The following is a 72,089-nucleotide window of genomic DNA, read 5'->3' on the forward strand; positions in this document are numbered from 1 at the left end:
ACTGTGCTTTCCATGAAATAAATGGAGAAAGTTTTACTCACGGGATTTCAGTCGATTGATTGTTCTCGAGTTTGAAGCCTCGAATGTTGCTCTACCTATTGCAACTCCATGTTGATGTTGTTTTGTATTTGTTGTAGTTGCTTGTCATTTTTATGTCACTTGTTGCCCATCGTTTTTCCGTCAGTAATCCGTGTTATCTTGATTTTTTGTCGTCTCTTGTTGGTCTTCTTTCCGCCAGTAATCCGACTACTGTTGTTTTGATTTGTTGTCGTCTGTTGTTGGTCTTCTTTCCGCTAGTTAATCCAACTATTGTTGTCTGAGGAATTCTGTATTGATGCATCCTAGCTTGTTTGGCTGTAGCTTGCCTCGATGGTCATTTGCACCTAGCTATTCGATGTGAATGAATTATATGCGACTTTTGTAGTAATGCAAACTACGTAGATTTGGTGTGTGAACTATGAATGATCGTTCACCGCTCCAACCTCGCTATTGTATTCAGTTGGGCTGTGGGTTTGTATGAGTGGCGTACTCGCAGACGAAGATTATCTAGTACAATTGTTTCTGCTTCGACTTGCTTTTGTTTTTATGGAGTTGTCGCTTTGCTATGTCTGCTATTGTTATCAGCGTGAAGCAGTGTGAACCAGAGACTCTAGGAATGAATGTTGTGAGGATTGCCAAATGTGTTTAGAGTGCATTCAACAAATGAAAACACAGAACACAAACTCCTTGCACTTGTTGCATTTGAGTTGATGGGACAAGAGACTTACAAGAGTCGGATTGCATGTAGACTGAACTAAACCATGAAAGAACAGTAGAGAACTCGTGAATTTGCAAAACGGATATATTGTATTATGCTTCAACAAAAATAAACAACAACTCAACCTCAAAATGGGTTGTTACAGGACTTTTATAGCTATCCAGATCCCTTCCGACTGTTATAAGTCTGCAGTCAGTTATATCTTTAGTAATAGCCCTTGCTACAAAACATCATACTATTGCATTAGCCCACTACTTATCAGTTACAGAAAGTGGTATCCACTACATGCTTAGTAATTGCCTTGTGCCATGGGACTAACTTTTCCTAACCTATGCTGACCCTAGGTTATTGGCCACGTAGGTGGAGACTAAGTCTTCAACACTAGTCTTTCACTTGCCCTTAATGGGAATGTCCATCTGAGTCAAACCAAGAGCTTAACGGGTTTTCTCCAAAAGATAAACTTGCACAATGACATGGACTAAATATAAAGGATGTCGATCTATCTTACATGGATAAGAGAAAGAAAGAAACAGAAAGATCTATTAACGTCTGCTACAGAAGACCTCACGGGTCACGAGACAAAGTACCAGCACCAAAAAGTGACTTACTACATCTGGACAGCTAGAGAATTGAGGGAGTGGACAAGGCCAACTCCTCCCGATTTATTATAGAGCGTAGCTACATTCCTACACTAACTTTCTAACATCAAGTTAAGACTTGAGAGTCCTTGGGTTTGGATTTGAAGTCCCTAATCAATGCTTGCCCATCTCAATACACCGCCCATTTGCCAGCCTTGCTTGCTTGCTTTACCTTGGTGAGTTCCTTGTTTCTTTGTTTGAGTTGAAGCGGAGTGAGCTCCTCAGATATCCAAATCTCTGTTTGTGAATTTTGATTCTTGTTGCCTTCCCTCTGTAGTAGATATGTGCTTGTGTTCCAGTTTGACAAACATTGCGGATATCAATTTCATCCCATTTGATTTGTGATACTTCCTTCTTAAGGCATATGATTATGTCCTCAATGCTTTTCTCCTCATATCATGAAGGCAGCCTTCTTTCAGTCCCCCAATGCGTAAGATTGTCTTAGTCCGTGCTCTAGCTTCCTGCTCTTTTACTTCCACATAAGGGTCACCTTTATTGACTTAGTTACTGGCGTTAGGAACTATTTCTTGCTTGATTGAGCTCACATGAGTGGCGATCATGTCTTGCACTGCAGAGACAAGTATCGGTGCCGGTGGAGATGCATTACATTTGTGTACTGCCTCTGCAATAATTTCCTCCTTTCCACTTCTCTCCATATCCTGCACTTTTCTCCCAAGGGCTACAAGCTGAAGCTTGAGCTCTCTAATCTCTTACTGCAGGAAAAAGATTTGCTCCTGCGGGTCAATATTAACCATCCGCCTTTGATGTGTTTTTATGTAGGGGAAAGGTGTCTTTGCAACAGTCGAATATGACGTCTTGAAAGAGGGAGCTAGGGTTGCAAAAACTTTCACCCTAGGGAATTCCATGGTGACCTATACTTATGTGTGCAACTCCTGCTCAAGCTAACCTCCAAGGTTGAGCCAGGGGTTCTGCCCAACCTAGAGTCTATGAATTGGAGTGTGGAATCGACTAGTCAAACTGAAATGAATAGCTAACTAAACCGATTAGACCAACTAAACCAAGCTGACATTCTGAACTAAATTGAACTGAAGCTTAACTCGAAATGACAACTGTGAACTCTGGAGAAAGTTTGGAGGAACTTTGTGGCAACGAAGACCTTTGGCGACGACAAAACAACCTGCTCAGGTGGCTCAGGCTATAAGAGAGAAACGGACTACTCGGACAGACGGACTAGGAGAGGCAGCTTGGACTGAGGCGCGCTGAGACATGGACTGAGAGACAAGAGAGAGATGGACTGAGACGGGAGGGGAGAGACGGGCTGAGAGACAGAGAAAGAAAGAAAGATATATTAATGTCCATAGGAGGCCTCGCGGGCCTATGGAACAAAGTACGAAATCAAGTAACTCATACAGACCACTGTGGGCCGGGGCAAAGGGCTCACTAAGACCCTTGCTGAGTACTAAAATGCTATACTAAAACAAAATAGCAAAAAAGTAGCAAAATAGCATGAGCATGGCATGAAAAAATATAAAGTGCTCAGAGCTAGAGTCCCAAGTGCATGAACCACTCGTATCCAAGCTCCATGGTGGCTCTCTGATGAGATGCAAAGAGCTCGTGTATTTGCATCTCTCGGGATGTCTCCTATGGTGGTGGAGAGTGTGGTCTCCTTGATCTCTGGATCCAATGGGCTGTGTCAAGGTTGATGCCCCGCCTCGGTCAATCTCCCCTAAGGAGAGCTGAAATAGATCGAACCTCGATCGTGTGTGCTCTGGTCACCTGTCACGCTGTGTATGGTCTCTCTGTCCCTCGCCTAGCAGTGTGGTGCCTCTAATCCTCGCCTTTGACCTTCGTCATATTTTATAACACACATTCCTCACACATCAAATTTGCAATCCTCAGATAATCTTTGGAAGGGAAAAATATCAATCACAAGCTTCCAATCCATTGTTTGGACAATCACATAAAAACAGCATCGAACGACTACCAATTCCCTAGAAAAATGGAACACTACTATGCACTCATAAACAACGCGTAAACTAGAACAATACCCTCTGCAATTGCTTTTTTCGAGCTCAACAAGCATAAAGCAGAAAATCTATCATGATAAATTCATGATCTAAAAAATTTTTAGATTTCAATACTATTAAAAAGCAGTGACTATCACACAATCTCAGTAACATCAATACATCAAGAAAACTTGCTTACGAAATTGCTCCCCCTCTCCCCCTACAGAAAAGAGAGAGGAACAAACAAAAATAAAAACTCAAGATGAATAGCTCAGCTTTATTATAAATTTTGGTAGAAGTACACTGCAATCTTCTAAAACTAGCACTGCACCAGCTACAAATTTTGGTTAAAAATACACTGCAATCTTCTAATACTAGAATTGCAGCAGCTACCTACAAATTTCTGGAGCATCCTATTTCTTGGTTGCCTCATCAAGGAGAGGAGATAAATCCCTCTTTCTAATTACAGTATCATGTCAAAAAGGACTGTAATCTGGCACGTCCACCATGACTAACCCATAGTGTATGAAGGACTAGGCAGATTGATGACAGTACTTTTTACTTTTGTCATCATGTTGATACTGTTAGTAATGCCTTGAGAACCAATGCCACTATCACGAAGACCCTGCAACCGAACGACAAGTCAATAAAATATCAAATACCATGCTAGGCAGGATTATGGGAACACAAAATCCCAAAATTATTTGCAAATAACCAAAAATTGCACTGTATCCATACTGTGCAGAAGACGGTGAAAAATATGGGTTTGACACTCCCATACCTGAAAAGGAAAGTGATCAGGTCCACGAGCAGGAGCAGAATTGATTTGGACTGTTCCAGTCTCCATCGCATCACTAATCAGAATTGCCTTGTTTATATCTTTTGTAAATACACAACCCTGCAATGACACAAATTGCTGTTATTACAAAAAACTACACAGTTCCCGCACACAGCATGCTTGTATATAATCTAACTGCTAGAGAAGGTTCTTTAATTTTGGACCTAGCATTCATACCTGCAAGGCAAAATTATTTGCATTACAATGGTGAATTCCCTCCTCCACACTGTTGATGCGAATCACTGGTAGCACAGGCCCAAAAGGTTCTTCCCATGCAATTCTCATGTCAGGACGTACGTGGTCAATGAGCAGAGGCCAAATCAGGTTACCCTCTCTCTTATATTCCTGAAAAGCACATGGAACAAGGAGCAAAACTAGCAATCAAAGACTAAATGTATTTTTGCTTCATTCACACAGCCAATTTTACAGAAAACCATGGGAAGCCTCAGCCTAGCCATGTTAAAAACTGCTTTGAATAGTAAACAATAGACTTTCAACCTCTATGTTGAGAAAATACAATATTTCGAATTTAACAACAAATATGGGAGAGCTATTTTTCCCCGAGTGACTGCAATTTCTGGCAAAAAACATCTTTAGAGTACAGTTTGATCTTTACAGACCAGCAATGTGGTCCATTGTTAAGAGAACAAAGAGGGAATCTCTTTTGAGGCCGTAAACAAAAGCAGGGACGCGTCAAACGAGAGAGGAAAGGAAGCCCAGAAAAAAGAGGGAAGGGGGGGGTTATATATTTGCTTGAGCCGAGGACTGATATAGCTTTGCAGCTGCTTCATACCTGACAGAATGTGGCCTTTTTCTCTTTTGCATCCATGACAAGACCTTCAATGAACTTCGCAGATGACTCACTCACAACAGCAGTTATATCACAATCATTTTCTGGTGCACCCACAGTGAGCTTGCTCATCTTGGCAATAACCTTTTGGACTAGAACATCCGCTACAGGTTCCATCACTAAAACAACTTTGACAGCAGTACATCGTTGTCCACTGCATATGAAAGAGGTCACCAATAGCAAAAGCGTTTTGTAAGGCCAAAAACAGGTATGATCTGTCATCAAAGAACATCAACTAGCAGTTTCTCTATCAAGGACTCACCTGTATGAGAAACCGCCTTTCACGATATTGGCTGCTGCAAGATCAATGTCTGCATCCTCGAGAACAATGCAAGCATCCTTGCCACCAAGCTCCATCTGCAGGGGGACCATGCCAGACTTCTTTGATATAGCAATGCCCGTATCACCTCCAGTAAAACTGTATAAGATGAAAAGTAGATAAATCATTACAGATGTAAACAAAAGTCTTGTAAAAGCCACAGGTGGTTTGTACATATAATGGCAAGTTGCAACATCATCAACCTACCAAAAAACTATTCACAACTAAACTCAAATGCATACCACTCAAGGAATAATGGAATTTATGCATGCATTCCTACAAGACGGTGCTTGCAGAGGAAGGGGCCCACTCAAGGAATAATGGAATTTATGCATGCATTCCTACAAGACGGTGCTTGCAGAGGAAGGGGGCACGGGATCGCAGTGTTGTAAATGAATTTTGACATTATACTTTAAATTCAAAAGTGATCACATAAAATTTGTTACCCTCTATAGCCTGGTGCTCAGTGGTACTCTATCCCTCTTTGAGTGGATTATTGAATTTAATTGTTGTTTAGTACATTGGCTACTTTATTTCTAAGTGTCAATTAAGTTAAAATCACTAGAAACACTTTTTTGCAAAAAAAATCACTAGAAACACGCTTCACATATGCACACTTCTGACAAGTATCAAAGCTTCTTTCTTTCGAAAATATTTTAGCTTGATTGGGCTTAGAGGTATAGCCTTAGGTCAGCCTAGGCATCCAGTGTTTTAGTTGTGATGACATGCGAGTCTGTTTTGTTATCTATGTCCACAATTGGTGAACACCAGGACTCAAACACAAAGAGGACAGCTCATGCACCAAGAAGGACCATGCCCACTAATAATAAGAACACAATGAATTTTACACAACTGGTCGATCCTGAAGTAGTGTGAGAGTCTGTGTTCCTACATGGGAAAAGAAAAAGAAGTGCAGGAGAAGGTGCAGGTCAGCAGAAGATATGCCAGGATACTACAACCACGTTATTTCATTTCAGCATGTGCACACAAGATAGAAAGTATATAAAGATATGGGAAAGGAAACTCATATACAGCCAAAAAGAACACATATAAAATCCAGAATCCAAGTACAAAAGAAGAGCAGCCATAATCTCAGACTTGCAGGACCCCTCATCTCAAGATCATCCTGAAAATATCACTCAGCTCTTGTCTACACACAGTGATCGCTGGTGTGGATCGCTGGTGTGGACATGACTATGCAGACCTTCGCTGATTTGCACTGTTGCAATTATTGCAGAATGCAGGTTCAATCACTAGTGGCTGCTCCGAATACGGTTGCTGTAATACCAGTTTGCTTGACACGCTTTTTGTGTAGCAGGTTCAAGAAATTCATGTTTGCTGCTTATCCTTGATGCCTAATGCCTCTATAGGCTACTAGCTAAAGGATTTGTGTTGATTTTGCAAGGCATCTGAAGAAAGGATACCAGTGACCTTGGGTGCGATAAGCCCACCTGTGCTGTGACTTGCTCAGCCCTCATTCCCTCGTCCTGATCTGCCTGAGCCTTCCACCCCTTGCCATTTCCTTCTTTTTCCAGTTTGGTCTTGCCTCAGCCCACCTGCAGGTTTTTTGCTCTCTGTCTGCCTTCTTCCCTTTCCTCCGTTAGCTTTCCCTACCTCCGGTTGTCCTAGGTTCATTCCCTTTTCTCCTTGTCCACGGTTCGCAACTGCGTGGTGCCGCCCCGTTCCACTTGGTTTCTTTTTGGGTGGCTTATAGGAGGATTTTCGGGGCACCTATGCCCAGCAAACCCCTTCATCCCCCTTCAAACTGGCCCTCTGCAAAAACTCGAGGCAAGTACTTTTGATTCGCATGAAACTGAGCTCTATCCTAAGCTGTGTGGTGGTTTTCCTTCACGCAACATATCCTGCTGCAAATGCAGAAACTCAGCAGCTGCTCGTACCTTTAAGTTTAGCAGAACAACGGTCCACGAGCTTAGGCTGAAATCCATACATGAAAACTAATGTACTCCGCTTAGTGGCTGTATGCTCTGCACTAATATATGCAAACTCAGTCATGGGAAGATACTCTTCCCAATCAAATAGCTTCCAAGAGAGATATGATGAAGCATATCATCAAGAATCTAATCAACTTGTTCTGTCAGTCCATATGACTCTGATGTTCGGATGAACTCATGCTGCCTTTAGTGTCCAACTTTTTGTCTTCTTCACGCCAGAAATGACTCGTGACCTTACGTTCGCAATCACTGATAATCTCAGCCGGAAGCACACAAATACCTATGCTAGTTGTGGAGAAGAATTTGCCATCTTTGTTGGAATAAACATGTCCATCTTAGTCAGTCTATCCACCACCACCAATATGGCATCATGTTTGGGTCCCTAATCTAGGACAAATCTACTTATGGCAACTCCAAAGTATGTTGCATCTATGCAGCGCCAGTTCCATGATTTCCTAGCCTAAAACATACTGCTATAGGTTGTTTTGTGGTAGGAGAAATGTCATGACCCCAAGGCCATAGCATGAGATGGCATTGATGATGGGGTTATACTTGTCTACCTTTCGATTTTCCTTAATTTTACTCATTAGAGCAGTCTCTAATGCTGCGAAACTCATACTGTGCATAATCCCTACCAAATGCTTCAACATCTCTATCATCCTTCACTCTTGCATACAAGGGTTTCCATAAGGAAACCGTGTATAAGTTATGCACACCTGCCTTGGCACCCAGTCAAATCTGGTTGTTTACGAAAATACTTCAGAATATCATGATCAACATCCACATTCAACTCTAAACTATATAATTAATGCGCACATGCTGTTAGCATGAATAACTGCATACAACTCATTGTTCATAAGCTAGCCAATCTTGCTAAGAGGAAGAAACTTTCGTCCTTACAAAGACAACTGGCCCTCCCTCTTGTAATAAAACCGTTCCTATTGCAAGGCTACTCGCATTGATTTCTAGAAAAAATGACTTATGTGGATCAACAATCCTTAACAAGAGTCCTTGAGCTTGTTAGATATCAATGCTCCACTCTCGTGTAACTACGCGGGAACCAGCTAACTCTACTTGTAAGCCCCCCATATGAGGAGAAGGCATTTGAGTAGCTCAATTATCCGGTAGGTCCTGGTTTGGATACCAGATGGGGGCCATGTGTGGCCTGATGGCTGGATGGCTTCAGATAGAGTTGGCACACTGCCAACTACGCTACATGCAAGTGCGGGAAGGCATCCCATGACTGACCGCACTAAGGGTAAAAGGAGCATTTCCCGAGACAGCCCACTCTTGGGTTGCAAGGTCCGTTTGGAGCCCCAGATGATCCCAGATGGCTGTGGGCCGAACAGAGACTGAATGTCAGTTGCTCTATTTTGCACACCGGTTCTATCGTGTGGTCGGTGGCCTATTTTGGGACCGACCCCTAGTCGGCCGTCTTGGGCGGACTGGGTCGGACACCCAATTGGGTCTAACCGACTACTAATGGTGGCTATATAAGAGCAAGCCCGTGAAGCCCATTTTATCACTGGCTACAGCAACCCTGATTCCTTAGCATCCAACCTCCGTCCTCTACTGTTTCCAGCACACCATCGAAGCTTCTCTCACAAGAGCGCACGGCTAGGAGGCAGCGCCATCTATTGTATCAGTTTTACAGTAATCAAATTTTTCATTCTCCGTACTATCTGCTTTTCTCTCTTTCATACGAGATCCTATTATCTGTTGAGCACAGACCTTGTATTATTTTCTTACATGGTATCAGAGCTTGGACTCTAGCAAGAAGATTTGGTAGTGGTTTTCTGTTTACGAGCAGATTGTGAGAGATGGCCCAGCCCACAAGACTGCGAATCCCACCGTTCGGCGAAAGCGAAAAGTTGGACGGCACTAACTATCCACTCTGGAAGTTCAAGATGAAGACCATCCTAAGCACATACGAGCTTCGGGATACTGCTACTGGGGTGGACGTGAAGCCGGTTGCGAGACCAGATCTAGCCAATGCAGGACAACAGATAGTATCAACTGCGGATAAGATTCTCGCGTGGACAAGAAGAAATGCAGATGCGCTGTGTTCTATTGTCTGCAGTGTAAGTGATTCTGTCATGGCGTTAATTCAACATGTCACCACAGCGGAGGAGGCATGAACGGTCTTGAAAAAATCAGTACGAGACCACGAATCAGACGCGGATTCAGAATCTGGAGACTCAACTCGCGAAAGAGAAACTCTCTAAGTCTCAAGCGGCAGAGAAGTTCATCACCAGGGTGAAGAATCTGCGCGATCAAATGAATGCGATTGGCATCACCATCACCAGCGAGAATCTAGCACGAAGGTGCATACGGATTCTCCCACCAAAGTACGACGGTCTTGTTACAGCACTGAATACGCAGAACAGAAATCCGTCCCTCAACTTTGAGGATTTCAGCGGAATGCTTCTGGAGGAGGAGATGCATCAAAAGACGAGGACTGGAGAAGATTCGGCTTTCTCGGTTAGATCAATGAAAGGTAAGGGTAAGGACTTTGGTAACCCATCTTCCGATGATGATAAAAAGAGAAAGAAGAAAATCAAGTGCTTCTATTGCAATAAGGCAGGGCACAAGCAGAATGAGTGCCGGAAGAAGATTGCAGATGAGAACGGAGTAAAGAAAGAGTCCAGCAACAGCGCGCACGCAGTACTAGTAGAGCTGTTCGTAGCAATTGAGGAGATTTGCACGGAGGCAGTTCATGTACATGCGGATGAACCTTAGATTATTGACAGTGGTGCATCGCGCCACATGACCAGCAAAACGCAAGATACGCGTCATCTACAAAATGGGCAGGAGTATGATGAAAGGATAAGATTTACCAAAGACTTTCTGAACTGAAGCATGTAACACGGCAGTTTACATTCTGAATCATAGCTACATGAAGGCTGTGAACGGGATGACTCCACTGTAGGCCTTTTCTGATAAGAAACCTTCAGCTGCACATTTTAGAGTTTTTGGATGTGACTGTTTTGTGGATGTCGCTGATGCTAACAGGACCAAATGGGAACCGAAAAGCCGGAAGTGCATTTTCTTGGGCTACAGTGAAGAGGTGAAGGGTTACCGTCTCTATAATTCTTTACCAAGAAAGTAACAGTAAGTCGCCATGTGGTCTTCTCAGAACAGCCGCATCAATTGGAGGAGGATGCTTCCTTCCCAGACAACCAGAACCAGGATATCCATCCAGTACAACCACCAACAGCAGACCGAACTACGGTGCTTGAGATAATTCAAGATAAAGAAGACGAAGAAGAGCCTGCTGAACCACAACGGCAACTGTCATTCCCGAAGTGGGTAAAACAGCTTTTGGATGGCAGAGAACCTCCAGCCATTGAGAAACCATCTGAACACCGCCGGTCCAAGAGATTAGAGGAGCAAAGAAGGGCGCAGAAACACTTAGTCAACTACGCTTTGATGACAGAGGTGATCCGTGCTGAAGAACCCGAGTGTCTTGAAGAGGCACAGGGTGATGATAGGTGGATGGAGGCTATGCAGACGGAGTATGGCTCCATAATGAAGAACAACACTTGGAACCTTGTGGATCGTCTACCAAAACGCAAGGTAATCGACACCAAGTGGGTGTACAAGACCAAGTACAAGTCCGACGGCACGTTGGATAAGTATAAGGCTCGGCTCGTGGCAAAGGATTCGCACAAGTACATGGTTTTGATTATCATGATACTTTTGCTCCCACAGCTCGACTTGCCACAATTCACAGTGTTTTGGCTTTAGCAGCCCAGGGAAGTTGGCCCGTGTTTCAGATGGATGTAAAATCCGCCTTTCTGAATGGAGATCTCAAGGAGGAGGTATACGTGGAACAACCACCAAGTTTTGTGATCCCCGGTTCAAAAGGTAAAGTCTAAAAACTAAAGAAGGCACTTTACGGACTGAAACAGGCCCCACGAGCGTGGTACCAACGAATTGATGCCTACTTTTTGCAAAACGGGTTTAGGAAGAGCCCATCTAATGCAAATTTGTATATCTTCAGAGAAGGAGGCAGAGTATGATTGTGGTCCTTTATGTGGATGACCTTGTCATAACAGGGAACCATGAAGAGAAGATCTCACAGACAAAGCATTTGCTAGGAAGAGAGTTTGAAATGACAGACCTCGAACTGATGCATTTCTGTTTGGGGATTGAAGTTTGACAAGAGCCAAAACAGATCTTCATCTCACAGCTGAAGTATGCTGGAGAGATACTGAAGGCATTTGGCATGGCTGAGTGCAAGACAGTTGGCACCCCTATGGAGGTTAACGTGAAGCTCTCAAACGAGGATTCATCACTACTGGTGGACGAAGCGAAGTACAGAAGGCTTGTGGGCAGTTTGATCGAGGCACAAGGTAATGATAGGTGGATGGAGGCTATGCAGACGGAGTATGGCTCCATAATGAAGAACAACACTTGGAACCTTGTGGAGCGACCACCCAAACGCAAGGTAATCGGAACCAAGTGGGTGTACAAGACCAAGTACAAGTCCGACGACACGTTGGATAAGTACAAGGCTCGGCTCATGGCAAAAGGATTCGCACAGGTACATGGTGTTGATTATCATGATACTTTTGCTCCCACAGCTCGACTAACCACAATTCGCAGTGTTTTGGCTTTAGCTACCTAGCGAAGTTGGCCCATGTTTTAGATGGATGTAAAATCCGCCTTTCTGAATCGGGATCTCAAGGAGGAGGTATACATGGAACAACCACCAAGTTTTGTGATCCCCGGTTCAGAACGTAAAGTTTGTAAACTGAAGAAGGTACTTTACGGGCTGAAACAGGCCCCACGAACGTGGTACCAGTGAATCGATGCCTACTTTCTGCAAAACGGATTCAGGAGGAGCCCATCAGATGCAAATTTGTATATCTTCAGAGAAGGAGGCAGGTGTATGATCGTGGTTCTTTATGTGGATGACCTTGTCAAAACAGGGAACCATGAAGAGAAGATCTCGCATACAAAGTATTTGCTAGGAAGAGAGTTTCAAATGACAAACCTCGGACTGATGCATTTTTGTTTGGGAATTGAAGTTTGGCAAGAGCTGAAACAGATCTTCATTTCACAGCTGAAGTATGCTGGAGAGATACTGAAGGCATTTGGCATGGCTGAGTGCAAAATAGTTGGTACCCCTATGAAGGTTGACGTGAAGCTCTCAAACAAGGATTCATCACCACTGGTGGACGAAGCGAAGTACAAAAGACTTGTGGGCAGCTTGATTTACTTGTGCAACACGTGGCCGGACATCAACTTTGCGACTAGTGTACTAAGCAGGTTTTCCAATAAGCCCCGAGAGAACCATTGGAGGGCAGGGATGCGGGTGCTGAAATACATCAAAGGCACACTTGATTATGGCATCACCTATACCAAGGGCAACATCTTGACCGGATTCTGTGACTCGGATTGGGCAGGAGACGTGGACAGTAGGAGATCAGTGACATGTTACTGTTTCTCACTTGGATCTGAAGCTATGTCATGGGTCAGCAAGAAGCAACCCACACTTGCTCTTTCTTCTACCGAGGCTGAGTACAAATCAGCATGTTTTGCTTCTTCTGAGGCAGTGTGGTTAAGGAGGATTTTAGGGGGGTGCAGTGCAGAACAAGCCTACGCAGTTATCATGTGACAATCAGAGTTGCATGGCGATTGCAAAGAACCCTGTGTTCCATGCTCGCACAAAACACATTGAGATTCAATATCACTTTATATGCGAGCTCATCATGGATGGAGAGGTCGACTTGGTGTACTGTCCGACTACAGAGAATGCTGCGGACATCTTCACGAAGGCTCTTGGAAGAGACTTGCTGGAGAGGCATCTTCATCGACTTGGCATTGGGTCGAAAAAGTAAGTTCACTTGCGGTTGGACAGTGAGGGGGGGTGTTAGATATCAATGCTCCACTCTCGTGTAACTACACGGGAACCAGCTAACTCTACTTGTAAGCCCCCCATATGAGGAGAAGGCATTTTGGGTAGCTCGGTTATCCGGTAGGTCCTGGTTTGATGGGGGCCATGTGTGGCCTGATGGCTGGACGGCTTCAGATAGAGTTGGCACACTGCCAACTACGCTACATGCAAGTGCGGGAAGGCATTCCATGACTGACCGCCCTGAGAGTAGACGGAGCATTTCCCGGGGCAGCCCACTCTTGGGTTACGGGGCCCGTTTGAAGCCCCAGATGATCTCGGATGGCTGTGGGCCGAACGAAGACCGTATGTCAGATGCTCTATTTTGTGCACCGGTTCTATCGTGTGGTCGGTGGCCTATTTCGGGACCGACCCCCAGTCGGCCATTTTGGGCGGACTGGGTCGGTCTCCCAATTGGATCTAACCGACTACTAGTGGTGGCTATATAAGAGCAAGCCTGTGAAGCCCATTTTGTCACTGGCTACATCAACCCTAATTCCTTAGCATCCAGCCTCTGTCCTCTACTGTTTCCAACACGCCATCGAAGCTTCTCTCACAGGAGCGCACGGCTGGGAGGCAGCGCCATCTATTGTATCAGTGTTACAGTAATCAAATTTTTGATTCTCTATACTATCTGCTTTTCTCTCTTGCATACGAGATCTTGTTATCTGTTGAGCACAGACGTTGTATTATTTTCTTACAGAGCTTTCTTTACCATGCCAGAACTCTCTTGTTTACTCTTTTCACAAACATAAGGTATCTAAGATCAGCTCAGTTAAATGGTAAGACAATATCAGAGGAGACTCTTATATGTCTTCCATAGAACTTAAGAATGATCACAAAGCTACCACATTCTTACATATTGACCACCCTAGTTGGGTCAAGTTAGGGTCGGGTGGATCCAACCATAAAGGTCGGTTGACCCAGTTTGGGCCCCCAACCCAACCCTAACTACTCCCTAACCTAGCCTATCCAAGCCTATCTAATCCTATTCTTTTCCAAGCACGCACACCCACATAGGAAACCTCTCTCACTATGAGATACCATTCTTTAACACCCTCTCTGTAGCTCATGGTAAGCACAATAATCTTTAAAGGCAAGCCAATGAAGATGCAACCATTGACCCTCTAGCAGTGTGCCTGCTACCAAACGGCCTGGATCCTTGAACCACAAATGCCACCTCCTCAAACAACAAATGAGATGTCCTCAATTGTGATTTCCCATACCAGTCTGCACTACGCTCCCAGTGGTAAAATGATCTGTGAAACACATCACGACCTATATCCTGCAATGAACAATCACAAACAAGAACCTCAAACAATGAACTCCGTAATACACCAAGTCTATAGTCTCTGCAAGCATTAACAATGAGCTCTTGAACACATTTGGTCCTTAACTGTACAACATTACTTTGCCTACCAGACTTTCAAATGATTGGGGCCGTTATTAGCCTGCACAACCTCCAAATGCCATCTCTGATTGTGACCCATAGTAGGGGACTTGTAGCTAGTGATAGAAGACCCGGGTAATCTAGAGATTCTTGGCGACAGCTACCTTGGAACCACCAAACCGAGAAGAAGAATCCGACTATGAGTCTTGGACCTTAGTTTTGCCTTTGGAACAACAAACCTCTGGCCAGATGCCCTCTCTTACCACATTCATAACACTTGGCTCGCTTTTTCTTGTGCACAGACGGAAGTGCTTCACCTCCACCTAGAGTGCCACCTGGAGTGATCCTGAGCTTCCCTTGGGTGAGTTAGAGTTGATTCCTCCTCGAGAAGAAGAGAACATAGATCATCAAAGTATAGATGCCTCGAGAAGAAGGGAACATAGATCATCAAAGTCTAGATGACTTGTGGTTACTTTCAACCCTCGGGAAACCGCATCATAATTTGAAGGAAGCTAGGTAAGAATGAGCGATGCCAACTGACTTATGGTGAGGGCAACACCCATTGCTTGCAACTGATCATGTAGGATCTTGGCTTGCATCGAAAAGGGTTGCATGGTACTCCCTTTGAGGAACTCAGGATTATACATTTGTCCTTGCAAAGTGATAGCACCGCAGAATCCCTCACATAGAGATCCTCTAGCTTTAGAACATACCTCGGCTGCACAGCCCAGAGTCTAAATAGCCAGAGAGACCTCCTTGGTGATTGTCCCAACCTGAGAGTGGTGCACGAGCAAAAGCGTGAGAAGAGAGACACAGAAAGATAGACATAGTAGATAGACAATAGCAACTAGATATCCAGATCCAAGGATATAATCCATAGCCAGGGGGCTGGTCATAGTGAGGAATAGAGTGCTCCAAACTAGAAGGACCATTACATAATCTGTGATGGATATCGTCAAGGCTGTATAAAGGGATCTCTTCTTCTAATTTTGGGATAGAAGCCTGCCTATGTGGGTGTCCAAGAGTCTTTAGGGGAAGACTTAAATACATGACGTTCAAACTCTGCAAGCTAAGGCTTCAAAACTGTAATTAAAAACCAGAGTAGAGAGTGGACAGAAACCAAACCTTAAAAGTATGAAAGAAATCTACTTATTAAGTAACCCTGCACTTGGTGTCCCCAATTTCCACAAAGTTATTGAAAGATTAAACTGCATTGCAAAAGACATGTTGCGTTTATTGGAAGATGAAACTGCATTGCAAATGACAATGTTTCCCTTATCATCTCTATGTCGATGCCATTTAAGACAGCACACTGTTATGAAATGTTCTTCCTACATATCTCCGGCAGGAAAATCCAACAAAATAAGAAATTAGAGTTGTCAATAAAACCTTCTTTACCATCGAAATGTTCAGAAGGCAAAGACTTTCTGCTGCATAGCATTTAACTGATGATGTTGAGGCTGCATAAGTACCTTATACAGTTCACCCCTGGATGCATAGTGAGGAAATCCCCAATTTCAGAACCTCTTCCTGTAACACAGCTGATGAGTCCTTTTGGAAATCCTGCCAAATGGAAGCAGTGGACCATATGAAGTCCAGCAACAGCTCCCTGCCAGTAAGATTTATTTGAAGCAGATGGCAATGGTTAGCTCTACATCAAAGGCACTATGAGAATGAATTAGAAAGATGAAATACTAAGGTCTCTTAAGACAGCTTGGCATTGGAAGGAAACTCACTTGAGTGGGAGGCTTCAGTACTACAGCGTTTCCTGCTATGAGAGCTGGGGCAATCTTGGACACTGCCAAATTCACAGGATAGTTGAACGGAGGAATAGCGAGCACCACCCCCAAAGGAATCTGCCAATTGATTGGAAACAAAATACACTCATCTCTCTTACTCTCTCTCTCTCTCTCTCTCCACAGACTAAAAAGCATTCAATTCACAGAATAAATTGCTACATGTCTTGTGAGACACTTGCTATATAAAATCTCTCTTTCTCTCTCTCATAGAAGATATTTGGGGGAAGCAAGCTCTGGAAACAGCTATGACAGCCCTTTCAAATGGGACAGCTCACAAAGGTACCACTAAGGTGCCCACTTGCCTCAACAAAATACATCTTGTGTCGATGGAGAAAATGGACAGTTTGGAGGCCACAAATTTGGCTCTATTGGCTGAGAAAGCTCATGTGGGCAAGACATTAGCTAAGATCAAAAAACAAGCGAGGGAAAGTACAAGAAGAGTGGAGGAAGGAAAAGGCCAGGAAAGAGGAATGGGAGAAAGAGAAAGCAGGATGCGAAAGTGAGAAAACAAGCTCCAAGACAATGTACTTGCAGTGGGGGCTGAATTACAGCAGATGAAAGACATGCAAATGACCTCGGAGGGGGGCTGCAAATCATAGAAGAGCTCAAAGCAGAGAATAAAACTCAGATGGCTGCCATGCAGTCCACAATGAACAGGAAACGTGCTGAGTTTACACAGCAGCTCACTTAAGGGAAAGAAGAGATGCTTGAATGGACAGCAGTGGTTAAAAAGGGATCAGCAGCTTCTAAGAAGGAGTTCATTTCTCATGCTCTAGAGGAAGAGAAAAGGAGGGCCAGCAAGGCTTTCAATGTCCTAGTACAAGGCTTGACAGTGGGGGACACCCCAATGGCAGATGCCTGGGCCTTGTTCACTAAGATGGGTATCAACCTTACATGCGAGACAGCCTGGAGGGTAGGCAAGAAGGAATCACCAAGAAGACCACTAGTGCTAAAACTCTGGACTGCCATGGATAGGTCTACCCTCATGAACATGAGGGAAACTCTGAATGGGACCAGGATGTACTTGGATGATGATGATCTCACTCTCTTACATCATGAGCACAGAGGGGAGGGAATGGTGCGAGTAATGGCAGCAAGAGAGGCAGGAAAGTGGGCTGCAAACAGAGCAAAGTGATTATCCGGGAAAGAGTGGACAGGGGAGAGAAGGAAGAAGGAGATTTATGACGGTGTCGGGCCAATGGGATCAGTGCACAAAGTGGACTGAAAAGGGCAGTGTGGAATTGTAATGGTACAGTTGGTCCGATCCAGGGGGTTTCTTGGAGACATACACTGTCAGAGACATGATCTTTTATACTGAGACATGAGAGCCCTGACAGTGGGCTGCCCATATTGACAAGATATACTTGGGAGTCGGCCTATGCACTCATACTTGGCTTTCAGCATCTCGGGTACTATGCCACTTACAGGGAGATCCCCCACCAGACCTACTACTCGTGTCCAGATCCACTTTGATCATGCTCTCGACCCAATCTACATGAGCCACTTAGCTGGTGAGCTCTCAGACCTACTTCGAGATGATGCAGACTCACCCGGGCCTAGGATAGTAGCCTGGTCTCAGTACCAAATCTGCAGCACATGCCCCAGTTGGGATGATGCCTCAAAATCCTTGGTACGATGATGAGTGCAGAGAGATGAGATCACACCTCACTTGTGAGCGAGCCTTGGGCCATCTGACACATGAGGCACAACAGATTTCACGAAACGACTGACACATCTTAAGAGGCAGGCTTTCCACACACAGAGGATGGAGGAGGTGATCCGATCAACCCAAGGGGGGACCCAACCATTGGATGGGGGCTTCTATCGCAGGGGAAGCTGCCTATTCCCACCACAGATACAGGGGTTTGGCACACCTATGCGAGCTCACTATGTCCTCTATGCCCAAGACCACCAAGTGCCATTTGTTCACTACACCAAATGTGTGGGGTGCACTCTGTCGGCTCCATCTCTCTCTCTCTCTCTCTCTGCGGGCGCGCATTCGATTCACACAAATAACTTGCTGCCTGTCTAGAGAGACTGCAAAATTTACATGCTATGTAAAATCTCTCTCTCTCTCTCTCTCTCTCTCTCTAAAATTTACATGCTATGTAAAATCTCTCTCTCTCTCTCTCTCTCTCTCTACATTCAATTCACAAAAAATAAATTACTGAGTTTGCGGTCCACCCAGAACGGTTGGAGTGCATCCAAGTGGACTTGCAACCCTTCTCGAGTAAATGAAACAAGAACCACATCATCAGCTTGAAGCAAGATGCCCAAGACCCACGAATGTGGTTACCACCTTCCAAGTCACATCATGCCCCACTCAAGTCTATCAATGCATATTGCAAAAATGGTGTGGGGCGAAGGGCTTCTTTGTTGAACTGGAAATTGTTCGAGATAGCCCTTTTAGCAAACAGATTTACATTCTCATACAAAGCCACTATTGCCCCAATGCATTCCTGTGGGATCCCAAACTTCTACAGACTGTAAATAAGGATCACCCTTGGCACACAATCAAACTCCTTTAAAGTGTACAAAGTAACAATAGATCTTTTTATTTTGCGTATGACTGTACACTATGCAGCCTTATCTGTTATGGAGAAGCAATTTTCAGGGTCACTTTCACAATGTGCAATTATACAATGTTCTATTTGATTCATTGGTGAGACCAGCACCAATGTATGCTATAGCCATTTGGGGACCTAGATGCAATGGCAATGATTGGTTGGCGTTTTTAGAACATCAAGATACTTCTTCCACATCGTCATGAAACTCGGGGCATTGAAACCTGTTTTCTGTTTAGCCATGTTCAGATCATGGTGAATTTTGCAAGAGACATCCCCACTTGCACCAGTGAAGTGAGACAAAAGGACAAAATACACAGCTCACCCAGTTGCCTTGCCAGATCTTCCCTTTTGCTCTGAAGAGTGTCCATAGACTACCACTTCTTCATCAGTCCAGCTATTCTCCAAATCTAGGTGAAAAAGTTCAAGGCATTTCAGGCACCCATCCATACATAGTATGCAACTAAGCCTGTGCAGACCTATAAAACTTCTTCCTCATTATAGACAAGACGCTCTCGGCATTCTTCCTTGAAGGCAAAGACAATGCATGCAGATGGGATCGTCCGTTAAGGCAACAGAATACATATCCAAACCTTATAGGCAATACCCACCGATATATAAAAAAGTTGTTTTTTGTCTTCTGTATCACAAGTAAACCCATTGATATAAAAGTCTTTCATAAAAACTCTCCCTTGTCAGAGGGCTCAACCTCATTGTTGTTCCCAAGAACCTCATCATGAGGGTCATGCACTGACATATGTACACATTCGTATCAATTTCTCTCAACATTGGAAACACTAGCATTGTCGTTTTTAATTCTCTTGGGCAAACTTCCTAGATGTCATCTCTTTTACATCAAATGTTGTAATGAGACTTGTGTACTTGTAATCTCTCTCCATAGTGGAAGAACTTGCAACAACATTTTTAACGCTATGCTACAAACTTCCTAGATATCATCTTTCAAATCTCTGTGACGAACTTCCCCTATGCCATGTATTTTACATCAACTTCTGTCACATGCACCCCTGCACTTGGGTGCAAGGTGACACACTGGCTACATCGACAAGTGCATTATAGTTCCCAGATAGGAGATTTTGTCATATGTTGTGACCCCTTTGTGAGCCCTTGTCCAAGGACAGTCAGGCACAAGCTACGTAGATCAGTCTCTCAGCCTTAGGTCAAGTCAATAAGTCAGTTCTTGTTCACGAGTACCCACTGGAGAACAGTAGGTTAAGTGTTTCCATCTTATAGTTTAGGTCTTAGCCTACGTTAGGAGTCCCTTTAGGGTCCCCAAAGGCTGGACAGGTAACCAAGGAAGGCAGCCTGCAAAAGCTGCCCAAAAACTCCCCTGGCAAATGAGCTAGGGAGGGCTTTTTATAGGCTAATTGTAGGCCAACCAGTCGGTCTGTTTTACAGACTGGGTTGGCTCAGTCCAGCCCTATAAAAGGGCCCCTTGGCTGCCCTGTTTCTCATTCAGTTCGCTCCTGCCTTCAGTTCTCCTACAGCTCCACTTCAGCCTCCTGTGCAGCCCCTGAGATCCTCAGATCTGGCCCTGCTCTAGCCTCAGTCCCTTGGCCATCAGTTCAGCCTGATCTGAAGGTGACCACGCAGAACAACAGTCGGAGGTTTGGACCAGCAAACAGAGAGAGGTTTGGACACTGTTTCCTCGGCTTTCTCAGCTCTCTTTTACAGTTTACACAGCTCACCCTCAGCTCTATATTTCAGTCATCTCTCACTTCTCTCATACTATCACTTCTAGTTTTCACTCTCTCACTCACGCAGTAACCCTGCATTCTGGTAGATAGCACAAGCCTCTTCCTTGCCTTGCAAAAGCGTCCTACATCGTCAGTGTGGACAGCATCAAGGTCTCAGTATTGGTCGGCGTTGCCTCTCACGTCTTTGGGTATGCTATATGTGTGCATAGTGAGCTCTTCAGAAGCGGGTTCCGTGCTCTCTTGAAGAGTGTTCTTTGTATTTCTCAATTCTCCAAGTATAAAGTAAATTCTCCCCTGATTGGGGGAGGGGGCCCTCAATGGGTACAGGGACCCAATCGGTTGTTGACTCTACTCTCTCTCTACCCTCATCTCCTTTCTCTCTCTATGGTTAACAACGCTCATTCCTCGCTAAAGGTTTAAAGAAGGTCTTGATGTGAATTACACGATCAAATAACCGTTGCATGTTACATTGGTATCGGAGCTTCGGTCTATATCTGGCTTGACTACCGCGAGTGTATGGTTGTGTTGAGATCCGGAAAGGACACACAATCAAGCGCCATGGAAGGGTCAAGAAAAGATTTCAACTGCGAAGACTTTGAAGAGGAGAAAGACTACCAACAAGATACGCTTTTGCCAAATGCTCAAGAAGTGATGGTGAACCTTCTAAAGCAGAATCGGTCCTGCTGCAGCAGCTCGAAGAACATTCATCCCAACTGAAAGAAAGCAGAAGACAGCTGGACCAGACAAAACGACGTCTGGAGGAAAAACAAGCAGAAAAGCCGCTGGAAGAAAGAGAAACCACAGATTTTGAAAAACTGCTCTTGATGATGCGTGAGGAACGCAAAAATGAGGAGGCACTGCGACGCGCAGAGCTCGCCCAGGCAGAGAGGCAACAAAAGCTAGACCGAGAGGCGTTGCTTCTCCAACACAAACAAATGTTAGCCACTATGCAGGCAAGTTTGAGCGCAGCAGCCGTCTCCGCCACAACTTCGCCATCGACAAAGGTAACACCACTCACTCGGTCCACTCTAAATTTTGTTAAATATGATGGTAAGTGTGACCATTCAGCAATTTTACAATTTATTCATCATTTTGTAGCTCATTTTCCGTTAGCCCGGATTTAAGATGAGCAAGATAAAGTCCACCTTGCAGCCCCTCATCTTACAAGTGAGGCAATGACTTGGTGACAGCATTGGGCTAGTAAGCATACTAACCCAAACACGTTTAAGACGAATTTCGTTTGGGCAACGTTTGTGGCCGGCCTCAAAGCCCGTTTTCTCCCACCCCAATATCTGCTTAACCTAGAGGATGAGTTCACTCATCTCTCCCAGAATGGTTTGCATGTGTTGACATACAGTAACAAGGTCATCACACTAACACAACAGTTGGGCGTGACGGAGAGCGCCAAGATGAAGCAATTCATTCGAAGATTGGACACGAACATATGTTTTGCCATTCGGAACTTCGACCCGCCGGATTACGAGCGGGCGCTAACTCTCGCACAGAATCAAGAGATGATGCTAAACAGGGGAAAGCCCAAGCAGGTCCAAAAAGATTCCAAAGCCCCACAGCAGTCAAACAGCACAATGGGTAAGGATCAGAAGAAGGACAACCAGTTCCAAAAGAAAGACGGCCAGGCTTCTGATCAAAAGGAGTCCAAGCCAAAGATGACTCCGGATGAGAAGGCTAAAGCGGGTATTACGGGAGGCTATCTACAGCCAGACGAGCAGAAGCGGTACCACCAAGAACATCGCGGCTTTCATTGCCACCACATCGCTGGGCATGGCAAGAAGGGTTGTCCAAAGTGGCTTACTGAAAAGGCTACAAAAGCACCTACTTTGTCCGTCGCCAATGTATTGGCTCTTCCAGCCCCACCTCCATCCTCAGCTGCGAATGCCGTCTTCCCTGCTTTGAACGCCGTTCCCACAATCGTCTTTCAAGGTAAGGAGGGCGACTTCTCATATCAAAATAAGGCGCTCATTCGAGCGTACGGAACAGCTTACAGGCATCAGTTTATTGTCATGTTCGATATGGGGAGTTTAGAAGATGCCATCTCCCCTCACCTTGCCAAGACAGTGGGGTGCACCTTGGTGCCTCACAAGCTTGCAATGGACGGGTTCACGCCCGACTTGCGCGCACACATCACGCAGGATTTTATATTGACTCCTTTGATGGGGTGCAACATAATCCTCAATTTTCAGTGGTTCCGTGAGCATGTTCCGACGCCTGATTTGCGGCAGGACATCTTCACGATTGTGGAAGGTTTACCTGAGCCCGCAGTTATACGCGGTGATCGGAGCATACCAGGGATTCCATTAATCTCTCATATTCAAGCAAGTCACGCCGTCCGCAAGGGTGCCGTGTGTGCACGTGTCTATGTCCAGTGCTAGATCACTCCAGTTCAAGCCGCTCCTCCGATGGAGCAAGCAATGGTGAATCTACTCCAAGAGTTCAAAGACATCATGCTCCGGGACGATCTGCCACCCCAACTACCTCCCAATCGACCGGAAGACCATCGCATCAATCTCCTTCCGGACTCGACACCTCCAAGTAAGTTCCCTTATCGACTTTCAAAGTCTATGGAGAGAGAGTTAGAGGAGCAATTGTCTCAATTACTGTGCGCAGGGTTTATTAGACCTTCTTCTTCACCTTTTGCTGCACCCATTCTATTTGTGACAAAGAAGGATAAGTCTGCACGACTTTGTGTAGACTACAGAGCACTCAACAAGCTTACGGTAAGCAACAAGTTTCCTATGCCCCGCATCGAGTACATCTTGGAAAGACTCAATGGTGCAAGATTTTTTTCAAAGATTAACCTCAAGAGTGGCTATCATCAAGTCCGGATTTTTGAAGACGACATCCCAAAGACAGCTTTCCGAACTGAGCGAGCTCATTACAAGTTCGTCGTCATGCCCTTTGGTCTGAAGAATGCACCACCAACATTCAACAAGATCATGTCCCGGGTATTCGCAAAGTATATTGAGAAGTGCCTATTCATCTTTCTCGATCATATCCTTATCTTTTCCGCGACAGCCGCGCAGCATATTAAGGATGTGCGATGTGCCCTACAATTATTACGTGATAACCAGCTATATCTCAACACAAAGAAAAGTGAATTCGGATTGCTCGAAAATCAGTATTTGGGATACATCATTAGTGCTCAAGGGATTCGATTGAACCCTGAGAAGATCCAAGCTATCACAAGTTGGGCTGTCCCCACGACGGCCCAGGAGATCCGATCCTTTGTGAGTTTATGTCAAGCATACAGCTCGCACATGGAGGGTTTCTCAACATACGCAGCCCCTCTTACAAATTTGTTCAAGGGGGTAAAGACACGCAGACAAAAAGTTCAAGTCACAGACAAAGCTTTGCAGGCCTTCCACAACTTGCAACGATTGGCCACGGCAGACCAGTTATGAAGATCACCTCTTGGGATGATCCATTTCTGATAATCATAGACGCTAGCAATGTCACCATAGAGGCAGTTTTACAGCAAGAAGATAGGCCTGTGGCATACTATAGCCAGAAAGCTTAACGATGCCGAAAAGAACTATTCAGTGTATGATAGAGAGCTCCTCGGTGTCATCCAGGCATTAAAACATTGGAAGCCTTTCCTATACAAATGGACCTTCACGGTAAAGACACATCACCAAGCCCTTAAGTGGCTTCAGACAATGCCTAGTATGCAATGGAGTGATCGGCAGCAACGGTGGAGTCAGATATTCCAGCAATTTGGGGGAATGATTGAGTACGTTCCCGGCAAAAATAACCCCGTTGCAGACGCTCTCAGTCGAAAAGGTTCCATCCAGACCATTGAGCAGGCCACTGTGCTCGAAACCAAAGGAAAGGATCTTGACAGCATGAAGGCACAGTACGTGGAGTCAGCAGAGTTTGGCACGCAATTCTAGTTAGCCACGACGCTTACTCTAGGCCATTACTCATTAGAGGACGGTTGGCTTTTCTATAAAAAAAGGTTATGTGTACTCAAAGACAAACGACAGTTGCTTCTTCATGATGCCCATGACGCGCTTACCGGTGATCACAGAGGTATCAACGGGACTTTAGAGAAGTTAGAGCGCTATTTCTATTGGCCAAAGATGCGGAAGGACGTATACGCCAGAATTGAATTCTGACAACTTTGAAATTTCAGGGTTTTTGGGAATGAACGTGGCAGACTGCCACATGGACTCTGAGCTGGCAGGTCAGTCCACCTGTCCCACACATGTGGCAACATGCATGGCAAGTGGAAGGGCATGCAGGACAAGTGTTTGGCCCCACATCTGGTAGATTTGGGGCAGGTTGTGGGCTGTCCTCTTTGGGACTGCAGCCCACCAAAAATCAGGGACAAGTGTCCACCTTCCACTCTAGGCCTGGGGGGGGGGGGGGGGGGGCTGAGCCTATAAAAGAAGGCCTCTCCCCTTCATTCCTCACATGAAAAATTCGTCACTTTTCTTCTCCCTCCTTTTGGATGATGCAGCAGAACCTCTCCAGCTCCTTGGGTGCAGCCAGCTTCTCCCCAAGCTATTCTCTCACCTCAGCAGCACTTTCTCTCTCTACAACAGCACATTCTCTCTCTACAGTTCCAATCCCTCCTCTCCAAAAATCTGCCACCTCTCAACTCTTCTTGAACAGCAACAGCATCCTCTCTCCTTCTCCTAGCCTGGAGCAGCCACAGCCCCTTTCTCTCTCCTGCTGCAATCTCTCTCTCTACTGCAAAATTTCTCTCTCTACTGTTCCAGCCCATTTCCCTTGCAGAAATCTGCCGTTCTGTGCACCTCTGGAACAGCAGCAGCTCCTCTCTTACATCCCCTCCCTTGGGATCAGCATTGGCACTCTCTCTCTACAGCTATCACTCCATAAAAGCTCTCTCTCTAGCCTACAGGCTGTTTTTCTAAGCTGTTCTCATTCCAGCCCCATTTCCACACTCTCCTCACCCAAGGTAGCTTCAGAGGCATCAAGGACTTCATCTACAAAAGGGTCAAGTCACGAAAGGAGCCTGTATTGTCAAGTTTATCTCATTTACAGCACTATTTCATGTTATTTCTACTATCTTTCTAGAAACTAGTGCTTGTCTCTAATGTTGGATGTAAGTGGTCATTGTTGCAAGCTTCTTCCTTGTGGCAAGAAAAGAGTTGAAACCTGAGCTTGAAGTCCTCCTTTTTGTTGTCTACCTTGCACATATGCTCTTGAGTCTTGTATCTAGGTCCTAGGTTTTCACTGAGATCATCGTTTTCGAAGGTGCATTGCACCTTGGTCTTGTATCTCCATTTTCAAGAATAAAGTGAGCCTGGATAAGGGGGGGGGGGGGGAGGGGGGCCGTCTTGGCCCCTCAATCATATTGCATTTTCCAATGATGTCACTTTGTGTTTAAGCTGTATGTCTTAATTCCAGCTTAATTGCAAACTCTTAAGTTCAAGTATATGTGTTTGGCAACTCGCAATCATCTCATTCAAACGCCTCTGCAAAATCCGTTGTCTGAATTGATAGAAAGCACCGAGTAGTTTACAGCCATTGCCAATCCCCAACTGTCCTTTCCAAGACATAGGTATGGATTTCGTGAGACCACTTCCAGCATCCGCAGATACGCATAATACTCAATGTCTTACTATTGTTTGTCGCTTTGGTAAATATTGTATGCTCATTCCCTGCAAACAAAAGGCCAGTGCTGAAGATGTAGCTCGTTTGTTTACCAAGTATTGGTATCCCGGTGGAGGATTTCCAAAGACCATCACATCCGACAGGGACTCCAAGTTTACGTCTAACTTTTAGCGCACCTTGCTTGATAATTTTGGTACTAAGCTGCAGATGTCTAGCGCTTTCCATCTACAATCAAACAGCAAGACGAAAAAGTATAATGGTATGGCATTTGATAGATGCTCAGGGAAAGTGGGAGCAATTTCTTCCGCTTGTGCAGGCCATTCTAAACGATACCTATTCTTCGAGTATTGATCGCACACCTTATGAAGCGGCGTTTGAATGGCGATTTACCTCACTCCTCACCCGGATGATGTCTCCATCTCTTGAAGCCAACAAAACCACCGAATCCATGGCAGAGATTACAGAGTCCGTGAAAAGCTGCATCACCAAAGCTCAAGCATCGTATACACGCCAAGCTAATAAATCCAGACGAGATGTCTAGTATAAATAGGGTTAATGGATATATTTACGCATTATCAAGCAACGATTGAAGCAGGTGGGCAAGCGATGCCCTAAGCTGTCCTTCAAGAGCTTCGGACCATTCCCTATTATTCAAAAGATCAACGATGTCTCAGCATCCCCCATGTATTATGTCACTTCCCTCCTCTAGTAGAATTCATATTTCTTTTCCTATTTGTATGGCATTTCATAAGGACTCCAAGCGTGTACCTTGTTGGTGCCTATGCCCATGGATGCAACTTCTTGACTGCTTTGGTCATCCTTGCCCTCTACTGGCAATGATAATTACAAAACTTGCATAATCCCTGAACTTCCCCCCCCAATTGGACCAGAACAAGATGGATCGTGAAATAAAGGAATGAGAATCTCTAACATATCCTGGATAACTCATCCATAATATGAGGACTCATTCAAGTTTGCATGACATGCTTCGCAAATTGCGCAGCACTGCAAGAACGCTCTTTGCTCAGGACCTCTGCAAGATAGTCTTCATTTTGCCCAGCAATCCTTCCAACTCACTAGAGTGGCTCACCTTGGACAACCTTATATGTCGAGCAAGGTCTGTACCCACTGTGTAACCCTGAACTTTTGCTCACATCCTCGCTAAAATATGTGGATCCAAACTTTTGCTGGTCTATAAGATCCATGCAAGGTAAGGGATCAGAATTCCCAATGAATTCCTTACTACCAGAAAACATCATGCTTCAAGTTCCCCAAAATTATCTGAGGGCATAGACAAAACAATTTAACATCTGGTTATTCCTCCACGGGCATTCTACTAAGTGACATGCATGTCAAGAATTAAAGAAGTAAACTCGTTGGCCATCGCTCAGATTTCCTGTGCAGCAACATACGCACTCTTGGCCTCCGCTATAAATCCAGGCATTCATGCACTTTTTGCATTTGTGTGCTTAGACAGAGAGCTTATACCCATAAATCATCTCCCCTTTAGTCCCTAGCAAATAAAGGCGTATTTTTAATAGATTAACCTTTTGAACCCGAGAATGTCAGACAAATAATTTTAACGGACAACTTTCACATGTTTTGCATTCATATATCGTAATCTCTCAATGAGCTAAAAAGAACTCAGGTCTCTTCAGAACAGCCAAAACCTAGGACTGTAGTACAAGCAAACAGACGAAAATGACCACGCTTGTGTTAGTAGAAAGTGGCTGCACCTTGGATGCAAGACATATTTTATTCCTCTCATTCCCAGGAAAGCTATCTGAAAGAAGGCACTTCCCTTCCGATAAAATTCTCACTCCTTCCTCCGCGCAGTAGGATATGAGATCCCCAGATCGCACTACCTGCCATAGAAGCCACCACCGAATGTCAAAACAAAAGATCAGCTGTAGCCCAGACTCTGCTTGTAACACAAAAAACACCATGAAAGCAAAGGAAAGGGCTCAACAGGTTGAAACGAATGACGCTACGGGCAAACATTTTGCTTGTTCTATTAGTCAAAGTGGCAAGCGATCTAAAGTATGAGCTTGCGGGACTACTCTACGTAACAATCAACCCAAACTCCGCGTACGTCTTCTATAGGCAAAGCCATCCTAGTGAGTATCTCAACCATAAATTTAATACTCGGTTCAGTGGATTCGGTTCATAATCTTACTGGAAACAAATACGATTTTTCCCGAGTCCTGGCGATCGCAGATATCTAAAAACTCAATACGCAACTCAAGATAAGCTCGTGTGCTAAACGAGCTCTCTCGGAATGGACGAAATATTTTAACAGAAGCACAAAAAAAGCTGACCTCAGTCACAGCATCCTTTTGAGGTTTTGCAATCTCCTTGACAAGGCACTCTGCAATTGGAGCTTTATGCTCCTTCAAAAGAGCTGCAGCCTTGTGCAGGGCTTCGGCTCTTTTCCACAATGGCGTCTTCGCCCAAAGCTTCTGTGCGGCTTTAGCGCTTTCCAGAACCTTATTGACCTCCTCCTGTGTGCAAGCTGCACACCAGAAGATTTTAGAAAGCACACCACTGCAAGACCGAATCATACGATTGTTGCGTAAACGCATAGGCCATTCAGGCCCGGGGCCCGACGAGTAGAGCCTCAATGCAACGTAGCCATGCAAAAAGTAAAGCCAAACGCATGCCGAAACAAACAAGCAGCAGAGACATACCTTGAACTTTGTATTGGGGCTGGCGCGTGTGGGGATTAGTAATGGTCACAGTTTTACCGGAGGCAGATAATTTCCACTCGCCGTCGGCATAAAACTTGTAGGCATCCTTGTCGATGATATCTTGGAAGGCACCCGAGCCGGCCATGTGAAGGAAGCGGACGAACCTGTAAGCAAAAATTCCCCTGGCGGAAGCTCCGGCTAGAATAGACTGAGCTATACTCCCAATTCGTCCGAAGAACTCGGGATGCTTGGCTCAGCGCGCAGGTCTGTCGAAGAAAACGAATCAGGAGGTTGCAAAGGGACGTAAAAGGCTGCGAAAAAGGGGGAAATCCGTCAGCCAGCAAGTTAAGCAAGGATTTCCACAGCTAGGCTGTGTGCTGAACGGACGAAATTTCTATCATTTCGTTCATTGCAGCCAGCCTATGCACAGAAAAGCGAAACCTGTGCAAGGATTTCCGCACAGAAATGCACACAGCAGTGCACAGTGTGCATTTCTGTGCGGAAATCCTTGCACAGGTTTCGCGTTTCTGTGCATGGACGACAGAAATGCATCTAAAATGTATCTATGCAAACGCATACTTGGAAAAAAAGGATGGACGGAATCGAGCAGATGATCGGAAACTGCAGAAGGAAATTTGACGACAAGGAAAAGGATGAGATGGACGAAATCGAGCAGAAAGATGTGAACTTGTAAAGATCAAGAGGGCTAAAACTGCACGATGGACGGAGTGATGCCGAAAAAACGCGAAGATTCTACACGAGAAAGATCTGTGCAAAAGCAGGGAAAGAAATCGCACCCGTGAAGATCGAAAGGCCGGAGAGAAGATCAATCTGTGTTGGATCGATCCAAGCAAAGTACACAAAATTTATGCAAGAAACGTGACGTTCGCACGAGAAAAAGCTCCCAAGAATTCATGAGCCTCTCAGCTCTCCCCGATTTTATCATCAGCAGCCCTTCTCTAATCTTCAGGCGGCCACGTGTCCCCCCCCAATTCGCCCCCACCCCCCGCTCGGCTGCTACCCCGCTACCCCTCCACGTGGCGTACGGCATCCCTCCACCTGGCGGCTGCCTCTTTATATGGTTCTGGTCGTGCCACGTTGCCAGCTTTTATTATCATTTTTTTGCATTTAAATTAAAAGCTTTTCTTGACTTATGTGGCTTTAATATCCCATGTGTCCTTGGAGGTATATTTTTAAAGTCCACCCCAACCTTCGCCCCTTGAGACTAGTCAATTTGGATCATAAAGGAGGGTCTCTCCAAACTCAAGGCAAACTCCTACTTGGATCATAAAGGAGGGTCTCTCCAAACTCAAGGCAAACTCCTCATCCACCTGGCTCTCTTGAGTTTTTGGCTCTCTCCAAACTCAAGATAAACTCCTCCTTATTGCCATCTACCTCCGCCTCGATTCCCACCCACTTCCCCATGTATGTGTTCGAACATTTCTCCCACCCACCTCCTTGTACACCGAATTTGAGGGTTCACTTCCATGTTCTCAAAGAAGTCTTTATGTTTGTAGTTAGTTCTAGAAACCTTCAACTTTCCACCCCCTCAAGTTCTTCCTAAAACCATTCAGGTAAAAAGGGAACAATATAACTAAAATACGAGAAAATTTTACGAATTCTAAAAATTACAAAAGATAAATCCCTTTGGTGAATTTGAAAACTCGGAATTTCATTCTATATAGTTTGCCGATTTCTTGTCAGCAATGGTCCACATATGGTACCCGTGCCCTACCTACGATGAATGTACCAGCCTCTTGAAAAGCCTACCAATTTCACATAAAAAGCAACAAGGTTAAATGCTTGGAGTCATTCAATCGCTACAACAATTTTTAGTTGAACTTTGATCAGAAAACCATTCATTTATAGAGCAATTGCCAATTCTCAAGTGCAACCAAGGAGGTGGGTGAGCTGAACACATATTTGTTTCACAGATGGGTGACAGAGACCCTATTCATTTATATGTTGTTAACATTAGTTCAAAATTATAGTTGATGACCACCTATCCATGAGTCAAGCGGGCTTGACATTAAAGGTATCATAGTTCCCAAATTGGCTTCTTATAACTGTGTCCATGATTCACATTCTTTGCACACACTTGGCATTCATATCTCATGGGGATGGTATATCCATGGAATATTAAGGTATCATGGTTTCCAATTTGGAATTTTAGAACTCAGCGAGATTCACATTCTTTACACACACTAGGTGTTCATTTCTCATAGGGAGGGTATATCCAAGGAATATTAGTCTAGGAGCGGTTTGCCATTAAAAGTAATGAAGGTGTGGATTACAAGGGCCCTTGTTTTCCAATGAAGTTTTTGGTAAAGGGTATGTTGCAAGATGATCTTGTAAAACCTTTGGGAGATCTTATTTTAGGAATAAGCTAGAGGGTCTCCCATTGGACACTCATACCAAGGAAGGTATCATGAATTCTAGAATAAGCTTTTATTCATTTTTTGGAATGGAAGTTTCTCACCATTCAATGGAAATGTTTTTTTCTTATAGTGATGGAAGCGTGACCTCTTACAAAATGACATACTCCCACATCACAATGGGCATTGGTGTAGCATCTAAAACCACCCATGTCCCATTATAAAGTGTCATTTTTGAGCGAGGTTGTTCTTGCAAATACAATTTTCACTCCTACCAAAAATATGTTCTAGTATCCTTTTAAGGTCCCAATATCTACAATTTTAGTGCCAAAATAGTTGAAATACATTCGCCCTTGCCCTAAGCTAAAGCTATAAGCAAGCCAAAGAAACATCTTCTCCAAACTCTAGGCTATTAGACATTTAAAGGCATGTTCTTCAATTGATTTTTGATATCGATATTCATAAATTTTGTAGCTCCCCTTCAAACATTTATCATAAGATAAAGTTTTCAAATGCATACCATCTTTTCAACACATCTTACCACATCTCCATCTCTTCCTACTCAAGTACAACAACTTTTGACTCGTATTTTGTAATAATCCAAAAATAAGCTCATGTCTCACAATAGAAGCATGTAAGCAATAAGAAATGGATCAAGTGAAGGGCTCTATGGGGTTTCTTTCTCAAGTTAAATGAGAGAAATAAAGAAGTCAAGTATGATCCCAATAAAATTGTAACTAAAAAGCATCGTAGGGTGGCTACTTCCTTACATGACATAAATGTGTGGCTATTATACAATGAGAAGAACCCTCCAACTAAAGCCATGTGCACCTACCTAACTACCACTACGAGTACAACTAAGTACTAATTCAAACAATGCCTTTTCATTAAAGCCTAAAAAAGATTATGAACGTAGTAGTTTAATTCCGTATATAATCAATTGCATGGATGTTTAGAATGCTTATTGGAGCTAGTGTACTTCTTCATCAAGTCTTGAACTTTTTGTGACGTTGATCCTACTCTCTCATATGACTGATTGTGTGTCGTGAGAATTGTTGATTGATTGTGTGTCATGAGAATTATTCCCTTCATACTTTGCATGTATTGTTATTTTCTTAAACTTGTTCGGTCCTAGTCGAGAGCTCCAAATATTATGAGACATGTGGTGTGAGTAACAAAACTTACAAGATGTAATGTCCCTTGAAACTATTAAGATTTGCATCCATTGATGATGATGAATTCGCCATTCTAAGTCCATCATTTCTCGATTTTCCATCGTGAAAGTAACCTTCTGTAATAAACAAGCTTATATTGTGATGCATGATTTTTGAATTAGATTCAATGTTTATACCAATTGAACAACAATGTTGATGACAATTAGTATTTAGATTAAAACATGTTTAAGAGAAGCAAATACTCGTATATACAATTCAGCATATCATGGAATATGATTATTAATGAAATCGAGGTTTATTTTTAGCCACTACAAAGTACAAGATCACTTTATAGCTAAGACACACATAGATTATTGATATCAAGATCACAAGTTCCATATGAACATCTTTCAAATTGACCACACAAACATGGGGGAAACATTGTTATCCATTATTGATAGCACGATCACAATTGCCATATCATATGAGGAAACACTATATTTATACTTTGTGATTCGGTCCATGGCCATGGGAACTTTCAATGAAAATGGCATAATGCTAAGAGAAACAGTCACCGAAGGTCAAGTTAATGATCTCTAAGCATGACATTTAATTTATTTCAACTCCTTAAAATTGATGTATGTAGGTAGATAGGTGAGTGGATGCTTATTTAGTAGGTAACATGTTACATGGCCCATGTTTATGGGTGGAGAGAAAGCCCATGTATCTCTATAGTACTATGTAGTCAAAATCATTTTTTTTCTTGTGACATGTAAGCATCATTATACATTTGTACCCTTTGCACTACTAAATTCCCTTAACAAAAGTTTAGATTGCTAATGGATGATAAATTGTTTGCATTAAACAACCTAAGTACAAATCATGATGATTTCATCCTACCATCAATTTGCATTCAGACTTCTTAACAACACTCTACCACTTTGGCCCTAAAATTTTCATCTCTCTCTCTCTCTCTCTCTCTCTCTCCCTCTCTACACACACACACACACACACACACACATATACATATATATATATATTTATATTTATATATTTATGTATTTATTTATTTATATTTTACACACTCTCTCTCTTTCTCTCTCTCTCTCTCTCTCTCTCTCTCTTTCTCTCTCTCTCTCTATCTCTCTATCTATTTATCTCTATCATCTCTGTCTCTATCTCTATCTTTATCTCTATCTCTATCTCTATCTCTATCTCTATCTCTATCTCTATCTCTATCTCTATCTCTATCTCTATCTCTATCTCTCTATCTCTATCTCTCTATCTCTCTATCTCTATCTCTATCTCTGTCTCTATCTCTATCTTTATCTCTCTATCTATCTCTCTCTCTATCTATCTATCTATCTATCTATATATATATATATATATATCTTTATCTTTATCTTTATCTTTATATTTACATTTATATTTATATTTATATTTAGAATTATATTTAAATATTTATATATATCTATAAATCTCAATTGATTGCTAAAATCACACGTACATTTCTCCTTGCTTAACTTCATGGGTGGATACTTACACTCAAACCATCTTATGTGTCTTGACTTCTCTCTCTCAATTACTAAGATTTAATATATGCTCATATGTTCATAGATTATCTTGGTAAGCTCTTAGAGGGAGGCTTTCCTTGCACAAGAAGTTTAGAGGACAAGTAGTGCACCATAGGGCGAGCAATTTGCAATCTAATTCTATCTTTCCATGTAGTGTAAAGGAAAAGTTGTGAACCATATGTTGTGATGCACTAATTCTATCTTTCCAAGTAGTGTAAAGGAAAAGTTGTGAACCATATGGTCCACGCACTCGTACCAATCAATTTTTTACAATACATGAATCACAAACTATGGAATTCTAGTTCAAGTAAACAATCACTTGTCTTCCATCAAAAGAATACCATAAAGTATAATCAAGTTGTCCTTCACTCGATTTGAATTTACATTATCAAGGAAGAATTCCTTCCATCTTCATTGTTTGAGGATCTAGTCCCTCTATATGATCTTCTAATCCTTTTCATTTGGGACGATCTATACCTTATAGAGAGTCATATGAAAACTTAGAAGAGATACTCTTTCATACAAGACATCAAAGTCATTGTGTGATATTTGCCTGTAATTCTTTAAGAACTGCACCCTCTTCAATATTTGAGGATATACTCCCCCCGTATGATCTTCTCATCCTGGTCATTTAGGATCATCTATACATTAGGGGATTTTTAGACTCAAAAAGCACCTCTGGATTAGGCCTTGAAGACTTGTTATTAGCAAACCTGCCAATGGGAAGGTTTGGGTATTAAAAGAATGGAGGATTCCATATTGGTCTCTCATTGGTGGAGAGACCTCTCTTGGTCCCAACTAGGCTCCCTCTTGCCCCCACCACCTTATGGGGCATTTACTCCCCCCCTTGACTTTTGGTTGGTCCCTCTACCCTCCTCCCTCTCTAGGTGAGACTGAAAATTTGAGAGTTTTTTTCCCTCCAAAAAAAGGAAAATTTTATAAAAGTGTCCCCGCCCCCCAAACACCTCTCAGGATTCCCCCCAAACTATCCTCATTCACTTACAAGCTTCCTCTCACCGTCTTCCTCCTCTCAACCTTCTACACTCAACCTCTTCCTCCTCTCAACCTTCTACACTCACCCTCTTCCTCCTCTCAACCTTCTACACTCAACCTCTTCCTCTTCTCAACCTCCTCTGATGTTCCTCCTCTCATCCTCCTCCTCTCAACCTCTTCCTCTCAGCCTCCTCTCATTCTATTCCTCTTTGGTTTCTTCCACTCTTTCTATCTCAGTGAAGCACTCTTCTTTCTCTAAACCAATCTCTCACTTCAATTTTGTCAAGGATACATTCTAAAGGACACAAATTTCTGAAGGACGACATTGATTTTTGGATTGCCCAGAAGGGGTGTGTAAGGGAGAGAGGGTAGAAGGAGTGTGTTGTGGAGAGACTAATGGAGAGAGAGAGAGAGAGAGAGAGAGAGAGAGAGAGAGAGAGAGGCATATAGATTGTGAAGCATTGGACACAATAAAGACAGAGATTCATATACTTTGATTTCATTTGAAGTTATTTTATAGTTCTTTTGATTTAATATTTAGATTCGGATCAACAATACTCTTGGAATGGATATGTGATTGTGTCATCAGTTTTTTAGACCAATTACCTTATACTGGAGAAATTGGGGTGGAATTTCTCATAGGTGGAGTCATGTGTGTGTGCGCGTGTGCATGTGTGTGCGCGCGCATGTGCATGTGCGTGCTTGCATGTGTGCATGTGTGTGTGTGTGTGTGTGTGTGTGTGTGTGTGTGTGTCCATTCCCTACCCAAGCTTTTGCGTAGGGCTAGTGTGTAAACACCACTCATTTAGAGATAGTACAAGTAGAATGCCTACATTTAAAGAGATGAAATAGAAACATAGCCTATATTCAAGATTCAAGAACGATCTCATGGCGCCCGCCCAAGCTGATGGGGCAAACATCCATTGCCCAAACTTGGTTTGCAAACAGTCTTGACCACCCATTGCTCGCCCAAGCTTGGGTTCAAGGCTAGTGTCTAAACACCCTTAATCTAGATATAGGACAAGTATTTTGCCTTCAAGCTTCATGAACGATTTCACAAAATAATCCCATATGGTAATGTCTACATTTGCATCTATTTTATTCTTGGGGCTTTTTTTAGCACTAGCTAGATCACCAATTCAATAAAGACAACCAAAGAGTGGTTCTCAAAAACAATAATGGAGTAGATTATAGAATGTTAGCCTATATTATTGACAATGGTAGGCATGCCTCTATTAAAGGAGAAGCACTGACTAGCTTTGGTGGGTCAATGCTAGTGAAGTCAAATCTTGAAGTCTCTTCGACATTACTACAATAAAATATTGTTACCTTCTTTTCTTTCCTATTGACAATGGTAGGCATGCCTCTAACCAAAGCGAAGCAATTCTGACTCGTGATATTCTTTAACCACATCATCTTGTCATTTATATTGAAGAACTCTTATATGAGTGACAAGGGTGAGTGAATGGCTTAAATGCCCGACATGTGGCTCCCCCATGCGAGGGAGGGTCTCTCCCTAAAGAGATGGCGACTAACTAATGAGACCTCTTCCCCTCCCGGTGAGATGATGAGTGAGCCCGATGGTGAAATGGAAGGAGCAACAAATGAGGAGGAGCAGGTCAAAGAAACACAACTAGAGGATGAAGACAAACAAGACTAGGACCCTACCTCCTATGCTGCAGTGCCAGTGAAGAGATTCTACAATGGCTTTGAGCCTCTGAAAAAGTCGAAGCTCACTCCATTTTGCAAGTCGAGGTGGAAAGGCAGGCCAAAGACATGCAACGTAGAGACTAGGCTGGCCACAAACACAACACAGTGTGCGAGTTACAAGTCGACGACATCATCTCAAAACTCTCTTGCCTGGCAAAAGGAGGTATTTATCTATTTTTTACAAGAAGGGTCCCATCCATGGAAGAGTTGGCTCAGTTCCTTGTCTATGACTATGATCTCCCCACAACTGGATACTCGGCGAGCTTTCCAGGAAAAGGTTTCTTTCTTATCATGTGTATTTCTGAGGCAATCAGGAATGAACTGGTTGGCAAGTCGATGACTTCATCTTTCATTATGGCTCTCTACATCTACATCTGGCTCCACTTTATCTTGTTGGAGGATTGCCATCTATTTGCAGCTGCGTGCTAGGATGAGCTGCAGGTAATCAATGTGCTACCTCCACTTTAGGGCCTACTCTTCTATGATGAGTATATAGAGCTCTATTAGCATGTTGACATCCATGTGGATTGCCTCTTTAATTGTATTCTAAGCGATGAAAAGATGTGTATCCTAGAGGAGGACTCTCTTTGCATGCTACTTATGCAAAGTCTCTCTAGCATATGGACATGCTCCTCTTTGCCTACTGTTGCATGTGCTTGTTGACGATGTCTACCTCCAGCTAGGAGACCCTAGTCGTCATCTGTTGCTCTGATACCCCTATTGGTAAATTAGAATTATCAGCCAAAAATGATCTTAATGAGAGAATACAAGCTCACAAGAATAGATACATAACAATTAAGCTCTCAGATAATAAACCATCAACCAAGAAACACTTCAATTACACATTAATCTCTGAACACTCACTAACGGTTGCACATCCCTACGGGGCTTGTTGCAACCTTACAAGAAAATCCAATCAGTCAACCACAAAGTCTCCACTAAAATAACTCACTCATAGACAGAGAAAAATGGTGACATACACACACAGGTAAGAGCATGAGACAATCGCCTTCTACACGTACTTTCCATGAACAAGGTCCAATCGATGAAGCTACCAGTCTCATGAGAATGACATAGTCATCTTGCCTCCTTAAATTCTTAGAGTTTGACTCTCATGGAACCGATTGGAAAAGAGACATGTTGATAATCATACGTACTATCCCAAGATGTGCATAGCAAAGCCACCACTACTTCTGTTTATGGTAGGCTTTTGTCCTCTTCAATTTTGTCTTTCATAAACTAATTAGATAACACCACACATATCCTTGTTGTTGGTTTAGAGTCACTCAAAGGTATGAGATTAGTGTATAAGATGACCCACAATGGTGGCCTTTATTAGTTTGGGTAGCTCGTCCAACTCTTTCTACAACTTCTTCTACTTTAGTAGAGTATTTGTTTGGCCGTTATCTATTTCTTTGTGTTAAATATGCAGTGGGCAAGTAGTTCAAGAACATGTTAGGTGACGCGTGGAGAAGGAGTTGGGCATCACCAACATGGAACTTGAATCATTTTCCATCACATTCTTAGCTAGTAATTTATTAAGCCCATTGGGTTGGTTAGAATATTAGAAATACAAGTGGCTAATATGTCCTTTCAAATGGTCTTCAGTACCTTGAAAATGTAAGAGATTTTTAGGATGTATCCCATATAGTTGGGTCAAGCGTTATTGCCTAGGCAAGATAAAGCTAAGCTAGTTGAATGGTCAAACCACTATGGAGAGACAGAAGAAGAAGAATAAATTCATGCATATTGCCACGATAAGAACTTTTAAAAGGGCTACTCAACCTCTTTATGTGGAAGGGTATTATAGTCTAGTGAGAGGGTTACCAAAAAGCGAGCAAGAAAAACTGAGCACAGCTATTACACCGAGCATAAAAAAGTGAGCATCCCATCCAAATCATTCATTTATTGTATTGGAGAAAGAATATTGTAACCAACATCAAATACAACTGAAAACGTGAAAGGGCCCAAAGTGTGGTGTAGAGAAAGTTGATGCTCCTCTTTAGACTCTGAGCATCCTATTTCTCATTATAGGCACCTCTAGAGATCCATACCTTCACATGGGTGAACAAAATATGTCTATATATATATATCTATTTCTTATTTACAACAAATAAAAGTAGCATAAGAAGCTTCAATTTTTGGATATTTTTCCTAACCTTTTATTTGTCTACCCTAACATCATATGAGCATAGAAATAAACTTTTATTTTGGCTTCTCCTCTTTAGGCTGTAAGCATCCTATTTCTCATTAGAGGCACCTCTAGAGATCCATTACCTCTCACATGGATGAACAAAATCTGTCTATATATGTATCTATTTCTTATTTACAACAAATAAAAGTAGCATAAAAAGCTTCAATTTTTTGATATTTTTCCTAACCTTTTATCCGTTTGCCCTAACATCATATGAGCATAGAAACAAAGTTTTATTTTGGCTTTTGCATGACACTATAATGTACTTCAAAGCCACATATTTTTCATGAATAATCTGAGGATAGAAGAGTTTCACAGTCTCCATATGGCACCTTAAATTTAACGATATGGGGCAAGCCATTACAGAAAGCATTTAGTAATAGCAAGGAAGCCATGCAAAGAAATTAAACTAGGCAGGCAGTGATGCCAAATTAGTTCTCAAACAATCAATTCCCTTCATTCCACTTTCACGTACTTGCTTTATGTAGTGGAGCATATTTCATAATGCATCCTATATTTTAATGGAAAAAAAGTTCAAGCACAATCGAATGAAATACCAAAGGTGTTGAAGCTAGTGTAAACCAAAAAATCTTCATTATTTCCATGTATATGAAAAACACAGCCCATCGACCTTGTGCTTACAAAAAGTGTCCATGACATGTTTCTGCAATAGATACTGAAGAAAGAGAGAGATGTCTCTTTCATCTACTCCACACTTGTTTGGCTCGACTCACTTTCAAACATTTGTAAGGTATTGATATACCAAACCCACAAATCCTTGTTATTGTATGTGCAAAACATTACCAAAATTGATAGGGGTCTCTTTTCATCTCCTATATATTGCTACCATTCTCCAAACACTCTGCACATGTCAGGTTTTTGCCACGTCCTTGTGCACCTACTCCATGCATGCAAGGTTTCTACCACCAGCTAAGGTGTGTGAAACAACTCCACCTTTGTAAGTGGAGCCTGATGCATGAATTGATGGACTTTGGCACTGAGGCCGAGCACTGAAATGAAAATGAATTATATGTGTTTGCAAGGCATGAGTGCATTCTTTTTTGCATCACGTTGTGCGAAGTCCAAATAGGTGCAACGTGGAAACTCTACAATTGTCACAAGACAACTAACCTTCTTAGCTATTAAGTTTGGAGTCCGCACGTGAAACACATGCGACACATTTGGAATAATGATATCCTCTTTCAAAACCTCACCACTTTCAATCATTGCCTTTGCAATCCTTTCTTTGAATTCCTTACTCAATTTTGATCTCCATCTCACAATCTTTCCATCACAATGACATGGATGTGCATGGCTTATCGTGTTGCCCTGTTGCACTGGATCACCTTGCCCAACATCCTTGACAAGGAAAAAGATTGCTTTTATCAATTCATCTCTCTCTTCAATACTTCGAGAGGCTCCCTCAGCAACCTTCCACACACTAGGTGAATCCCCTGGCACACCTTGAATAGATTGATCCACATTCCAAGTATGGGTCACCGTTGTATTGCAAAACCAAATAAATTGCTCTGTGATTCCATTTGAATGCTATCTTCTACCTTTGAAGCATGGTGCAAGCACTCCATCATTATCCCCTCTACCTTGTGCATTAATCAACACCCAACACCTCCTTCGCATATCTTTCATGTACCCAAAGCATGTGACAAAACTGTGTCGATCAGTTCTCCGTATTGCACTATTGGCAACATGTACATTTGTCTCTTTACAAATTGGCTGACCTAAATGGCTTGCTATATTTGGCTTTCCTCTTTTACCAAGTATTCTATTTGTTGTCACTGTGATGTATTCGGGACAATGACTGTCTAGTTCATGCTCCTCGTCAATAGGTAATCTTGAACCCCTATTTCTTCTTGTTGTCAAGGGTTCAGTCATGGGTCTCTTCAACTTTGGAGAGTTCAATCCAGCCTCTTCTAGCACAACCACTGTCTGATCCACAAGCTTGTTTTGTTGTGCTCTACTAGAATTACCCTCAGAAACTCATCTTTGCAAAACCTCCAAATTTGGTCCAGTCTCAGAGTGTTTTCCTAGCGTGTATGCATGATAATGGGCACTTTGTAACACACTCATTGCAAGATCTGAAACCGAAGCTTTGTATAGAGACACATATTTTTGCAACCCATGACTCGCTCTAATACTAGAGTGCTTGTTCTCAGATAGATTCACTGTAGGGACAAAGCCAGCATTTTCATGTTGCATTAAGAACATGCCTCCCCAATTGACTGACACGAATGTCCCAAAAGGCCATCCACACTTGGAGGATAGTCAATTCATCTTCCTTCACATGGGTAAAAGACCAAAACTTTCTAATCCTATTTTTCCATTCATTTTCTGTAGCATCTATGGTTGCATTTCTCCAACTTCGGCATAATGATTTGTGTTCCTCTTGAAACTAGGAGGTAATGCAGCATCTTGTGTGATCAACCATTCTCATTTCCCAATGGAAAATACAAGTTCTCTCCTTTCCCTCCATTCTATTTTTTGGCCCTCCATTGTACACAGTCCTTATACCAACCAATTTGAACCAGCACTATCTGCCATAAACCCTCGAAAGTTTGGTTTCTCAAATCCATTTTGCAACATCTTCTCATTTAACATGTGCCGAAATTGCACTTGTGCTTCTGTGTTAAGTACTTTAAACTCACATATAGCAATGGTCAATAGCTCATGTATATAGGGGGCATATACATGAGCAGCCATAGTGGCTCACCCTTTAACATGTTGTATGTGATAAAAATGCACCCACATTTGACCAAGATTTCCCCCAAGCCTCATTCTATTAACAAGATCTACTCTAGAGGCAAGGCCTATCTTGTAGTTGGCCAAGAAACAATATACTTTGTAGGAAAGGATAAATAAATCTCTTCTTCAAGGCTAGGATTACATCCAAGCCTCCATCACCAATGGAAGAATTCTTTCTTGCACTCTCAATAGATCTTTGAAGGTGCCTCCAATGGCACAAAGGGGTTATCATTTCCAGCATTTCATTAAGCCTTGTCTCAGTTAATTCTTCATGCTTAGTGTCTTCATCAACAAGCAACATATCCATCAATATGTCTCTTGTAATAACTGTCATCTCAATGTTCTTACCTGATGCATTTGGAGACACCTTAGCATGCATCAAAACCATGCCCTCAACCTATTATCTTTTCTGCCTTGAGATCCCTTGTTCCACAAGGTGGTTGTGCATACCCATATGAATTGCGTACCTAGTAACTCTTTCACGGTCATGTGGGAGACAATAGTATATGATTGTAGCACATGGTTCTACACACTCTGGTGACTCAACCCACAGTGCTTGCAAACTAATGTTCCTATCTCCTTGTAGAGTGGCCCTACAGAGGGTGTCTTCTTTAGCTTGCCTTTCCACTATGTTTCATTTACTAAACTAGAGCGCTCATTGTAAGCAGAATCCACATTATAACAGCTCAAATAACCTCCACATCTGCTAAATCTTACAACACCTCTAAAAAAACTCTTTGTGTGCTTGTCATATACTCTGTCCAAATATGCCCATCACACCTTTTATTCATTCCTTTAATAGTAGAGCCTGAACTTATTGGTGGTAGCTCAAACAAAACATATCCATCATATCTCGCTGGAAGTAGTTCTTTCTTCTTGCACCATGCACAAAAAAAGGACTTTTGTGCTACTCTGATCAATGATGTTGCATTGTTGCGCTATGGACACAAATTAAAGTATGGTAACCCAGTGTTTTCAAAACTGAATTCTCCAACAATCTATAAAGATATCAGTATAAAGACATTTTTAAAGTAATATGCGACCATTTTGAAATATAAGCAAAGTAGTGCAAAGAATAAAGGAAATGGAACCCACATCTTTTATAGAAATTATTATTAATTTGTGGAATGCAACTACTTCTACTAACATCTTGATGCCGCCTTCATATGCTATAGTAGTTGCAAAATAATAATGTGTGAAAAGTAGCATTCTCAATATTGTAGGCTCATTTTTTAACCACATGTGGCATGATCATCAAACAATTCTTCAAGCACATTCATTTTTACATCTTCAAATTCATCCCAAAAATGAAGCTCTACTATGAGCAAAGAAGCAATTAGAATGGATTTTGAAAATGATGAAATTTTCTTTTCCAAAATTCAAGACAACTTGCGAAAACCATAAGGAGATTGTAAAATTTAATTTCATAAACAAAAGTAACGTGTTGAAGAACCAATCACAGATATTGAGTATTTATTTTGTAATCATCGAATGTAGAATCTGAACCATAAAGCATTACATTATACTACTTGTATTCATACACGTATACATGTACATGCATGCGTGCATGCGTGCATACGTGCATGTGTGTGTGTGTGTGTAGATTAAAAAGTTCGATCAATAATTGAGCCATACAATTAATTCCATCAATTGGATAAAAACTTAATAAAAAGTGGAACATATAAGGAAAAAATGTTTGAGACATCTAAGTTGAGAAATACAAAAACTAGAGTTTGTAAATATTTTCACCAAAATTAAGAATTTTTAATGATGCTAAATTTGACAAACACAATATTAAGAAAAGATGTCGAACCCTCAGGCAGTCTAGGTTTCAAGGTCATGGTCCACTTACTTGCCACCATCCAAACAAACTAGGTGTTAGAACATCATAGTTACATTTGGGTAGACAATAAATGCTTGTTTTCCCTGGCTTGTTATTGCTTTACCTAGGAATATTGATAGCCATATAGATTCTTAGATAATTTAAAAAAAGAGTTTAAATCACAAGTGGAGTAAGGAGCGAATGAGTGCATGGGTTGAGAAGGGATTAGTGGAGGTATGGGAGGAAGAGTGTGCTTGGTGTGTAGGGTGGTTCAAAAGAGAGTGTAAAGGGGCGATTTCATAGGGGGTACATAAAAGAATAATTCATACTTAGGGAAGAATGTGTGATATATTTCCTAATCAAAATTATTGTGTGTGTGTTTAGATTAAAAAGTCCCCTCAATAATTGAGCCATATAATCAATTCCATCAATTGGATAAAAAGTAAAAAAAGGGAAACATTTAAGGAAAAAATGTTTGAGACATCTAAGTTGAAAAATGCAACAACTAGAGTTTGCAAAAATTGCGATCAAAATCAGGAATTTTTAATAATATTGTGTTTGATAAACATAATATTGAAAAAAGATGTCGAATCCTCAGGTAGTCCAGGTTCCAAGGTTGGGGTCCACTTACCTACCCACCATCCAAACAAACTAGGTGTTAGAACATCATAGTTACATTTGAGTAGACAGGTAATGCCTATTTTCCTCGGCTTGTTATCGCTTTACCTAGAAATATAAACAAACATATAAATTCTTAGATAATTAAAAACATTTAAGCTACAAGTGAAGTTTAAGTCACAAGTGGAGAAGGAGTGAATGAGTGCATGAGCTAAGAAGGGATTAGAGGAGGTATGGGACGATTAGTGGGCTTGGTGTGTGAGGTGGTTAAAATGAGTGTGTAAAGGGGAGATTTCATGGGGGTAAATGAAAGAATAATTCATAGTTGGGCAAGTATACATGTGTGTGTATGTGTGTGTGTGTGTGTGTGTGTGTGTGGCCACCCCCAACCTAGAGGGTAAGACCACATGGTGGGAAGTAAGCCCACCATGTGGAACTTACTCCCCACCTACTGATAATAACTGAATAAAAGTGGATCTTTATGATAAGTGTCAAAGTGAAAAAATGATGCTAATAGTAAATGTATAAACCACTTCTGCAAAATAGATATAAAAATTAGTAAAAGAGAAGGTGGATCACAAAAAGACTAGGGACTAGCATGCACAGAATCCCACTAGAGACAGAATTTCATGCACAAATGTGTTCCGATCGTTTTGATACCAAACATGACTAAATTTGGATATGTCTAGCAAAAGGTGTGAAATTTTTTTTACCCCAAACTAGCATCCAAAGGAGGGTGCTCCTCTGGATGCCAATTTGGGCCTTAAAAAATTTCCATTAGGGGAGAATTGGGGTCTCAAAAGGGCCTCATAAGGAATAGATTAGGGAATGCTTGGTGGGCTAATGCAAGGGGCTTGGAGGGTCCCAAAGAGGCCTAACTAGCCCAACCTAGGTGGGTTAAGCCCACATTTGAGCCCACCTCTCCCCCCATCAATGAGGGGAGGGAGCCACTTTTTGAAATTTGAATTTCAAATTTCAAATCTCCCTCCCTCCCTCTCTCTCCCTCCCTCCCTCCCTTCCTCCTCCTCCTCCCTCTCCCTCCCTCCCCCTCCCTCCTCCTCTCCCCTCCTCTGTCTTGCTCCTCCTCCTCCCTCCTCCCTCTCCCCTCCTCCTCCTCCTAGCTCCTCCTCCCTCCTTCCTCTCCCCTCCTTCTCTAGCCACCAAAGATCCCTCTCCTCTACTCCTCCCTCTTGCAAAATCTCTCCCCTCCTCCTCCCTCTTGTAGCATCTCTCCCCTCCTCCTCCCTTCTACAGTAGCTCCTTCCTTCCCTTCTACACATGTCACCCTACTCTTCTCCTCCTCTTCCTCTTGCCCTCATCTGCTTCTCCTCCTCCCTCTTCCTGTCAGTGCTCCATCTTTGCCAACTCTCCCCTACATTTTAGCCTGCATCACTGATACCTCTCCTTGAGTACTCATGGCACCATTCGAGGACATATCCAACAAGTACCATGTGAACCTACAATTGGAGGCAAAATATGCAAGCACACGCTCTTTGGGATATAGTGGAACTCCTTAAAGTGTGCTCCACAGTCTTCAATTGCAAGGGAAGAAGCATCTTGACCTTTGGGTGGATGGAAACTTGTATCCTTTAGAACCTGCCACCCAAAAAAGTCCTCCTTTTCATATAGTGCATGATGTTCTTCGGTTTGTTGGCAAGGGACATGCTGGATTGCTCGGTTATTACAATCGATTGAACCATTGTTTGACATTGGCTATGCAAGCAAGTGAGGTGCAGAGAGCCCAAGCAGAAGAACTTGCACATTTGGGAAATATCACTATTGTGGCAATGCATAATAGTATGCAAGATCTCCAATTACAAAATAAAGAGCTCAGTGATAAAGCACATGCACTAGACTTGGAGCGACATGAATTGGAAGAATCAATCCAGAAGCTTGCTGAAAGCAAACAAGATTTGGAAAGGTCTATCTATGGCCAAGTTTAACTTGTTGTGGAGAAGGAACGAGAGAAGTCGATAGAACGAGTACAAAAGTTGAAGGGAACACCTTTGGGACTGAAGGAGAGGAAAAGACAATTGCAATCTATGGATGCATTGTCAACCAATAGTGGTGCCCAAAAGAGGAGAATACGGGCTACAAGTTTAGTTCCCCAAATTTTCAATGAAATTTCTTACCCCAAAATATTTGTGGTGTTGCATTCTTTCTACTAGGACTCATTTGTACTGTACTTTAGGAATTTCATGGAGGATGTGATGGGAACAATGGAAATGGATGATAGTGATCCTTCATATGTTCTAAGAAGTTTAATAAAGCCAAGTGATGTCATGGAAGTGTTGAAGGACCCTAGACAAAAAGGGCTACGTAAACAAGTTGCTAGAGAGGTAATGAAGGATTTCAAGGGCCTCATCCAAGCAAAGGAGGTGCTTGGAGCTTGTGATGCTGCTGGTGTAAGTCGTGAAGCTTACAACTCTATTTTTAAATTTTTCAAGTCTGCTATGGAGGAAAAGTATAGGATATCTACAATGCCATTGCCAACACCGTGGTCTATCAGGCTTGCATGTCAAGAAACAAACCAATGTGCTAGAGAAAAGCTTGGAGGATACCATTGTGTAAGTGGCACAATGACTTGGAAGAGTAAAAAGAAATTTGGCATCCAAACGTTTGAGATGAATGCTTTCAATAATGTTTATGTGGATGTAGAGAATTTGTAGAGAGCCATGGTCAAATTCTATGGGATGAGAGAAGAACGTAAGAGAAATTCCCTCTTCACATTCAACTTTATTTCTTCTGATTTCTATATCCTTACTGAATTTCTCTTTCATTGTATAGATGGCAAGCTAGTATTTGTTATAAAAATGGATGAAGCTCAGTTGGTAAAAGAGCACAAGCTAGAGAGGTTGAACATTTGTATTATGAACGACGCCTTGCATTTTGCTCAAGGTGATGAGGAAGTTGAGCAAGGTTTCTCAGTCCACAATCTGAGAAGGACATATGGTGGCTTGCAGCCTTTGAGACCCCAAAGGAGTGCCACGAGACATTGAAGTGGGTTTTGAAGAGAACCGGCATCTCGTCGATTATTCAAAGACAAGAGGTAGGGAAAACATTAATTGTGGATGGGCATGGAACATTTCAAGTTGATTGGCATCTAGCTAGTGATTTGAAGACCCTCAAGTGCTTGTATGGTTGTGATACAGGTGCAGATGCAAAGTGGACATGCTTGTATTGCACCCACTCTCAGAAGATGCAAAAGGGAAGCCTACAGTGGGAAAATGGCATCCTTTCTTGCAACCAAAGTGCAGCACCTGATCGTCACAAAAAGGATCCTAAGTGGGACCCCATTCTACCGATTCCATTGGAGTGGGTACACGTGTGTACTTTGCATGCTGAATTACGTATACTTGATAAGTTACTCTATCACCATCTAGTTTATGCTTGGAATTTGAGGCCACAGCAAGTATCTGCACAATGCATTGCAAAAGTTGAAGAACTACTCTCACTAATCGGACTTCACAGAGGCAATGTGAAGCTTAATCTGGACAAGAAACAATCAGGAAAGACACAAAATCTTCCTGTTAAAGTGTCCATGGGTGGAGGAAAGGCAAGGAGGCTCTTGTCCAACCACAATGTTGATAAAGAAAAACATACATTGGCTTAAAGCACCCTAGGTTGGGAGTACTAGAAAGATTTGTGTGAGTGCACCACAAATCAAGCTTCACATCCGCGAATTGCTACTTTGAGAGCAAAACTGTGGACAAAGCTTGATGCATTTATAAAGTTGCTCAGACAAGGTCAAACAGATGAGCTTTATTATGAGAGATTCAGGATAGCAATGGGAGAATCAATATTATTGATGGTAGAAGCATGGGGGGAGTCACATATTACACATTACATGGTAATCCTCCTTAGGTTGAAATTTTGTGCTTTAAACTTGAGTCAGTTTATGTTTCTAATACAATGTTTTTCTTTATAGCATATTCTTTACGCACATGTACCATGGTTTGTGGAGCAATGGGGCCCTCTGTCCATTTGGAATACTCAAGGAATGGAGAAATCACACTACAGAGCGAAGGCAGCATACTTCAAGAATACAAGGCATGGGGGTGGTATCGTGCGAAGCAATGCACTACACTGCAAGAAGTCTAAGGCTACTTGAAGGCTCAAGGCGAGATGCTGAAGTGAGAGGGACTCAAAGGGGGAGAGGAAACAAGGGGTCCTTGAAGGGAGACAGGAAATAAGGGGGCCAAGTAGATTTTCTGGAGGTGCAGGCGGGAAGGCCAGACTTGTAAGTGGATTGCAAAATCTTCAAAAAACTATGCCTTTTTAATTCGATTCCCTTTCCCTTAGCTTAATCGGGTCTCATACAAAATTTCCCCCTGAGACCTTAGCTTAATCGACACTCATGCCACCTACCACAAATACTAATGCCCATTTTTTAATGTCGTGGGCACCTATTCGGCAAACTCACAACACCTTTTGGAGGATGGCTAGTGGTGGTGTGAACTCAACCTAAGCAGTGTACAGACTAGAGCCGCTTATGCCTACCTATGGTACATTGAATGCATCTGGGGCATGGGTTGGACATGGGAAGGCAATCTTGCATGCCCATGATCTCTGAGTGGTGCCGGTGGTGTGCTACTTGTGTGAGCTAGTGCCACAAGGAGGTGCCATTGAAGAGGCTTGTAGCACTAGCAGCATTTGTTTGCATTTCGTGCCCGTGAGCTCCTTGCAATGCTAGTAATTGTGTGGCACCCACGCAAGGAATGATTCTATTAAAATGAGATTTTGGCGCAACAATATTGCACTCATGCAATGACCAAGAAAATCATGGTTGCTGTAAGACTTCAATGCAACAATTTGTGTGTGAACAAGGTGGTGATACCACTCTGGCCTTGCTTGGAACCTTTGCCTTCATCACTCACCATCTACTATACCTCCTTGCATAAAGCTCAAAATTGATACTCCAACATTCTCCACATCGGATTGCCCTTGTTATGGAGTTGTTCAAGTAATTGAGACCCAAGAATATGTGGCCACAATTGCCTTTGTACCGCTAGCTTGGATAGGAATATAAGCATTGTGGCAACTGAAATCCACCCCTTTGATCTCTGAGAAAAAACTCGACATTGTGAATTGGGGAATCCACAGAAGGCATCAGGAGGGGAAGTCCAGAACATAAGTTGACTTGCTAAACTAGTAGATCTATAGCATAATAATGTCATGTGAGAAAAAGAAGAGCTATAGAAGAAATCACGAGGCTCCGGCTTACAAAATGTGGAACCTATTGAAGAAACCATTGCTCTCGCTCTCTCTTTCTCTCTCTCTCTCTCTCTCTCTGTGGGACGCACCAAGCCAATAGGTAAAAAGCCATTGAGTTGGTAGATGAACCAATTTCCCTCCCTCCCTTTCATTCACAAAAGCTGCAAATAACCACAGAAAACGGCGCCAATAGAAACTCTAGCATCACGATCACTGCTCTACGGCAAGCTTTTTTGCAAGAGAAGAAATGCAAGAAGCAAACTTGTTGTTGCAGAAGATGTGAATAGATGAATGCGTCTTTCCTGATAGTAACTATTCTGAGTCTTTGGGTAAGGTGGTAGTGAGGCAATTTCCCTTATCGTCCCACGACTGCTACTATTGTTGCTCCTCCTACTCTTCTACTGCATGCTGTGCAAGGCTAAGGGGGCAGGTACTAAGTACTTCCAATAAAAGAACTTGCTAAAACAAATTTAGTAAGATCTGGATTAGTTCCTATTTGGGTCAAACATTCCTAACTACATCATTAAACTAAGACCTAACCCTAGTCCCCATAACCTGGTCAACTTGATCGACTACTTACAAACCCCCACTTTCCCAACCCACCTCCCAAAAATCTACTCATCCCTAAGACCCTTTGCATGGCCAAGAATAGACCAACTTCCGGCAGGTTTATAAACAGCACAAGGCCAGGTTCTACCCGTTGGCAATGGAGGAAGTTATGAATAGGAGGGATGGTCACCGGGTGCTCTGGTTCACATGACCGGGAGACCATTTTTTATATTGTCACTTTCCATGGTTGAAGTAGGAAGTTTGGATATGGTTTGAGACCCAATGAGAGCAGTTGACCATGGAGTGTTTGGGATTTCTGTGTCCTCCTATTGGGCAAACTCACAGCACCTTTTGGAGGATGGCTAGTGGGTGGTGTGAACGCGACCTAAGCAGTGTACAGACTAGAGCGGCTTATGCCCGCCGATGGTACATTGAATGCATCTCGGACATGGGAGGGAAGTGGCAAGGCAATCTTGCCTATTCATGATCTGTCATGTGTGAGCTAGTGCCACCAATGAAGAGGCTTGTAGCACTAGTAGCATGCCCATGAGCTAGAGTAGTTTTCCTGAATGATGGATTGATGAGAGGTATTCTGAGATTGCCAGGTGCGACTGAGAGGCATGCAAATAGCTGCGAGTACGCGGCACATACGTTATTCTTCCAATCCCCCTCGTATGGTGATGGACAAGTCCCTACTTCGAATGTGCCCACTCCTTCCTCGTGCATCTTTGCTCAACCCGTCAGCCTTACGTGAGGTTGCAGCGTCACCGAATTCACACAGTTCTTGCAGGACAGTATATGCATGGACTACAACGACCCCTTTGTTCGAGACGGCTCGGGACTCTGTACGCGCAGCATGCACAAATAAAGAGGCATCTTGGCCGGATTAAGGGTGCTCATCGTGTGCGCGAAATGAGTGTGATACATCTCTTTGTGCATGTGTGGGGTGTGTGTGTGAGAGAGAGAGAGAGAGAGCCGGGCTGGGTGGTTTGATTTCATTAATTAAATATTCATTCAGCGTTTTCTACTAGAAGGTTGTGCAGGCAATCAGGGACAACCTAAAGCCTGACAAAATGGTAAAGCTGAAGTACCCAGGGGTCGCTGTGGATGTACGGCTGGTACAATTCTAAGTTGGGTTAAAGACATGTTCGCGGAAAACGCAAGCACGGGAATGCAGGAGACCAAGACATCAAATGATCAGGCCCTGTCAACGCTTGCAGACCATCGCTTGATAGACGAGCTAGCAGTATGTGCTAGCAATTGCAAGGCCAGCTTTAGATCTCAAATACGGGGGAGTGCATCTAAAGCAGATGACCAGCGAGAGATTAGGGGCTTGCTTAGGGGAGGCACTCACGTCTTTGGAACGGATGCCCAAGCTGCCTGCGGTTGAGAACTTGGTATGCATCTTGCAGAAGTGCAGAAAAAGGAAAAGACTAGCGTTTGCCAAGCGCGTGCGTACCTACTTGTGCAAAAGTGGGCTGGAAGGTCATAGATCTCTTGGGAACTACCTTGTCCCAATGTTGGTGGAATGTGGAAGCATTTGTGATGCCCGGGAGGTTTTTAACAGGTTGGTTGATCGGAATGAGCATTCGTGGACTTCTCTCATATTGGGTTATATTAATCGTGGGGATTCACAGTATGCCCTTATCCTGTACCAGAAAATGCAGGAGGATTCTGTACATCCTAGCACGTATACATTTGTGGCCTTACTCAAGGCTTGTGCTAGGCTGACCGATGTAGAAAGAGGCCAAGAAGTACACTCTGAGGTTGCTAAACAGGAATTGGAAAGAGTTTCTTTTGTTGGCAACACCTTGGTCGATATGTATGCCAAATGTGGCTCACTTGCAAAAGCACGGGAAGTGTTTGACAAGCTGGTCGTTAGAGATGTAGTCTCTTGGACTGCATTGATTGCCGGATATGCTGAACACAGGTGTGGCGAGGAAGCACTGAATTGTTTCGAGCAGATGCAACTGGAGGGTATCTCTCCAGATGCCTTCACATTTGCTTGTAGCTTGAAAGCTTGTGGCAGCATAGGAGCCATAGACCAGGGCCGAGAAATACATGCCAAGATTGCGAGACAGGAATTGGAAAGAGATCCTTTCATTGGTAACACCCTAGTAGACATGTATGCTAGATGTGGCTCGCTTGCAAAAGCACGGGAAGTGTTTGACAAACTACCAGGTCGAGATGTAGTCTCCTGGAATGTACTTATTGCAGGGTATGCTGAACGTGGTCTTGGTGAGAAAGCTTTGGACTGTTTTGAACAAGCACAACTGGAGGGTGTTCCTCCAGATGCTTTGATGTTTGTTTGCAGCTTGAAAGCTTGTGGCAGCATAGGAGCTATAGACAAGGGACGAGAAATACATGCTGAGATTGCCAGACAGGAATTGGAAAGAGCTCCTTTTGTTGGGAATACCTTGGTTGACATGTATGCCAAGTGTGGCTTGCTCGCTAAAGCACAGGAACTGTTTGACAACTTGTCAGTTCGAGATGTAGTATCGTGGAATGTACTAATTGCAGGATATGCTGAACATGGGCTTGGTGAGGAAGCAGTGAACTGTTTTAAACAGATGCAACTAGAGGGTGTCTCTCCTGATGCCTTCACATTTGTTTGCAGCTTGAAAGCTTGTGGCAGCATAGGAGCCATCAACAAGGGCCGAGAAATACACACAGAAATTGCCAGACAGGAGTTGGAAAGAGGCTTTTGTTGGAAACACCTTGGTGGATATGTATGCCAAATGTGGCTCACTTGCAAAAGCACAGGAAGTGTTTGCCAAGCTGCCAGTTCGAGATGTAGTCTCATGGTCTGCTCTAATTGCAGGATGTGCTGATCATGGTCTTAGTGAAGAGGCACTGTCCCTTTTTGAAATGATGCAAGTAGAGGACATCTCACCAGATGTGTTCACGTTTATTTGCAGCTTGAAAGCTTGTGGCAGCATAGAGGCCATAGACATGGGCCGAGCAATACATGCCGAGATTGCCAGACAGGAATTGGAAAGAGATCCTTTGGTTGGCAGTGCCTTGGTCGACATGTATGCCAAATGTGGCTGGCTTGCAAAAGCACAGCAATTGTTTGACAACCTGCAGGCTCGAGATGTAGTGTCATGGAACATACTGATTGCAGGATATGCTGAACATGGGCTGGGTGAGGAAGCACTTATGTGTTTCGAACAGATGCAGCTGGAGGGTGTCTCTCCAAATGCTTTCACATTCGTTTGTAGCCTGAAGACTTGTGGCAGCATGGGAGCTCTAGACAAGGGCCAAGAAATACACATTGAGCTTGCCAGACAGGAATTGGACAGTTCTCCTTGTGTTGGTAGCACCTTGGTTGACATGTATGCCAAATGTGGCATTCTTGCAAAAGCACGGGAAGTGTTTGACAAACTGCTAGTCCGAGATGACTTGTCATGGAACAGACTGATTGCAGGATATGCTGAGCACGGGCTTGGTGAGGAAGCTCTGAACTGCTTTCAACAGATGCAATTGGAGGGAATCCCTCCAGATGCCTTCACATATGTTTGCAGCTTGAAAGCTTGTGGCAGCATAGGAGCCTTCGACAAGGGCCAAGAAATACACGGTGAAGTTGCCATACAGGAATTGGAGAGAAATCCTTTTGTTGGCAACACCTTGGTGGACATGTATGCCAAATGTGGCTTTCTTGCAAAAGCACAGGAGGTCTTTGACAACCTGCCAGTTCGAGATGTTGTCTCATGGTCTGCACTAATTGCAGGATATGCTGAGTATGGACTTGGGGAGCAAGCACTGCACTGTTTCGAAAAGATGCAATTGCAGGGAGTCTCTCCGGATGTCTTCACGTTCGTTTGCAGCTTGAAAGCTTGTGGCAGCGTAGGTGCCTTAACCAAGGGGCAAGAAATACACAATTATATTGTCAGACAGGAATTGGAAAGAGCTCCTTTTGTTGGTAACAGCTTGGTCGACATGTATGCCAAGTGTGGCTTGCTTGCAAAAGCACGGGAAGTGTTTAACAGGCTGCCAGTCCAAGATGTAATCGCATGGACTGCACTAATTGCAGGATATGTCGAACATGGACTTAATGAGGAAGCACTGAACTGTTTCGAGCAGATGCAACTGGAGGGCGTCTGTCCCAATGCTTTCACTTTTGTTTGCAGCTTGAAAGCTTGTAGCAGCTTAGGAGCTATAGACAAGGCCCAAGAGCTACATGCTCAAGTCCGCAAAAAACAACTTGAGAAGGATCCCTTTGTTGGCAACACCTTAATTGACATGTATGCCAAATGTGGCTTACTTGCAAAAGCACGGGAAGTCTTCGACAATCTGCCAGTTCGAAATGTAGTCTCATGGTCTGCACTAGTTGCAGGATATGCCCAGCTTGGAGAAAGTAGAATTGTTTTCCATATGCTTGAGAGGATGAGAGGAGAAGGTATAAAGCCAGATGAATTCACATTCCTTAGTGTTCTGACTGCATGCAGTCACAGCGGTCTCGTGGACAAGGGCCACAAGTATTTTGAGGCCATGAGTAGAATTTATGGCATCACTCCAACTTTGGAGCATTACATAAGCATGGTTGATCTCCTTGGCCGTGCAGGACAATTAGATGAGGCAGTAGCGATGGTAGAGAAGATGCCTTTCCAACCTAATCCAGTGGTGTGGCATACTGTGTTGGGTGCTTGTCGAAAGTGGGGTAATGTAGAGCTTGGAAGACGAGCGTTTGAACATGCATGGCGACTGGACGAAAAAGATGTTGCAGCTTATGTCTTGATGTCGAACATCTTTGCAAGTGCTCAGATGCAGGATGATATGACAAAGATCGAGGCAGCAGTATGGAAATAACAAGCTGAAGAACTACTGATTGTCGATGTTGTTGCATCAGTTGATGTTCCATTGATTGGTGGTCATTGATGTCTGTCTCTTTTTGGTTTCAGGCAGACGTGTACAATGCCTTCAAAGCACTGTGTCCATTGGTCATCTTTGTATTGATGGACATTCGTCCTTGTCTGACGACTGAATAGAACGATTTTTATCTAAATGCCGCCAAGTAATGACTTTCTGATAGATGATGTTGTTGTGAAGAAAGCTATGATTGTCTGCTGGCTAGGGGAGATCTATATGAATGGGAGATTGTCTTATTGCAGGCATCTGAATTTCTCCAGTGGCGTCTCTATCAGTGTGACATACTCAAGAATAATGGTAAACTTCTCTTATTAACACGAGCACAATTCATCTCTCCTTGATTCAAAAATTTGTAACTTACAACAAACTAAACACTATTTCCACAGAACCAACTGCAGATTGAATGTAATTTTACATAGAAAATTCCCAGCTGAGTGTTGGGTGGAGAGGTTTGGGTGGGACGCTGCCTGAGAGGAAGGCGAATCCAATTAATTAGTTCTGTCCGTACTCTCTGCCTCCATTTGCATAGCTGAATTGCAAAAATTAAGCCTCGATCTCTCCTTAATATGCACTCCTCGATCTCCCCTCCCTCTTCAGGCTTGCGCTCCTCGATATTCCCTCCCCCTCTGCCATCTTCTCTGCCCTGCTGCGGTGAGAGGCTGCCGCAGCCCCCTTTCCTTCTCCTCTACCCTCCAAGCTCCTCCCCTTTCAAAGGCTCTCCTTCTGTAAGTCCTGCCTTGGCCTTTATAGGGACCAAGATGTCGGTGCATGGAAGAACCTCAATGTCATGTGAAGCCTCACTGTCCACCGCCTTAATCTGTTATGCCTTAATCACCTTACGTTAATTATGAATTTCTGCTCTCTTACCTTCCACGCACCTCCACTAATTGATCATTTTTTATTTTTCCACCAATGTAGCTGAGGGAGCGTGGTGAGAGGCGGCAGCTAGGTGAGTGAGCCTGGAGGGAGTGGAGGGAGAGGCAGCAACGGCATGAGTGAGAGCTTGGAGGGAGAGGCTGTAGATGGGAGGGAGGGGGGGAGCAGCCGAGAGAGGGGAAGGCAGCCTGGAGGCACCTGATATGGAGCTAGAAGGGAGCGGAAGGCAACCTGAGATGGAGGCAGAGGGGAAGATATAAGAAGGCCGAGGCTTTGAGAGGCTTCCCACATCCAGAAGCTTCGACTGATATCTTTGGGACCTTAGTTTAATTCGGCCACTCCCACTCGCTCTAAGTCTCCCACCCATACTAATTAATCAATTTTAATTTCCGGGAACGTTAGGGGCCCCTATACACGAGCACAATTGGAGCAGAAGGTGAGATGCATGGTTGACATGTGGTGAGTGGCATGAGTGGGAGTGGACTATTGAAGGGGGAACGTTGTCGAGAAGGTCTCTATCTGATCTTTCTTCCTTGTCCTTCATCAATGTCTTCTGCAATGCGTTCCTCTAAAGGGGTGTGGACAGTTGCTACTGGAACTGCTCCAACTGTCGGTGCTTCGTTGGTAATTGTAGATGCTGGGTCTCTGTGCAATTTGTCAGCAGAGGCCACCACACTTACGCAATATGTCAGCAGAGGCCACCGCACTTATGTCCTTTGATTGACCCATTTAGGCTTTCCACCTGCCCACCTAACATATAAATGGTGCAAATCAATCTAGACACTAACTTGTGGGTCTTGTACCATTAAAACTCTTTTGAGAGAGGGAACATGGAGGGGAGGAGAGCTCTATATACGTTTGTTGAACTTCCATTTTGGGATGGCATCAAATGCATTGTGTTTGAGCTTCTTCCTCTGAATTCTCTTGTACACGTGTCTTGGGAGGCCCATGCTCATGGCTACATGCTAATATAAAACAAGGTGGTACAAATACTATAGCCTTTGTATGTTCAAGGAGGATTGATCAAGGTATATATGTTCATAAGACTGGAATAATATCCAATCTTACAAATTAAATTTTTTAATAAAACAAGCCAAAAAACAAAGGGAAAGGAGTTTGTAAGTGACTTCATATGATGTAATATATATATATATATATATATATATATGTATGTATGTATGTATGTATGTGTGTGTGTGTGTGTGTGTGTGTGTGTGTGTGGTGTGGATCTGTATATGTGTGTGTGTGTGTGTGTATGTGACCGAGAGAGAGCGGTGTGTGTGTTTGCGGGTGTGAGAGAGAGAGCGGTGTGTGTGTTTGCGGGTGGAGACGACGGCGAGAGAGACGAAGCGTGCGTGAGAGACGAAGGCGACGAGTCGAGGAGAAGACACGAGTCGAGGGTCTCCGCTCATCACTGCGCTCTCCGTACACGTCCGCGTCACGTTTCTGTTCATCCCTGCGTTATTCCGCTCGCTCCTGCGTTCTGCCCGTACAACTGTACGGGCGCCGTACTTTTGTACGGACGCCGTACAGCCACACCTCTCTTTCTCTGCGTTGCTCCGTCGCGTCTGCTTGCCCTACGCCATCTTCTCCGTTGCACAGCCGTACCACTCGTCCTTTTCCGTACATATAGTCTTGCCTGCTGCGTCAGCCGCCCTTTCCACCTCTGAAATCCGTACAGTCTTTACTCTCCCTGCCTCCTCCTTCATTCCGTACAGCTCGCATCTCTAGCCTCTTCTTCGTCCGTACAGCCCTTCTTTGTTCCGCCCTTCCTTCAATCCTACCCTGTTTCTCTTCATGGAAGATCAGTTCAAAAGCTACTCTCGCAAGGAGTCGACCCGGGACTCCAAAAGACAACAGGTTGATTTTTCTACTACAGATTCTGTCGACGCTCACTATGTCTTTGATATGCTTAAAGATGAATTTCAGTACAGCCGGAAGGAGTGGGCCAAACCTCCCCCGGCCATCAAATACAAGTTGAAGCTTCCATCATTGGTTGCTCCTCTTCGAAAATTCTCTCAGCAAGCAGTTATCATCTTCTTCCCAGGAAAGTTACCTTCAGCAAATGATGTGGCTCAGTGGGTTCAGGCATTGTTGGGAGGCTGCTTTGTTGAAGGGGTATATTTTGCTTCTAGGGGTTTTTATGAGGTGCACTTTTCGGATGCCTCATATCGCCAGCAGATTTTGGAGATGTCGCCCCTTTTCTATGGCAGACAAATGGTGCATGTCATGCCATGGTCGCCAAACAAAGATTACCACAGCCTCATTCGACATCACTGCCCCGTATGGGTTGAGGTAGTGGATTTTCCAGACTATATGAGGGCTGAGTTACCAAGTTTGGCAGCCACTTTGGGGCAAGTTGTATGCCCACCCCGCCCTTCGGGTAATCGCAATCGTTTTTTTTTCTTTGGGATACAGATCACCCAACCCCTCCTTCCATTGCAGTAGAAGTGGAGGATGTTCCCCTTGGTGAAAAATATTTTGACTTGAAATGGGGAGTTTTTGCAGGTGCTTGTTTCACATGCCATAAGTTTGGCCACTTAGCCTCACAGTGTCCTGCAGTTCTGCATCAGCTCCCACCCACAGCTATTGCTCCAGAAAATACTCCCCCTCCGACTTATGCCTCGGGGTCTAAGGCAATGCCTACCAAACTGGGTGATGTGGCTCTCAAATCTGTCCCTTCCAAAGAAAATGTACTTCAGGTTTCAGCTAAGCAAAAGGATAAGGGTAAGGGCAAAATTTCAGAATCTCATGTCTCTCCCCAGGGTGCCTGGCAGCAACCCAAAAAGGTATTTGCTCTCAAACCACGTCCACTACAATCTCGCCATTGGGATGCTTCAATTTCTACCCCTGGTCAGACCTCTTCCCCTGCTGACAGCCTTGCTTCTCAACTGTGGGTTGATGTGCTAAAAAGAGGCATCCCTGTATGTGATAATGATGAGGATCATAGAGCTAATGATCCAGGGGCCCAGGTGGATGTTGATGTCATGGCTGAGGCCTGACAGTTTATACTCTACTCTGCCTTTTGGTTTGACTGTACATATCTTTTATGTCTACTTCAATTACTTGCTTTACATACAATGTTCAGGGTCTTTGCAATGTCAATAAGTGGAGACTTTTCTGGCATTATGTACATAGAATGCATCCCGATGTGATCTCCTTACAAGAACACAACCAACACTTCTTGGCTGGCCAGCAAGGCCACTATGCTGGTTATGATATTTTTTATGCTGGTACAATGCACTTTTCGGGGGTTTGCATGCTGGTAAAACATGATATACAGCCCACGGTGGCCCACAATGATCCTCAGGGTCGATGGATGGTGATCAGGTGCACCTGGCAGGATACTCTCTATGAAATAGCATCTGTTTATGCCTCACAAACTTCTGCGACTAGAGCTCAAATGTGGGCCTCCCTCAAACAATACCCATGGCTTTCCAATGCTTTTTTGTGTGGAGACTTTAACAATTCGCCTGCCTCCCAAGACAATACTACTCATCGCTCTCACATGATCCCCACTGAGTCCCGACATTGGGAAGATATGCTCTCATCTCTGCATGCAGAAGATCTATGGCTCTCAACAAGGGACACAGATATGGGTTATACATATCATCACAATGCCTTTACTCATTACTGGGCTCGACTTGACAGATGGTATTTGCTGCATGCTCAGCAGTATGCTGATTTTACATGTACATTGCGGATTGATCACTCCCTCCTGCTATCTGATCATTTTCCAGTATGCTTGACATTATCAATAGCACGTCTGACAGATGATATGCCGTTTTTTGGTCATCGCCTGCTCCATGTTAATAGTGCCTACTTGCTTCATCAACAATTTCAGAACATGGTGAGAGTGGCTGTCCGTCCCCTCCTCTTACATGCTCAGGAGGATATGGATTTTGCTTGGATCAGTCTTGCTCATCGCTTACAGGCTGTTATTCAAGACTACGGACGGAGTTACATGGAAAACCTTCGGCTCAAGATAAAATGGGCTCAATCCCACAAGCAGCAAATGGATGCAATCAGTTCTCATAGGCAGCTTACTTCTTCTGAACAGGATTCTTGTGCTTATGCGGTTCATATCATCCATCAAAATGATCTTCGCAAATTAAAGAAGTGGCAAATCCGAGCTCGTATGAAACCCCTTTTGGATAAGGGCTGCTCCTCCAAAGCCTTTTTTAAAAGTCTCCATGCGGATAGGCGAAAGGCGGATATTTGCAGGATCAAGAAAGCTGATGGCACCTGGACCACTTCCAAATCAGACTTGGAATTGCAATGTTCTAGTCATTTTCAGCATCTCCTTTCTTCTCAACCTGATCATTTGATGCAAGTAAATGCAGCCAGGTCTCAATTCCTTATGCATGTTCAGCCCATAGTATCTCGGGAACAGGCCCATGCATTGGAGCAGCCTTTTATGCTTAGTGAACTGGAAGATGCTTTGAGTCATCTACGCAAAAGCAGCTCCCCTGGTTGGGATGGACTGACTGTTGAATTCTTCCGTGCATTTTGGGGTGATCTCAAGAACACTCTCCTTCTAATGATCAATCATGCTTGGGCAGAACAATCTCTTCCTCCATCCTGGAAACATGGCCTAGTAAAATTGATTCCCAAAAAAAGGTTGTGTGAGACGATGGCTGATTGGCGGCCTATATCCCTCATGCCTGTCATTTACAAACTCATTGCTAAAATGATTGTCCTCAGGGTTCGCTTCCTCTTGCAAGCAGGACTCCATCCTAGGCAGTATGGGTTTGTCCCCAGAAGGCAGATCACTGACAATATCTCCAATGCCTTGCTTGCGATTGAGTATGCCAAATATTCTAAACAAGATGTTCTCATTCTGCAAGTAGACATTGCGAAAGCTTTTGATACTGTCCATTGGGATTTCATCTCTCAAACTATGCAAAAATTGGGATTTGGCCCTCGGCTCGTCCACATCATTTACTGGCTTTATTCTCACGCCACGGCACAGTGCTTGCTTGGTGGTGGGTTGTCAAGAACCTGGACTATGACTCGCTCAGTGAGACAGGGTTGCCCTCTTAGTTCCTTACTGTATGCTATTGCTACCCATCCGTTACTCTTGCATATGGACTATCTGGCAGATACAGGACAGCTTCATGGCTTGCAAATTCCAGGGGCACAGTCTTTTCTTGCACAGGCCTATGCTGATGATTCATACTTCATGCCAAGGAATTCTCAAAGTGATCTTTCTCGTTTGATGCATACACTGAATGATTTTGGCATAGCTGCTGGACTGCATATCAATTTTCAGAAATCAAAACTTCTAGCTTTGAAAGAAGCTGATTGGCATACACTTTTTTGGCCAGGCCACATTATCTCTTCCCTTACTATTGTCAGACATCTAGGATACCCCATTGGCTGGAATATTACTCCGCAACAACAGCTCAAATGGGTGCTTCAAAAGATCAACAAGAAGCTGGAATACTGGCATTTGTCCACTTGGCCTCTACATGTTCGACTCCGGATAGTACAGTCCATCATTATGGCATATGTGCAATTTTATTTGCCTCTTCTTCCTTGGTCTTTCAAGCATTTGGCTTCCTATATGTCCCAAGCTATGGAGATATTTTGGAAAAGCAAATCTCATAAAAAAGCTTTGCGACTACTACCTATGCAGTATATTTGTTCACCCAAGACTCATGGGGGGCTGAATATTCTCAATCTCCAGGTTCATATGTTGGCAAGAAAGAGCACTATGATTGCTGATTTTTTTCAGCAAAAACAACCATGGGCTATTATGTTAGCAGCTATGTGTGGAAACATGGCTTCCCATGCATATGGGCATTGGATTACAGATCACTGGGAAGCAGTTTTGTCTTCCTTTCAGGGGAAAATTCCTGGTTGCCCTGTTTCTACTGCTTTTCTTCATGATTGGAAGAGAATTCTTTCATATGCAAAATGGACAGGTGCTTCCTCTCATCATGGTAATTCTTTTCGATTGGAAAGCATCCATTGGAGCAAGGTGTTTGCATCGCCTCTCGCTTTACAGGCACCTATCAAAGCATATAATCTCATGAAATTGGGCATAAGATTTGTTGGTGATGTTGTGGATCAACAAGGCTATACACTTTCATTTCCACAAGCTTGCAGGACATTCTCCTTGGGTCTGCATCATAGATCCATTTGGAGAACACTTTCAGCTATGTTGCAGCCATTTGTTCCGGTTCCTCCACTGTTTGCACAGGACAGATTAATGGACTGGAATTTGACTTCCATACCTCCTGCTACCCATACGCTCTCAATACACAATCTGACTTCCTCGAAGGTTTACAGATTTCTTCTTCCACAGCCATGGATTGACAAGCATGCCAACACTCTTTGGAATTTGGATAGGCCTTTATCTTGGTGGCAATCCCGACTCATGAAAATCTGGAAAGCCAAATTGCCATTGAAACAGAGGCTTTTCTTTTGGAGATGTATAGTGGGAGCCTTTTCCATTGGGGTGAAATTGGCAGCACGCCGCATTGCTTCTCCTTTCTGCCCCCGTTGCTCTCATCCCCGCGAGACAGTTCCTCACTTATTATGGTTTTGCCCTCACTCTCGCACATTGATCACTCATGTTTCTCATTTACTGCGGCTTCGGTTCCCTTCTATCAGATTTGGGAAACTTTTCTGGATGTTTGGATGCCTCTCATCTCAGATGTCTCCATTACTCCTTTTCTTTCATTGGACTCGCTTTTGGGTATTATGGACCATTTGGACACAGAGACTGCATTCTAGGATGGGTCAACAGTTTCCTCAGGCATATATTTTCTTCAGAATGTCCCTCAAGCAATCCTTACATGACAGTCTTGCTGCAAGGGATTTGGATGCTACTAGCCTTGAAGTGTTCTCTACTTGTTTTTGAGTTCTTCTATTGGGCTCTCTTTCGGAGTTCTTTGCTAGTGTGTGGGAGACTTCCCATATTGTAAATTTATGAGGATATAAATACAATGGATTTTACCAAAAAAAAGTGTGTGTGTCTAAGAGAGAGAGAGAGAGGAGGGCGGGGGGGGGAGAGAGATGTTGGGATTAATCTTGTTAGGGTATGCCCTCATGGGGTGGTCTTAGTGTGCTAATGCTCCAAGCACATAGTTTGATTGCATCTATACATGGTGGTTGATGGTCCTTGATTGGACCGTGCAAGGAATGAAGGTGATTGGTTGATTGAAATGGTTAGCCAGTGCATGGTCTACAAGTGGCAAGATTTAGTCGAAGAGCTCATGGTTTCTAAAGTTTGAGGTGGCAACTAGGGATCAAGGTGGCAAAGTGAAGCGTCTTCAAATATTGTTGGAAGTGTTCTCTGCTTAGGGCGCCCTCATGGGGGGGTTTCAATTACTCTAAGGTTGTGTGTTGGTGATTGGGTTGTGTGATGAAGTGGATGGCTCCAAAGGTACTAGATAATTGGTTCAAAGTGCGGCAAAGAAATGATGATTGATACACATGGTATTTTCTTGTCTGACCAATGCATGGTCAATTACATGGCAAAGTACCTAGTGTGATTGGTGGACTGATGCATGCATGGTGGTTTCTCAAGATTGATCGTGGCAGTGATCAAGGTGGCAATGAAGCTACATATGCGCATGGAGATGAAGATTTATGTCCTTTTGTCCATGACAGTCCCGATGAGGGGGGTCGTGTTCAAGTCGCACTACTCGTAGTAGTGTCATGCAAGGTAGCAGCTCATGAGTCGTTTCATTAGGGTCCTTAGTCGAGTATTCGTGCTGATGCATGAGGAGCAACAAAGCAAGTAGGCGTGAGCTGTGGAGAAGTCAATTTGTCACGTCTTCATATATGTCAATAAAAGAGTTTTCTATCCAACTGTTGTATCATTTCTATTTGAGTTGCTGAGTTCTCTTGAGTTGATAGCCTAAACTGAAATTGGTCGGTTTTCTTCTCTGAATAATTCTTCTTCAGAGACTCTGACAAAGAAGTTCATATTTGTTTTTGAAAAGGAGTGATATTACCTGTGTATAGAGAGCTCAAAACCCAACAATTGGTATCGCAACAGTGTCCAAGTCTTAGAGAGAGTTCCCTTTGTGAATGATTTTCTTGAGAACTGTGTTCATGATTTAGTTGTGCTTGCACGCAAAGTTTTGGTTCTGAAGGAATTCAAGTCTTCAATGACTTTGCCATTCAAATTGCATGGTGCAACAGAGTTGAATTCCAGAGGAGGATGCGCCACAGACTGTGCATGCAATTTTTTTTTTAAAAGCTGCAATGAAATGGGATGAAGACGTTTTGGATGTGAATAGGATCTAGATCTTTTCTACATTATTGCAGTTACATATTTCAACGTGGGCGCTATGGAGAAGAAGAGCTTGAATGTCTTCAATTCAAGGCTTGTTTTGGCTCATCTTGAGATTGCCACTAATACAGACTATGTGGCAATCCTTGGTGTTCTTGGACATGAGTATTTCCATAATTGGACAGAGTCATGAAATTTTGTGATTTTTTCAGATGATGATTTGCAGTTGCAGGCGATTCTTTGTGTTGTAGTTGCTAATGATGCTATTTGTTTGTTGCAGACAATGCTATTTGTTGCAATCGTAGATGATAATTATATAGATTTAGATTGAGCTTTTTGAGGTCAAGAACACGTCTTAGAATTGCCTGGTAACGGCAATCGTTTAAGATGGTCAGATCTGTTGGTAAGGTTGACCATGTTTTAGGTGTTCATGATATTGGTGCTCAAGTATTCTTTATTTTGTTGGTGCATTGATTGGGCATTTTGGTACTTAGTGTGTCAGAATTGCTATGGATTTTAGTAAGCGTGCAATTGTTTTGGTGATCTTGGCCCTTGGTGGGTAGATCTTTTTCAGATGTTCGAGTAGTATATGGCTGAATTTTTTGGCTAGTTTGCTCCCCCATTTGATCGTGGGGGGGAAATTGTTGAAAGTGTTCTCTACTTCAGGCACGCCCTCATGGGGGGGTTTCAGTTACTTAACCTAAGGTTGTGTCTTGGTGACTTGTGGTTGGTGTGATGAAGTGGATGGCTCTGAAGGTACAAGATGCTTGGTTCAAAGGCATGGCAAAGAAACATTGATTGGTACACATTGTATTTTCTTGTCTGACCAATGCATGGCCAATTACGTGGCAAAGCACCTACTATGATTGGTGGACTGTTGCATGCATGAGTTTTGTTGAGAGACCATGCTCAGCATCCTGTGATTACATGTGAATAGCACTAACACATATAGAGTGCTATAAAGGAAAGGGTTAGATGTCCTAACCCTAACCCTAAATGGGTTTGTATATATTCTACATTTTCAACTAAATCTAGTGTACAGTTAGTTAGTACAGTTAGTTATTTGTGGTGTGCTCTCTAGTTGTGCCATCTCTTCTCATCTCCACTCTTCTCCTCTCCCCTCTTCATATTTTGTCATGGTATCAGAGCATGGTTTTGCCTTCCACTAAGGCGCCATCTTTGTGAGAGTGTGATAGAGTGATCGAGAGTTTGTGTTCATTCTTTCACTTCCGTTGAGTGATAGAATTTTTGTCCGTTTGAGCAAAATTTTCATTATCACTTTCTTGAGTGTTTATGAGAGATTTCCATTCATCTTCTTGAGATACCTTGAAGAAATTTCTGTTCATCTTGTGAGGATTCATGTGAGAGGAATCCTTCTCTTTAGATATGAGAGAGAGAGAGGGAGACAAATAAAGGTCGATTCTGAAAATTTGAGAGAGACAAATTTCTCTATTCATCGGAGAGTTTTAGACTCTCTGTGAGAGCCTATGTACATCGACCCATTTGAATCTCTCTGAGCCAAATCCGTAGTGAGAAGCGTGAGCTGTTGTAGTAGATATTTCCTTTTCCATTGGTGCATTGCCACTAGACATCAAAGCGGGGAGGAATTCACCGATAATTTAGATTGCACTTACCACAGTCAGTGCTTTGTAGTTGATTCAGACAGTGATTTTCACGATACTTTGAGTACATTTCTTGCAGCATGTCTAGGACTAGCAACCTCAATCTGGAGGCATCTGCTAAACTAGACAACTCCAATTACGGCACATGGAAATACCGAATGGAAACCATTCTTGTACTTCATACGGGAGTATGTCGATGGATCTACACCTAGACCATTAGATGATCTAGCTAGCAGTAGCTCTACTCCACATGTTGTCACAGCACCAATAGCAGGATCTACAGCTACACCAATAGTTTTCGCACCTATAGCATATCCTACCATTGCCAGAGCACAGGAAGAATGGGATAAGGAAGACAAGTATACATACCATCTGATCAAGCAGAATGTGCAAGATGTCATGCTAGGATAGCTCAACACACTCAAGACATTAAAAGAAGCGTGGGATATGTTCACAGCTCTCTACGAGTCCAAGAACACTTCCAGGATTCTCACATTGAGAAACCAAATAAACCAGAGTTTCTACAATAGTAGCGAAACCGGTCATACTTACGTACTCAAGATCAAAGACTACAACAATCAACTCACAGCAGTAGGAGAGACCATGAATCCAGTAGAAATGGTTCAAGTCATCCTGAATAGACTAGGAGAAGGATACGAGAATCTAGTACAGAGTTTTGCCATCCAATGATAAATTTCAACACTGGAAGAACTTCAGTCAATCAGTCTTGGTGAAGAACTCAGGACTTAGGCCATTCATGCACATAAAGGTCAGTCTAATAATCATGCATTCACAGCTTCAGACAGAAGCAGAGGCAGAGGCAGAGGTAGATCATTCTAGCCAAGTGGTCATCATCAGCAACAAAATCATCATCAAAGCCAGAAATAGCATTAGCATCATCCTCAGCAAAGAGAAAATCATTCCAATCGAGGAAGATTCCAAGGACGAGGGAATGCATCCACCAATGTGTCAAACATCCAGTGCAACTACTGTCATAATTTTGGATACTATGAAAGAGATTGTCGACGCAAGAAGAAGTACGACCAAGGCAGTCAGTCCAGTAGTAATCGAGGGAATTTTCGCAAAAGAGGAAAACATCATGGTGGACATTCTAGTCACAGTCATTATGCAAATGAACATGGGAATATGTTCCTTGCAAACGAGGAAATACAAAAGAGTGATATAGTGTATTGAGACACCAATTGTAATTCAAAAGAAAATTTTAGCTGAATAAGCAGATCAGGATCCTTGGTACATCGACAACGGAGGATCCTTGGTACATCGACAACGGTGCATCATCTCATATGACAAATCATCAAGAATGGTTCAAAGAGATGAAACCATTAGAAGGTCATAAGAATGTCATCTACACAGCAAATAATACACCGAATCTAGTTCAAGAGACGAGCACTATCCCTATGAACAATTTCACTGGTATGAAAGGATTGGTGAAAGATGTGCTCTATGTTCCAAAGCTCAGCAAGAACCTCTTCTTAGTAGGTCAAATGATAGAACACAACTACCGAGTCATCTTTGACGGAGATAAATGCAATATTAGAGACAAATCTAGAGGATTTTAGCTAGTAGGAAAAGGAGTCAAGAAAGGACGCTTGTACAGAATACTAGCTACAGTACCAAATTTGCATGCCATGTCAATTCAACCGCAATAGATGTCACTATCCGCAAAATCGCACAAGAGATAGGGTCATGTCAATTTCAAGAGCTTGATAGATCTCAGAAATCAGAATATGGAAATTGGGATTCCTAAGCTATAGTTTCTTGAAAAAAATTTTGAAGCATGCTGCTTTAGCAAATGAAAGCGAACCAACTTTGGCAGAAGTCTCTCGATCATGAGGTATTCTTGATTTGATACATACAGATATATGGGGTTATGCCCAAACCCGTAGCATCAATGGTTCACTTTACTACACTTTCATCGACGACTCCAGTAGATATTATTGAGTCTACTTTTTGAAAGAGAAATTTGAAGTCTTTCCCAAATTTTAAGAATTCAAAGCCATGGTAGAAAACCAGACAGGTAGAAAGATTAAAGTCATGAGATCAGATAGAGGAGGTGAATACATGTCTTCAGTATTCATGAACTTTTGCAAAAGTAGCGGCATTTGAAGAAAATTCACTTATGCAGATACTCCTCAACAGAATGCAAGAGCTAAAAGGAAGAATGGTACTTTAGCAGACAGTGCTAGAGCAATGCTTAGTGAGAAGCATCTTTCGATTCAGTATTAGGCAGAAGCAATAGCCATTGTAAACTACTTGCTTAATCGCCTTCTAACCGAACCGATTCAGGGTATGACACCTTATGAAGCATTCACTGGACACAAGTCATGCATTGGGCATCTCCGCATATTTGGTTGAATAGCTTATGCCTACAGACCATCGCAGGAAATTGGATGTGAAGTCACACAAATGCATCATGGTTGGCTATAGTGAAGAAAGCAAAGCATACGAGTTGTATGATCCCATCAACCACGAGGTCATTATCTCTAGAGATGTAATCTTTGATGAGGAATTAGAATGAAAAACCTCAAACACACAGGAGATAAACGCACCGATTACTCAATCATCTACAAAAAAGGTTGATGAAGAAGAGCAAGAATTGCTAGAAACACCTCGAGATGAACCACAGTAACTCAGATGGTCTACTATGGAAAGCAGACCACTAGCCAGATTGTTATATGCTCAGAAAGGCAAAGCAATTCAGGTTGAAACCACCAACTATGCTCTTATGACTAGCACTTCAAAGATGCAGTAGACAAGCTAGAATGGCAAACTTCTATGAATGAAGAAATGGATGCTTTGTACAAGAATAATACTTGGGAATTATATGACCTTCCACCAGGAAAGAATGCCATAGCAAACAAATGGGTATACAAAGTGAAGTACAATCCAGATGGAAACATTGAAAGATGCAAAGCCAGACTAGTTGTAAAAGGATTTGCACAACAATATGGTCAAGACTATGATGAGATTTATGCTCCAGTAGCAAATATGGATTCCATATAGTTCTTGATATCATTAGCAACATTCAACAAATGGAATGTGTACCAGCTCAATGCCAAGAATGCATTTCTCAATGGTTACCTATAGGAGTAAGTCTACATGCAACAAGCAGCAAGTTATGTTGAACTAGGAAACGAGAATCAGGTCTGCCATCTTAAGAAGAGTCTCTATAGCTTAAAGCAAGCACCCGTTTGCCATCTTAAGAAGAGTCTCTATAGCTTAAAGCAAGCACCCAAAAGTTGATACAATAGAATCGACAAGTATTTTGCTAATCTGGAATACATGAAATCCAATGCAGATCATACTCTCTACTACAAAGTTTAAGGGAAAGACATTACTATTGCACTTTTATACGTAGATGATCTGATTGTGACCAAAAGCAAGGATAGCTTCATCAAGAAATTGAAACGACTTATCTGCAGAGTTTGATATGAAAGATCTTAGGCTTATGCATTGTTGTCTTGGAATTGAGTTCTGGATACATTCAGACAACACCTTCATGAATCAGCTAAAATATGTTGGCAGTCTCTTGAAGAAGTTTCATATGGAAGATTGCAAGATTGCAATCACTCCCATGGAATAGAGTTTGAAACTTACAAAATATTCAGAAAAGCCTGCAGTCAATGACGGGTACTACAGGCAGCTCATCGGATCTCTTATATATCTGACTAATCACACAACTAGATATTTGTTATGCAGTAAGTTCACTAGCATAGTTTATGGCAAATCCAAAATAGTCTCACTAGAATGTAGCTAAAAGAGTCTTGAGAGACATCAGAGGTACAAGACAGTTTGGAATAGAATATAGAGGAAGTCATCCAAGGTTGCATGGATATTGTGACAGTGACTATACCAAAGATCATGAGACCAGGAGATCGACATAGAGATATGCATTTTTCCTTGGTTAAGGTGCTATATCATGGTTGTCAAATAAATAACCAACTGTTTCTTTGTCTTTGACTGAAGCAAAATATAGAGCACTCACTAAAGGTGCATGTGAGGCTATATGGCTCAGAAGACTATTGTTAAAAACTGATTACTTCGATGAATCAAAGCCAACAACAATATACTGTGTAATCAATCGGCTCAAGCATTAGCTAAGAACCCAGTATATCACTCTAGGATAAAGCACATTGATGTCAGAGAGCACTTCATTTGTCACGTCTTCATATATGTCAATAAAAGGTTTTTTGTCCAACTTCTTTGAGTTATTGACTTCTTTTGAGTTGATAACCTAAACTGAAATTGCTTGGTTTCCTTATTTGAATAATTCTTTGTCTTCAAAGAGTCTAACAAAGAAGTTCATATTTGATGTTGTAAGGAAGTGATATTACTTATGTATTGAGAGCTCAAAACCCAACAAATATGAGCTATGTAGAATTTCTTCCTTCTTCTTGTCCGTTTCCTCGAGACATTTAGTGTCTCCATATGTTGTATATTGAGTCATGTATGATACATACATACATACATGCATGCATGCATGCATGCATACACACGTACGTACATACTTACATACATATGTAGTACATACATACATACATACATACACACACATACATACATACATGCATGCATGCATACATACATACATACATATATACATACGTACCTACATACATACATACATATATATCTTATCTTATCGTACTACTTCCTTAAGGAAAGCTTTCTGAGGAAGGCAAGAGAGATGTGCCATGTGGATGGAAAGCAAGGAAGGATCTTGCCATGTGGTGCATCTCCTTACAGCCTGGGGTTCCTTGTTGAACCTTGCTCCTCCTTGATGAACCTTGCTCCTCCACACCAAGTCAATGTTTCTTCCTTCACTGTTCATCAGCTCTACCCTAGAAATGCCCCTCCTTCCTCTCTCACCATGGCCCTTTAGGATGTGTTGGGACATTTGGAGAGCGTTTGGACATGTGGGGGGATCATGGATATTACCGTTTCCTGCCTCATGCCTGTCTTGAATGTTGTAGAACTGAATCGCTATGGATACCAAAAGCCTTGTTGTCAAGTCTCTCTAATTAAGCATGTTTGTTAATAGCCAAGGTTCTTCCTCTTGAATTTGTTCACTTTCAAAGCTAAGTCATGATCGCTAGGTAATGCTTTTGCTTCGTCAATTAGCTATTTAACCCATCTTATCGATGGAGTGAGGAAAATATTTCCAAGTCACTTAATGCAAAGGTATGTTTCCCACCTTCTCGAATCATAAACACTTTTTCAACCAGTTGTCAAGATTCACTACCTTCACAACCTAGAAGTAGGCCATAGAGATCACAAAAATGCTATTCAAGGTGATGTACTAGCTCAGATTGCTAGCTAATGTGCTCTTGTTTTGAGTATAGTGTAAATTACACTATCTAGATAGGGCATTAGGGAAAAACCCTAACCCTAACCCTAATCCTAACCCTAACCCTAACCCTAAGGGGTTCTCATGTTTATGTTCAATACAACATATTGTATAGATAGCTATATCATGTGCACTCCTCTCTCTCTCTCTCTCTCTCTCTCTCTCTCTCTCTCAACTACCCTTCACCTCCCCTTTTCTCCCTTCTCCCTCCTTCTCTCCCCACATCTCCCCTTCTATCATCCCCCCCCCCTTCTCTCTCTCTCTCTCTCTCTCTCTCTCTCTCTCACCACTTTATCAAATTTAAGAACTACATTGGTCCCATGATCGTTAAGATGTCCTCCATTAACCTCTTCTTTGTTAATCACCTCCATATATATAAAGTCGATGGGGGGCAACAAACCAAGGCAAGGAGAGAATATACTCAGAAAGGGGCAAAAAACAATAGAGATAGAGAGAATTGTAGATCTATTACCAATTTGTGATGAGTTACAAGAGGAGTTGGAAGAGGAGAACCCAAAGGATGGAAACCACATAGCTCACCCAAGGGAAGCCGAAGAGAAGCCCAAGTGGTTTACAAAGGGAATGAGAGGAAGAGGAGGTTTCATAGATGCACAAATGCTAATGCCAAATCCATTCTAGAATTGATGCTCACATTGGAGGCTCTTCAACATGGGTGGAGCAAATTTTCCACTATGAAGGCATATCAGATGCTTTCAAAGAAAATTCTTGAATGCTTTGATGATGCAAGATATGCTACAAGGGGCGTTGGTTCAGAAGGTATGTGTAGAGGCATTAACTCGGCATTAACATGGTCATCACAAATGGAAAGGAGCAAATGGATGATAAGGCACATAATGAAGATGTACAAGGATAAGCCTTTGTTGAATGCCAAGATATAGTGTGGAAGAATTAAGAGTGGCCATCAGGGAATTACCCAAAGGCTCACTCATCTAAAACACTCTTAACATAAATGGGCAAATTTTATTATAAGAAGAACATATCTAAGTTAAATACTGTGGGAGAGGAGAGCACACACAAAGGGATAAGGAGACACCAAAAGTGGTGGAGCAAAAGCTACTCTAGCTTATTCCTCTATCAAATATATATGAGTATACATGGGCACTGTACAAGTGGGTGGGCACACTGCCCTTTACCCCAACAACCTCCCAC

The 72,089-nt window shown here is 43.0% G+C and overlaps 1 protein-coding gene and 2 pseudogenes across 6 annotated transcripts; 2 read left to right on the forward strand and 1 right to left on the reverse strand.

Annotated features, from left to right (window-relative positions):
- Positions 1-3,619: 3,619 nt before the first annotated feature.
- LOC147890094 (NADP-dependent glyceraldehyde-3-phosphate dehydrogenase) lies at positions 3,620-29,892 on the reverse strand. Of its 5 annotated transcripts, XM_087390360.1 has the most exons (12): positions 29,771-29,848; positions 29,553-29,594; positions 28,974-29,284; positions 28,605-28,798; positions 28,023-28,151; positions 16,347-16,466; positions 16,083-16,219; positions 5,313-5,468; positions 4,994-5,204; positions 4,378-4,545; positions 4,144-4,260; positions 3,620-3,987 (listed from the first exon to the last, which is right to left on the reverse strand). In XM_087390360.1, the coding sequence occupies exons 3-12, from the start codon at positions 29,116-29,118 to the stop codon at positions 3,874-3,876; spliced, it is 1,491 nt and encodes a 496-aa protein (XP_087246486.1). In that variant the 5' UTR covers positions 29,119-29,284; positions 29,553-29,594; positions 29,771-29,848; the 3' UTR covers positions 3,620-3,873. The 5 variants fall into 5 exon arrangements, with proteins under 5 accessions (XP_087246486.1, XP_087246487.1, XP_087246484.1 ...); XM_087390361.1 differs by lacking the exon at positions 29,553-29,594 and having other exon boundaries at positions 28,974-29,239; positions 29,662-29,892; XM_087390358.1 differs by lacking the exon at positions 29,553-29,594 and having other exon boundaries at positions 29,662-29,892.
- Positions 21,636-24,596, forward strand: LOC147890095 (uncharacterized; annotated as a pseudogene).
- A 20,678-nt stretch (positions 29,893-50,570) lies between the features above and the next one.
- On the forward strand, positions 50,571-54,909 carry LOC147890096 (pentatricopeptide repeat-containing protein At4g39530-like; annotated as a pseudogene). Its single transcript, XR_015542690.1, has 2 exons — positions 50,571-50,828; positions 50,971-54,909. The product of XR_015542690.1 is annotated as a pentatricopeptide repeat-containing protein At4g39530-like (transcript).
- The last annotated feature ends 17,180 nt before the right edge of the window (positions 54,910-72,089 follow it).

Source organism: Dipteris shenzhenensis, chromosome 19 (assembly GCF_047967505.1).
Source record: "Dipteris shenzhenensis isolate YYH24624 ecotype China chromosome 19, Dip_SZ_1.0, whole genome shotgun sequence".
Taxonomy (NCBI): Eukaryota; Viridiplantae; Streptophyta; class Polypodiopsida; order Gleicheniales; family Dipteridaceae; genus Dipteris; species Dipteris shenzhenensis.

Coding starts and splice junctions, on each gene's coding strand:
- LOC147890094 (XM_087390361.1), bottom strand. CDS start 29,118: ATGGCCGGCTCGGGTGCCTTCCAAGATATCATCGACAAGGATGCCTAC. Junction 28,799..28,973: donor GCCCCAATACAAAGTTCAAG/GTATGTCTCTGC, acceptor TCTGGTGTGCAG/CTTGCACACAGGAGGAGGTC. Junction 4,261..4,377: donor CAAATAATTTTGCCTTGCAG/GTATGAATGCTA, acceptor GTGTCATTGCAG/GGTTGTGTATTTACAAAAGA.